This window comes from Urocitellus parryii, chromosome 3 (assembly GCF_045843805.1).
Source record: "Urocitellus parryii isolate mUroPar1 chromosome 3, mUroPar1.hap1, whole genome shotgun sequence".
Classification (NCBI taxonomy): Eukaryota; Metazoa; Chordata; class Mammalia; order Rodentia; family Sciuridae; genus Urocitellus; species Urocitellus parryii.
Window position 1 is genome coordinate 217391545 of NC_135533.1, and position 59374 is coordinate 217450918.

General features: G+C 61.9%; 1 protein-coding gene and 2 non-coding genes across 3 annotated transcripts; 2 read left to right on the top strand and 1 right to left on the bottom strand.

Moving 5' to 3' along the window:
* Positions 1 to 21459: 21459 nt before the first annotated feature.
* Trnav-cac (transfer RNA valine (anticodon CAC)) lies at positions 21460 to 21532 on the top strand. Its single transcript has one exon. It is a non-coding gene; the product is annotated as a tRNA-Val (tRNA).
* A 234-nt stretch (positions 21533 to 21766) lies between these two features.
* On the bottom strand, positions 21767 to 21838 carry Trnag-ucc (transfer RNA glycine (anticodon UCC)). The gene has a single exon. It is a non-coding gene; the product is annotated as a tRNA-Gly (tRNA).
* A 3468-nt stretch (positions 21839 to 25306) lies between these two features.
* On the top strand, positions 25307 to 56483 carry Dpp9 (dipeptidyl peptidase 9). Its single transcript, XM_077796624.1, has 20 exons — positions 25307 to 25393; positions 29013 to 29266; positions 35147 to 35259; positions 36237 to 36410; positions 36481 to 36649; positions 37112 to 37225; positions 37599 to 37731; positions 39277 to 39334; positions 40831 to 40931; positions 42093 to 42270; positions 42423 to 42585; positions 45115 to 45194; positions 47676 to 47828; positions 48259 to 48394; positions 50200 to 50345; positions 50451 to 50597; positions 51767 to 51919; positions 52549 to 52691; positions 53969 to 54080; positions 55433 to 56483. Exons 1-20 carry the CDS (start codon positions 25338 to 25340, stop codon positions 55523 to 55525), a joined length of 2676 nt encoding a protein of 891 aa, XP_077652750.1. The 5' UTR covers positions 25307 to 25337; the 3' UTR covers positions 55526 to 56483.
* The last annotated feature ends 2891 nt before the right edge of the window (positions 56484 to 59374 follow it).

The following is a 59374-nucleotide window of genomic DNA, read 5'->3' on the forward strand; positions in this document are numbered from 1 at the left end:
TCACAGGCTGCATCCACCGCTGGCGCACCACGTGGCTCGGCAACAGTGACCGGAAGGGCCCGGGGCATTCTTCAGATGCAGCGCCTTCCCCAAGCCTCCTCTGCCGGAGCTGGCAGATGCAGGGCTCAGGGACACGGAGGGTCAACCCCATCGTCTATCTTATTAAATGTGTTCAGCGGGAGAGGATTATCAATTCACGTGGAGTTGTCAGGAGTAATGCAGAGACATGCCCTGCACTGGGCGGGTTCCTGTGGTCACAGGGTCCCCTAGGGCCCTGACACAGACACCCCCCCCCATGCCTCCTCTGTCCTTCATAACCACCTTGCTTCCCTCCCACCCCTCCTCCTGCCCCTGGAGACCAATCCATTCTCCACGTCTGCAATTCTGTCGTTTCAAGAATGTTCCCCGGAGCTGGCCGCAGTGGCCACGCCTGTGGTCCCAGCAGCTCAGGAGGCTGAGGCAGGAGGATCACAAGCTCCAGGCCAGCCTCAGCAAGTTAGTGAGGCCCTGAGCGGCTTAGCAAGACCCTGGCTCCAAGTGCAAAATAAAAAAGGCTGGGGATGCAGCTCCGGGGGTGGTACCCATCCCTGGCGCCAAAATAAAAGTGTCCGACAGAAGGAAGCTGTGGCGCGTGACCGTCTGGGAGGTCTTCTTCCTCGCCACCGCCACACGGTTCTCTGGGGATTCGGTCAGGTTGTGCCAAGCCACCGGGAGGGGACTGATCCCTCTCACTGGGGAGTGGTTCCCGGAACTGGCCTTTAGGTTCTTATTTTGAAGGGAATCCAGAGTCTCGAGCACCGTCGTTGCCTGACCCTGGGGCCTGGCCCTGCTCTGCCACCTGGCCACCCCTCACGCCTGGTGATGTCAGTGAGCCCCAAGGGGACTGGCACCTTCCGGAGATTCCACGTGGCCCAGTGCTCTTCTCCAACACCCTGGGCGTGTTCCAGCCTCCCCTCTGGCTCTGTGTCCCCCAGGGTCCCATGTGCCTGAGGCTTTCCATCTGAACCGCCCCCCGCCTTCGTCGTCCAGGACAGCAGAAGGAAAAATATATATATTTTTAGTTTTAAACTGTGAGACGGGGCCTGCCCAGGTGGCCGGGCTGGCCTCTACCTCACAGCCTCCTGCGTGGGGGGGTCTTGGCCACCAAACCTGCGGGGCTCGGGGTTTTGTTATCCCATGAACCAGCCCGGAATCTCTCAGTCTGGGCCCCGATGACGTTTAGGCCAGATGGTTGTGAGGCCCGTCCTGGGGCTGAGCAGCATCCCTGCCCCCACCCACCCCATGCCAGAGTCGTGACAGCCACACATGTCCCCAGACATGACCCAGGGTCCCCTGGGGCAGAATCACTGGCTGAGGACCACTGATCCATGGCACGTCACCTTGAAGGGTGACAATGAGGCAGCGATTTGCAGGCACATGAAACAGTCCAAACCTCTGAGCCGAGTGGCCCTGTGTCCCGGGTGCAGTCTCAGCCTCTCTGAGCTCAGGCTCTCTGGTCCCTCAAGACTGTGGCTGGGTGTGGTCAGCCTCTGCTGGACCTACAGGGGTTGTCCCCAGCTCCTCCAGGTGCCTCTGTGAGGACGGCTCAGGTTTCAGGTCCCCCAGCAGCTGCGAGGCCCAGGCAGGTGAGGAGCCCAGTGAGGAAGAGCCCGGTGATCCCTGTGACCCTCTGTCCCTTGCAGTTCCCAGGTCACCTCGGAGGCTCCGTCCAGGGCCTGGGAAGCAGGGAGACTCTGAGGGGTCTGCACCAGAACAGCCACAGTGGTGCCCCCAGGCGACAGCTGGCCATGTCCAGAAAGGGGGCTTGCAGGTGGACTTTTGGCTTGGGTTTCTCTGATTTTCTTCCTGATTCATTTTTGTCCACTCAATAAGCACTTATTGAGCGCCTACTACACGCGGGGAGCAAACAGGACAGGTGGGGGCTTCTGCCCAGGCCTTCTAGTTCTGTCAGACCACGAGGAGGGCAGGACCTGGAGGGCGGAGGCGGGGGCTGGCAGGTTCTGGCCCGAGAAGCTGGATGGACAGTGGGCGGGGTCCCCTCCCCCAGGCCACCGCCTTCTCGGCATCTTTTCGAGAGAGGTTCAGTCCTTGTCTTTTTCTGATCACGCGAGTCCACGTCCCCTGTGCATGGTGCAAACTTAGAGGAAGACCACCGAGAGGGGGAAAGCCGCTCACGCCCCACCCTGGCCCGTCCCCACACGTCCCCACCTGCCCCGCCCCGTCCCGTGCGGGAGCCGCTGACAGCTCCGGAGGCTCTGTGTTCTCCCTGACTCTCCCAGCACCTTGGTCTCATTTTTTTTTTTAAGGTTTATTTCTGCCATCAGAGAACAGGATTATGACAGTGTAATTGAACAATCCTAATTGGCTTCATTTTTAATTTTAAAATCGGGGAACACTTCCTTCCACAAAACAGAACCAGTTTCCTAGGAGCCAAGCACTCATCAAAAATAATGAGAGGAGTTCACACCAGATCATTTTCCTTACACAAAATAGGACAAGGACAAGGAACCTCCCTGTTTCGCCAGTTGAGAAGGGCTCTTCTCCCCCCAATCCACGTTTCTGGAAGGGGAGGAAGTGACACCCAGGGGAAGGCCGGGAAGTGAGGCCACAGTCACATTCAAGTTCAGAGTGTGACAGCTCAGTCTGCCCCCAACAGGCCCCATACTCGGCTCCCCTTCATGGGCCTCGTCCCTTCTGAGAGTCACACCCTGCCCTTCATAGGCACAAGGACCCAGAAGTTCCAGGGACACGTCCATGTTTAAGCCCCCGGATCCGGAAGTGCCTCAGGCGTCCATGTTTGGCCCTCGGATCCCCCTTGGTCTCATTCTTCAATCTAGAGAAAGAAACCCCTGGGCCATGCTGCCCTCCTCAGGGGGCCGAGGCAGGCGGGCAGCTCAAGGCCAGCCTGGGCAGCACAGTGCGCCCGTCTCAAAGTCATCCAAAGGGCTGGGGGTGGCGCTCGGGGCAGAGCGCCCGTTCAGTCCCCAGTGTCACAGAAACAAAGCCCCCGCACCATGTCCCCGAGTTTGTGTCTGGAAACTGTCTCCTCCGTCCCCTCCTGGTCAGGTGAGGGGACACGGGCCTGCGATGGAGCTTCTGGACGCCCAGTCAGGGCCGAGGCACTGTCCCAGCTTCTGGGCTGAAGCGTTGGCGGGTCCATGTGCCTTTGCTTAAGGCCAGTGGCTGGGCAGCCCCTGCTCCTCTGGAAGGACCTCTGAACTGCCCGGGCTGTGGCGGCCTGTGCCACGGTCCCCGCTTCTTGGGACGGTCCCATGAGCCCAGGGGGATTGGGGCTGGGAATGAGGAGGTGCTGGAAGGACCCGGTTCTGGCCTGTGGAGCTGGATGGACAGTGGCCAGGCTGAACGAGGGCAGGGCCATCGGCAGGTGGTGGGTTTGGGTTTGGGTGCACCAAGGACCTGCTGGGGTGGGGCTCCTGAGGACGCGGAGCAGGGAGTGGACAAGAGGCCAGGCTGGGGACTAGTGGTACCCAAGATTTTGCAGAGGGACAGGCAGGGCTGGGGACAAGGTGGCCTCATGGCCCACCTGCCTGCTCTGGGGCCTGGGGGGCCTGTTCTGGGCTCCCCTCCCCCACCCGCACCCCCTCCCTAGGGACAGCCTGAGGACGGGGTTGGGGAGGGGTCCGTGAGGGTTTTGGTGGCGGCCCAGCAATGTCCCCTTCTAGGGCACGGCACGAGTCCAGGCCCACTCAATCCAAAGCCAGAAAATGTGCTCGGAGGCCGCAGCGTTTCTTCAGAGGGAGAAAAAGAAACTGGCAAATATAGACGACATCCTTCCCGAAACCATGGCGACCGGTGTCTGGGGGCGGGGGCGCGACGACACGGAGCGCGCTCCTCTGAGGGTTTTTCCAGCATGTGTGACAGTGCGTGCGTGTGTGTGTGTGTGTGTGTGTGTGGTGTGAGCGGGTGTGCATGTGTGTGTGTTGTGTGTGCATGTGTGCGTGTGTGTGCATGTGTGCGTGTGGTGTGTGTGGGTGTGCATGTGTGTGCAGGTGTGCATGCGTGTTGTGTGCGTGTGTGTACGTGTGTGTGCGTGTGCACTGCTCTCTCATAGTGGAAGTGGGTGGGAGGAGGAGAACTGCGTAGGCGGGAGCCAGGGACGAGGCTTCTGAGATGCACGTATTTAGACGCGAGTGTGCAGGTCTCAGCCGTGTGACTGTGGGACTGAGTGTGCAGGTGCACGGGGAGGAGGTTCTCCAACCTGCTTGTGCACGTGCGCTCCTGGAGGTCACGCGTGTCTGCGTGTTGGTGTAGGTGCTTCAATCTGTGCATGTGCGTGTGACTGTGTGTGTCAGGCATGGTGTGAGTGTGTGCGTGGGCACTTTCATGTAGACGTTCAGAGCTTCGCACAGTGTGTACTCGCACACCCTTGTGACCAGCCGTGGGCAGGTAGCCGTGTGGGCATTTGGGTGGCATCGACTCTGCTGGCACTTGTAGATAGCCGTGTGGGTGACTGTTGTGTGCGTGTGCGTGTGTGTGCCGCTGGAATCCCTGCAGAAGCGAGTGCACACGCTCACGGGTGTGTGCGGAGACCTCCAAAGCTACTTGTCACTGGCAGAGAGTGGTGGCCTGCACGGAGGCCGGGCGCCCAGGTCAGCCTGAGGAACACCGGAGAAAAGGGACCCGGAGCGAGGGCCTCTGGCCTGGGTGACCGCAGCAGCAGCCAATGTCCTGCTTCAGGAGTGTGTTGGAATAATGTGTGGTGCTCGGGGAGGGGACTGTGGCTGGCTGTGCTGCCGATCATTGTTTTTAAAATAAAGAGTCTTTTTTTTTTTTTTAATCTGGGGATGAGAAAAAGAAAATGAATTTCTCACATTTTTGGTGTCTCCTCAAAAGAAGCCGAAGAAAACAGGGACGCACACCCGAGCATGTCTAGCTGAGGACCTGGGCCGGGGCCGCCGGGTGGAGGTGGCCATCCAGCCTGCGTTGGGCGTGGGGGGGGGCAAGGCTCAGCCTGGCAGGTGCAGTGGGCGTTGTCACGCCTGTGGCCGCCTGGTGACCTGGGAGGGGTGGCGGCCTGTGGAGCTGGGGGCTCCGCTGCTGGAGGGGGACATTTAATTAAAGGTTCCTGAAGACGGAGCAGCAAATCCCTGGCAGGGCGGGGGAGGGGCGCGGCAGAGCCACTGATCCCAGGTGTCTGGCCAGGTGACACCTGCCACCTGGGGTCCTCCCCAAACCCAGGGACCAGGGACCCGCGGGGCGCTGGGACAGAGGCAGGCACCCAGCAGGCAAACAGCAGCAGAGGCAGAGAGAGTCAGAGTGGGCCAGACCCCGACACGGCACAGCACCCGGGGCACCAAGGGTCACATGGCAGAGACAGGGAGAGACCCAGGCAGAGGGCCGGACCCTCAGGCGGAGACCCCAGACCGCAGTCAGCACCCACCCCTGGAGGCAGGAGCCTCAAGAAACAGCCAGAGATTGGGGGGGACAAGCAGGGGACAGAGGAGGGTCAGGTGCCAGGCAGTGGGGGAGGGTCTGGGAGCTGGAGCCAGATGCTCCGAACACCCATCCCAACAAGGGACCCTCAGTGTCCCAGGGGCAAGGGACAGTGGCTGTACTGACAACCTGAGAGGTCCCCAAAGAGATGTCTGGATGTGGGACATCACAGGAATTCAGAGGCCAGCCTGGGAGGCCTTTCTGGCCTCCTGGCCTCACCCCCTGCTCCCACATCCTCCCTCTTTCAGTCCAGGCCACATTTGTGGCCTCCCGGGTCCCTCCACCCCACTTAGTGTTGCCTGTGATCTGGCTTCAGGGGGTCAGGATGTGGACACAGCTCAGGAAGGCCTTGCGGCAGTTTGGAAGCTGACTGTCCCCTGAAGGCCCCCAGAGGGACAGTCACCAGGTGCAGACAATAACTGGAAGTTATGGCATGGCATATTGGATCAGATGATGTGACGTCTCTGATGGTGTCTGAGATCTCGGAAAGCCAGGGTGTATCAGTTAGGGAAACGCTGCAGAAACAAACAGCCTCAGAATCTCTCAGTCGCTCACACTCCCAGATATTTGTTTATTTTTGGTGCTGAGGATACAACAGAGGGCCCTGTGCATCCTGAGGAGGTGCTCTGCTACTGAGCTACACCCCATTAGTATGAGATAGGGCCTCACTAAGTCACCCAGGCTGGCCTTGCACTTAAGATCCTCCTACCTCGGCCTCCCAAGCAGCTAGGGTGACAGGCGAGGGCCACCACACCTGGCTCCCACGTGTACCTCTTGCTGTTCTGCCTCTCTGTGGTGGATGCCCCCAGGGTCTGGGGGCTGCCTTCACCTGCCCCACCGATGTTGCCAGCTGCTGCAGCTAAAGGAAGGACAGAACAGCACAAGTGGCCTCCAGAGTCTCCACCCAGAAGGGCCATGGTCACTTTGCCTCACGTTGGATGGGTCAACGCCAGTCTTGTGGCTCTCATGGTGGGGCCTAACCCAATGGCACCTGGTCTCCTCAGGGGAGGAAGAGAGGCTGGCATGTGGCTCAGGGGTAGAGCACTAGACAGCAGGGCCAGGGTCCCATCCCCAGCCTCAGAGAAAGAAAGAGGAGAAGAGCCCAGAGAGGGGGTGTCCATCTCAACATGCAGCACCCAGTGCCAGCCAGAAGGCCCTCAGCAGACATGGCCACTGGAGCTCAACCTTCCAAGCCTCTGGAACTGTGAATGAAACAAACCTTTATTCTTTGTAACTTAGTCAATCTGTGGCATTGAATTACAGCAACAGAAAATGAACTAAGAACTGGGTGCCGAGGCATACACCTATAATCCCAGCAGCTTGGGAGGCTGAGGCAGGAGGATGACAAGTTCAAAGCCAGCCTCAGCAACTTAGCCAGGAGGCCCTAAGCAACTTAGCAAGACCCTGTCTCAAAATAAAAATAAAATAAAATAGGCTGGGGATGTGGCTCAGTGGCTAAACATCGCTGGTTTTAATTCCTGGTACAAAAAAAAAAAAGAACTAAGACACTAGCCAAAATCAATTATCCCTGATGCTAGTGGAAATTAACCCATGTCCTCATGACCACTCCATCCAAGTGATGAAGAAACTGAGCACAGAGAGGGTTAGTATATTTTCCAAGGACCCCCAGCAGCATAAGGGGGATTGAACAAGGACAGTGTGTTTTCAAAGCTGTGCATCTCAACACTGCGTGACAACACTTCAGACCCAGAGCAGCTTCGGAGAAAGAGCCTGAGAAATTCCAGTAGCTGCTGGACTCCATCAGCAGCCTCAAGGACTCTCAGCATGAACCCCGCTGAGCCGCTGGCTCCCTTGCTTGCTCGAGAGCCCTCAAGCCCCTGCAAAGTCCCACGCAGCACAGGGGAGCCTCCCAGCGTCACCGGGGTGGGGGAGAAGGAGTCCTGTGCTTGTCTGAGATGCGAGAGGTGGTGGCACAGAAGCCACAGCCAGGAGTGCTGTGACCGTGGGGCCGAGAGCCTGGTGGTTAGAGCAGGGGCTCTGGATCACACGGCCAGGCTGGAACTCGGGCTTCTGTCTCCTGGCTGTGTGACCGAAGGCAAGTAACTTACCCTCTCTGTGCAGCCATTTTCTAGCCTGTACAGTGGGGACACTTATTTCTTGTGAGCCATGGTTTTTGCACACCCAGGACAGCAGGGCAGGTGTGATCATTAGCAGCATCGGGAGGTGACCAGGGTTTATTTTCTTTCTCTCTCTTTTCCTTCCTTCTCTACTGGGGATTGAACCCGAGCACTGAGCCCAGCCCAGCCTTCTGTCTCCGGCAGGCCTCAGCTCAGCTGCCCAGCTCCTGCCTCCACCTCCGCTCAGCGTGGCCACTGCCCCCGGCTATTTTCTTTATTTCTCAGTGGGACTGGCTGTCACTAAGGTGCTTCTTCTCCCTGACCCCTTCCCCCAAGAGCAGACATGTGACACGGCCTGGCCAATCAGAGCGCGCCACCCACCTGGCCACCCACCAGAGGTTGGTTCAGGGGCAGGGGGCTGGTCTGAGCCAATCACATGCTTCCCTGCACTGTCTGTCCCCAGAATCTCACCTCAGGTCTGTGGCCCCTTGCTGGGCAGGCTGCCCACCCCTCCCCCTGCTCCAAGCCTCTCCACCCCTGGGACCCTGTCCTGGGGGACATGCAGGTTTGTACCCAGATTCACAAACATGGCACACCCGAGAGCTTCGGGCAGGACCCGGCACCTGCCACACGAGGTCAGCCCAGCACACTGTCCCCAGACGGCCACACATGGGGACAGACACACGTCCCTATGCCCATGAATACACACAGGACCACAGACTTGTGGTTGCGTGTCCACGTGCCCAAGGCACCAGCGCCCCCCACACGGCCACTCGGCACACGTGAAGAGTCCAGCTGCAAACAGCCTGAGAGCGTCCCGGCCCCCAGGGGCACAGCAAGGAGAGCAGGCCAAAGCCACAAGGGTTAGCGGCGGCCCGCCTGGCCACGCGGCCACGGTCGGCCACCTCGGCCCACCCGGCCTCCACATGGCCACCTGTCCCCAAGGAGGAGGGCGTCCAGCACCGTCAGGTGGGCCAGGGTTTTCCCAGGAAAGCTGATCACTGGGGTGTTTACGGAAACCACTCAACATTTTTTTAAAAGGGGAAGAAAAGGAGAAGGAGCGTGGACCTCCTGCTCGGGCAGGCCAGCCCAGGGGCCGTCCTCACGGGGCTCTGGGTCGGAAGCTGGCGCCTGCTTGGGGGGGGGTGGAATTTTGAGCTGCTGATGTTTGATTCTGGCTCTCAGAGGTAAAGTGACAGGTAAGACTTATTTTTAAAAGTGAATGTCATAGGTCTACACTGGTCACTGTTTGTCACCTGTGAACTTCCGACTCTGACAGGTGCGTGAGCACAAGCTGTGTCCTGGCAGGAAGCCCTCTGCACCGTTTAGCTGATGCCACTTGGCCAAGGGGTGAGCTCGACTGCCCCACTGCACAGATGAGGAGACCGGGCTTGGAGGGGGTGTGACTTGCCCAGGAACACCCGCCAACTACAGGTGGCGAGGCTCCGAGCTCAGGTGGACTGTTATTCCCAGGCTGAATCCCAGCTTCCTCAGGACTTTTTACAACAGACACCAGCAATCTGGGGGATAAAACAGCCTGCACTGGCTTCCCAGGGCTGCAGGATCCATGTCACACACCTGTGGCTTAAAACACCTACCACCAGGGGCTGGGACTGTAGCCCAGTGGTAGAGGTAGTGGGTTCGATCCTCAGCACCACATAAAAATAAAGATTTTTAAAAATATCTTATTTTTTAGGTGTAGCTGGACACAGCACAGTGCCTTTATTTCTATGTGGTGCTGAGGATCGAGCCTGGGTCCCACCGGTGCTAGGCGAGCGCTCTACCCCACAATCCCAGCCTTAAATAGAGATATTAAAAACAAAAACAAACCCAAACACAAGCACAAGCCCACCAGCCGTTCTGCAGTTTTGCAACCGGGAAATGCCCCAGTGAAGTGAGAGGGCTCCTCCCCTGGGCTGGCAGCTGGCGGCTGGCCCTGCCTCTCCTGCTCCTGGGGCTGCCGACACCCAGTTCCTGGCAAACACCTCCCCCTCCAAGCTCTGTCTGCCTGGCCTTCACCTGATGCTCTGAAGCTCCGGTGTCCCCGGGGCCCAGGGCCAGGGACTCAGGGAAGGGACTGTCAGGGGTGGACAGTCAGGGAGGAGGAAGGAAGCACTCAGGCAGGCGGCCGGGCTGCTGAGTGGGTGCTGCTCACAGACTCCAGAGCAGGGAGGCGCCCTGGGGTGGGCACCTGTCGGTGCTTCCCGGTGACCCTGCCTGTGGGTGTCTGACCTGGGCGCCAGCGGCCACGTGTTCAAGACTGGACCCCAGGGTGGTGCATTCGGGAAGTGGGGACCTTCAGGAGGTGGGAAGGTCTTCAGGTCACTGTGGCCAGTGGCATCAAAGGCGGTGGGAGCCCTGCCCCACCCCCACCCCCCCACCCCTCACTTGGGCTTTCTGGGCTCTGGTTGGGGTTCCTCTCCCAGCTCCTGCAGGGTGAGCTGCCTCCCCAGGGACCCAACAGATGCCTGAGGACCCCCTCAGAACTCCCAACTGGAATACTCAGGAGACAGAGGCGGAAGGGCAGGGGATGCGGAGGCTCGCTCCCCTCTCCCATCTCTCCTTTCACCTAGACCCCAGCCCTGTCCCTGCCATCTCTGCCCTGCATCCTGCTGTCCGCCCCCAGGTCTCCCGCAGGGGTGCTGTGTGCAGGGGCTGTGTGTGCCTGAGTGCGTGAGTGTGTGTGCGCGTGCGCTCAGCTCCGAGGGAGTGGGAGCCGCAGCGGGAGCAGGTCCCCATGGCAGCAATGGCTGCTCACACTGGGGCGGGGCGGGGGGGGGGGACAGCACCCGGGGTGCGCTGCCTCATCTCACTCTGAGACCCACCCCGCCCTCCACAGCCTGTGACCCTGCCCTCTGACCCTGAGAAGCAGGGATGGAGAGTAGCCCCTCTCCCCAGGACACCCCAAAACCTAGATGGGGGAGAATCCGCGCCTCTCCAGCAGGTCCAGCCCAGGGGAAGGGTGCAGGTGGGGAGGACCTGGGGAAGCCCCCAGGAGGGAACTCTAGGGGCAGGGGGGTTCTGACCAGGGATGAGTCCCTGGGAGGGTCAGCGAGGGAGGGTGTGGACAAGGGAGGGAGACTCTGGGACTGGGGAGCAGGGGCCTCCAGAGCTGGGGTGGGCCAGAGGGGGGCGGGGGGAGGGCACCCGGGATGGGGCAATCCCCAGCGAGGGTCCCGGGACCAGCCTGGCGGGAGGGCCCCCACAGTCCCTCCTCTGGGAGTGGACCCCAGGGGCAGTGATGAGACTGAGGGGCTGACCCTGGCCGCGGGCGCGTGTGCGCGCGGCTCCCCATCATCCTAACCAGGCCTGGGGGGCGGGGGCGGCCTGGGGAGACAGAGCTCTGCCCTTTGCGGTAGGAGTCCCGGTCGTCGCTGGCCCCCTGCCCACGCGTCCTCCCTCCCCACCGCCCCGGCCCGGCGCCCAGATCCGACAGCGGCCAGCGGTGGGCGGCTCCCCGGCTCCCGGCAGGAGGCGGCCCCTCCCGCGCTGCCCAGCTCCATCCCAGACAATGCGGGGCGCCGTCCCTCAGGGCCGCTGCTGCAATTTGGTCTAATTCCGCCGGAGACCGCGAGGCGGCTCGGAACAGCGCCCCGGGCGGCTTTGTCTCCCCGCCCCCACCTGCCACCGGGTCCCCTCGGCTCGAGAGCGCCCCTTCCCCCAGCCTGGGCAAGGGAGGACCGAGCGCGACACCCGCCCCGCCCCGCCCCCGCTCAGTTTGCCGTCCAGGGAGCGGTCAGGGTGGGGTCCCCAGGTCGGGGCGTCCAGCCGGCCAGAGGGCCCGTGGCTGCCTCAGATCAGGCTTCAGCCTCCTGCGCTCGAGCCCTCGGTCCCCCGAGGTGGGTGGGACCTCGGGCAGAGGGGACCCTGAGGAGCGCCAGGGAGCCAGGCTGTGGTCAGAAGGGCCTCTGGGGACCTCTCCCCTGGAGATGGCTGCATCCTCCCTGGAGGCCGTTGGCTTCTACCCAATCCCCAGGTGCTGAGGCTCTTCTCTGTCACAGGAGCCAAGGACCCCAGGAGCCTGTGTCCCCTGCTTTCTCCTGGGCCACCTCTTCTCCAGGGAAGCTGGCTGTCTGCTCACGGTGCCCCAGAATTCACGGCTGGGGACAGTGATGAGGCTGGCACTGTTCAGGGTGCTGGGTCAGGTCCTGGCAGGACCCAGCTGGCCTCCTCCTGACCTGTGGGCGGGGGAGGAACCTGCCGGAAGGCCCTTCAGGCCCCCCACAGGGGCCCTTTCCTTCCCAGTGCAGAGGGCGGAGGCGGGTAGATCTTGAGATAATGGCTTCCTAGGCCGACTCCCTCCCCTCAGACCTGGGGGCCCTGGGGCCAAGTTACTCTCTGGGGCGGTGTTCTGGCACTGCAGGGTGCTGAGCAGTGTCCCTGGCCTCCAGCCCTCCAGGCCAGCAGCACCCACCATCCGTCATGCACCCTACAGTGTGGCACCCACACCAGCCGCCCGTCTGGTCGGGGAGCAGAGGGCACAGCGGCCCCAGCGGAGACTCACTGGGGTAAAGTGACAGTGGCGTGAGCTCTGCCCTGCAGAGAATTGGGCTTGTCTTTGGGCTCCACGTGGACGCTCCTGCTGGGAGGCTGGTTTTCTCACCTGTGAAATGGGCGCGAAGAGCATCGTGCTCCCTCCAGGTGGCTTTGAGGACTGATGAACTAAGGCACAGGAGGGACTGAGCACGGATCACAGGGACACACCCTCTCAAGTGGCGACTGTCTCCCTGCAGCAAGTTGTGTCTTGCCCACATGGGGATCAGGTGCCCAGCAAGGCCTGGGTCTGAGCGGTGCAGTCGAGTCCACCCCACTCAGATGGCCCCAGGGGAGCCGTGGTGGGACACCAGGAGTTGCAGGCCATTGGTCTTCCCGAGCCCCTCTGCCTTATGTGACATCCAGGTTGGGGTTTCTCAGCCTCCGCACAGTGGACATCTGAGAGCGGGTCCTTCACTGTGGTGGGGACCCCCTGTACACTCCAGGCTCTGCCCACTAGATGGATGCTCGTGGCACATCCTGCCTACTCCAGTTCTGACAGCCGCAATGTCCGCAGATGTCCCCCAGTGGTCCCCGGGGACCCTCCCATGAGCCACCTGGCCTGGGGCTAGGGGTGTGCCCGGCATGGGCAGGGCACGGGGTTCCACCCCAGCAACACGTGGAAGAAGGCCAGGGGACAGTGGAGCTGTGACCATCGGGGAGGGGGCTGGGCTGAGCAGAGAAAGGACCGACCTCCGCGTGGCCGGGGGCCACAGCCGCCCTCCCGAGGCAGCCTTGCTGCAGTGCCCGTCGACACGTGAGGAAACCCGGCCTGCCATGCCACCGCGGGTGCCCGTGGTGCTGCGGGAAGGTGGGCGCGCGCACTGGCTCCTGGCAGGAGCTCCAGTGCTGCTGGGGGGGGGGAGCAGGCGGGCACCGAGGAGTCGCATCCGGAGGGCTCCACCTCAGCAGCGGGTTGGCCACGCGTGGCTGAGTGGGCTCCTGGAGGCCGGGGGAGCCCGGGCGGGCGGTGGGGCTGGAGGAAGGGCGGGGCAGGTGTGCCCTCCGGGACTGGGTCTGGTCCCCAGCTTCCCTCTGGGCTGCCCCACTGCCCTGAGCTGGCCGCTCTCCTCTGTGTGGCTTCTGGAGACTGTGGGTGCCGTCTCACCTCAGGCCTGGAGCCACGGAGTCCACTGATCCCCGGCTGAGACCTGTGGAATGGGAGCACAAACAAGTCTTTCCTCCACCTGCTGCCCAGGAGCCTACTCTATGTGCTCCTCTCAACGCCCCCCAAGGACACCGCACTGTGGTCTCATTATACAGGTGAAGAAGTTGAGGCTCAGAGAGGGAGACTCATCTGCCCCACGTCACACAGCAAGGATACACTTAGCAGAGAGAGAGAGAGAGAGAGAGAGAGAGAGAGAGAGAGAGAGAGAGAGAGAGAGACCCAGTACAAGGAAATTTCCAGCAGAATCTGTAGTGGGTGGGCAGATGGGGATAGGAAGAGAGTCCTTGCGACCCATCTCGGCTACATTTGGTCTCTGCATGGGTGGCTGTTTGTGCAGAGCTAAGAACATCCAGAACCACAGGACGTGGCCTTGAGATGCGGAGCTGGAGGTGCAGGGCGCAGGGGGCCAGTGGGAGGGGAGTCCTGCCTGCGCTCCCTCACCCCCTTCTTCATCTCCTGTTCTTTGGTCCCCATGACAAAAACAACAAGCCCATTTTGTGGCCACCTCCTGGAGCAGGCGGCCCTGGTTCGGGTAACAAGGTGACAAGGTGCCGTGGGCCTCAGACGCAGGGAGGGGTTTGAGTGTTCACCAACAGAGAAGACCAGTGTCCTCGGGTTTAGCAGATTCAAGTGTCCCACGACACACATGGCGCTGACCTCCCAGGGCAGTTTTCAGTTTTTATGCAGCAGTTAAAAAATCAACTCGGGGCTGGGGTGTGCCTCCGCGGTGGAGCGCTGCCTGGCACTGGGAGGCCCTGGTGTCCCCGCACCCCCTCCCACATGCACGTCCACCAAACTCTTCAAAAGAACCAGGGCGTCCCAGGGCTGCAGGTTGGAAGCCCCACTCCCCGACGGAATCCTCTGCCCTCGGTGTTCCAGTCTGTAAAATGCGATCGGTAGTCGGCTTCAGGGTGGGAGTGGACAGCAGGAGCCTCAGAGCACCTCGGGCTGCGGTGACCTGCTGCTGTAGGTGGACTTAGGGACCCGAAGGCAGGGATCAGGGGTGGGCACAACGTGGCCACAGACAGAGGCACCATTCCACTGCCCCATGGAGGGCAGCACCGGGCCAGTGGGAGGTCCCCGGGGACTTCAGACCTTCCCCTAGCTGCCCGTCCAGGACCTGCCCCCGGTGGATCCAGAATAAAGAGACCTTCAGGTTCCCAGGCTGAGGGCACATGGTTAATGTTAAAGTCTCCATCATCCCAGCGGCTTGGGAGGCTGAGGCAGGAAGAGAGCAAATTTGAGGCCAGCCTCAGACCCTGACTCAAAACAAAACGAAACTGGGTGCGGTGGGCCCACACTTGTAATCCTGTGTCTGGGGAGGCTGAGGCAGGAGGATTGTGAGCTCAAAGCCAGCCTCAGCAAAAGCGAGGCCCTAAGCAACTCAGTGAGACCCTGTCTGTAAATAAAATACAAAATGGGGCTGGGATGTGTCTCAGTGGTCGAGAGCCCCTGAGTTCAACCCCCAGTACCCCCCTCCCCCAAAAAATAAGAGCTGGGGGATGGTGAAGTGCCCCTGGGTTCAATCCCCAGCTCCAATAAATAAAAGGATCATCAATGCCCAGATTCCTCTCCGTTGGCGCGGTGCGGTTGGCGCAAGGCTGGAGCGGGCCAGAAGTAAGGGTTCATGTGTCCCTCCTCCTCTCTCTGCAGAATACAGCTCGCCGCTGAACCTCACTCCCCCATCCTTAAAACGAGGATGAGGGGATGACCAGGGTCCGGACCCCCTAGGTCACTTCCCATAGATACCTTGGGATTGACAGCGTGGCCCCTGGCCCCATCCCACTGTCGGTCACCGATAGCTAAGTGTTTCTTGTAACTAACTTCTGATTGCAAGTCTGGGGTCACCCACAGAGGACCACAGAGGACTTCGGGGACAAGACGCGGCGTTTATACTTGTCCTTACCCCTGTAGCACGTCGTGGCTCTGAAACCACGGCGGGTTTCTGCCACGTCCAGGACGTCACCGAGGCCAGGAAACTGCATCCCTAGCGGGGTCTCCACTTGATTCTAGCAGTTTCCATAGGTGTCTGCTCCCAGGTGTCTGCCCGCCGTGGGGAGCGAAGGCAGGTCCCGCTGGGCAGCGCTCACCACTGGTCCACCTCCGCTCATCTAAACCACCGAGGAGAGGGAGAAGAGGTTTCGCTTTAAAGCAAGGTCAACATACAGAAAAGGATGGGCCACCCTCCCCAGGCCCCCAACTGACCCGTCCGGGGCTGGCCTTCTCAAGGCTGCTCAGAGTCCGCGTTATCTTTTCGGTTACCTTGAACTGAGTCTAGTTTTGAACCACAGACTCAGAGCCGAGACATCTGTCGTTGGATCCTGGTTCTGCTATTTATAAGCTGTGTGACCTTGGACAAGTCACTTGCCCCGTCTGTCTCCTGGACCAAGTTAAAATTCCTTCTCCCCGCTGGGATCTCCTCGGCCCGGGAAGGAGGAGGCCGCAGCTGAGGCCCGAGTGCTGGCTTGGGGGTGGGGTGGGGGCTGGCCAAGTGACAAAGGGACTCTTTCCTACAGCAGCTCTCAGCACACAGGTCTGTGGTTCCTGGCACGTCCTTCTCAGCCACCAAAGGGGGTCTGTGCGCTCCCTCCCTTGGCTTTTCCCCCCATCCCCCGGCCCCAGGCTCCAGGGACAGTGGACACCAGTGGAACAGCCCGCTGCCCCTGCCCCTGGGGGACATGAAGGGCCTCTGGGGGGGAAGTGCCTGGCTGTGGCGGGCGGAGGTCTGGGACCCGAGAGCCGCGGAGAGGGGCGGAGGCGGGAGGCGGGAGGCGGAGGAGGGAGCCTGCTGACACCTGGTGGGAAGACGGAGCTCTCCGTGCGCCCAGGGCCTCCCCAGGCCACCACCCCGCTGCCCGGCAGGGGCTGACGCTGAAGCCCCCCACACACACACACGGTGGGTGGGCTGCGCCTGAGGTTCCCAGCCCAGGAAGCCGGGCGCGGGCGGGGGCCTGGGGTGGGAGCCAGGGGCGTGTGCACTGGCGACCCAGGCCCCAGAAGCCATTTTGAATGATGTCTCTGTGTTTTGATCGTCGGCAGCTGGGTGAGCCCGGCAGGCCAGGCCCCGGGAGGGACAGGGACACTCCTCCCCCAGGGAGGTCCCCCCAGCAGGAAGCCCACCTGCCCCCCACCAGGACCTGCTCGCCTCTGGACAGTGTTTACTGAGCACTCCCAGAGGAAGCAGGGAAGCAAACCCGCCCAGCAAACACGGCGCCCAAGCCCAGGAGCATCCAGAGGAGGCCTGAGCCGCTGACCGCCTCCGGGAGGATCCCAAAGATTAATGAAGCAACAAGGGGAAGCCACGGGCAGAGTCTGAGGGCCAAGGTGGGAAGGAGAGGTTTAAAAGTAATCAGGGGCGGGGTCATGGCTCAGTGGTAGTGCGCTGGCGTGGCACGATGAGGCACTGGGTTCCGTTCTCAGCACCACATACAAATAGATAAGATAAAGGTCCATCAACAACTTTAGAATATTTTAAAAAATTAAAATAAATAAAAGTAATCAGTGGGGCTGGGGATGTGGCTCAAGCGGTAGCGCGCTCGCCTGGCATGCGTGCGGCCCGGGTTCCATCCTCAGCACCATATACCAACAAAGATGTTGTGTCCGCCGAAAACTAAAAAAAATATTAAAAATTCTCTCTCTCTCTCTCTCTCTCTCTCTCTCTCTCTCTCTCTCCTCTCTCACTCTCTCTTTAAAAAAAAAAAGTAATCAGGGTCAGGGAAGGTCCCTCTGAGGAGGTGACAGTGACACCAAGACTTAAAGGCAGAAAGGAAGAAGCCACCCTTGGAAAGACCTGGCAGAAACCAGAGGGTACAGCTGTGCCAAGGCCCTGGGGCAGCCTGGTGTTGGAGGAGCACCACCCTGTGTGGATGGAGCAGGGTGAGGAGAGGGAGACAGGGAGGAAGGGGTGGGCCAAGGGCAGCACCTGGGCTTTGACCCAGGGGAGGTGGGAGCCACCTGCTGTGGGCAGAGAAGGGAGCAGACATTGGGGAAGCTGGACGTGAATCTAGAGCCCAGCTGAGTGGGAGAAGCCAGCGCTGGGCAGGACTGTGGCACCACACCGACAGGTGGAGATGGGTTCAGAGAGCATGAGGCTGCCTGAGAGGGTGAGCAGGGAAGAGGGGCCGTCCCTGGCCCCCAAGGAAAGAGGGGGCTGGCCGGTGGCCCCCCGCCTGCAATCCAGCATCTCCAGAGGCTGAGGCAGGAGGATCTGAGGAGCCTCAGCAAAAGCAAACAGGGCTTCAGCCCGCGACGGGAGGACGGGAGGAGGTGGCTGAGGCCAGAGCCGCAGCACGTGTTCAAAGTGTGGCCCCAGGAGCCAAGAATAGGGGCTGGCTCAGGAACTGCAGTCCACAGTGGCCCGTCCCTCTCCTAGGACCTGGGGCCACCGGGCTGAGGCTGCCTGAGGACAGCCCCCATCCAGTCCGACTGGCGTCCCTAAGAGGGGGATCTGGACACATGGACGCGCAAAGGGGCCAGAAGGGGCCCAGGGGAGAGGCAGAGACAGGCTTCCCAGCCCGCAGGGACCTGCCCCGGCCACACCCTGATTTGGGGCTCCGGGCTGCGGGCTGCGGGATGGTGATGGAGCTTCTGCCCTCAGGCCGCCCGCCCGGGGCTCTGTCGGGCAGACCGGCCGCCCCTCCCTCAGCTGCTCCTCACTTTCCGGCCCGTCTCCTCCAGAGAGAGCCTCGCTGGCCGCCACTGGCCGTCAGGCTGCCGAGCGCCACCGCAGGTCTGCTGCTGTCCTGGGAACGGCCACTCCCGCCCCCGGGCTCCTGGACATCCTCGCTCCTCCTGCCTCCGGCCACTGCCAGTCCCCCTGCTCCCACCACGCTGGCAGCCCCGGGCCACTCTCAGGTCCCCTCTGTCCCTCTCCTGCAGCAACTTCCTCTCCCTCGGACCAAGGTCGGCCCGGCAGACCCACGCGCCTTTCGGCCGCTCGCCCAGCGCCGGGGATCCCCGCAGTCGCTTCCCGGTACCCGGCGCAGCCCCCTCCTTCCCCAGGCCCAGCCCGGGCGCAGTTGGGGACAGCTTCACGTGACAGGGCGCCCCTGTGAGGCGCTGCACCCACTCCCGCGGTAGAATTCAGGGGGTTGGTAGATTCACGGGCGCTTCACTGTGCTCTCCCCCCCTACCCACCCCAGGCTGGCGCCTGGCTCCCTGTCATCCCAGCAGCTTGGGAGGCTGAGGCAGGAGGATCTCACGTTCAAAGCCAGCCTCAGCAAGAGGGCGCTGAGCCACTCAGGGAGACCTGTCTCAAAACACAAAACAGGGCTGGGGGTGGCTCAGCGTCAGGTGCCCTTGGGTTCAGTTCCTGGTGGGGGACCAGCAGCCCCGGCCCTTCCTGCCCGCCCGGGGAACGCCCTGTCCACCAGGCTTTGCTCGTTCTCGACCTTTCATTAGGGTGGGAGGGGACCTGTGACCTGAACGGCTGGCTTCGCTCACCTGTACAAAACGAGTGGTTTCCAGCCCAGGGCAGTGGCCGGCCTGTAGTGCCAAGCTGCGTAGGGGGACCCAGTTCAAAGCCGGCCTGGGCAACAAAGCAGGATCCTCAAACAGACAGACAGACAGACACACAGCCAGTCTGAGCCTCCCCACCTCGTGCGCCGGCGCGCTGTGGCTCTCTGTGTCCTGTTGGAAGAAACACTTTTGTCCCTCCATTCCCCACGCAGGGCCCTGGGGACCTCGCAGGGCACTGCAGTTCCTCAGGCAGATGCTGAGCCAGGGCGGGGCTGGGCCACAGCCGCACAGTGACTCCGCGCCGCACCTCAGGAAGGACCTGTGTCTCCAGAGTGGCCGTCCACTGGACCTTCCTAGCGGCACGCGCAGGGGCTCCACAGGTGCGAGCTGAGCTGTTCTTCCTCAGCCTCCTGCTCTTGCCTCTGCGGATCCCCCATCCAGCCTCCTTCCCACCCCACCTCCCAGGAGGCTTCCTCCTCCTCCCCTCCTCTTCTGCCTCTTTCTCCGTCACTCACTGGCAGGGTGGGATGGAACCTGGGTCCCTCCCCTGCTCAAGCACCCTACCGCTAAACTAGAACCCACTCCTTTACTTTCTATTTTGAGACCCGGTCTTGCTAAGTTGCAGAGGCTGGCCTCAAACTTGCCATCCTCCTGCCTCACCTCCCAAGCACCAGGTAGCTTCTTAAACTCACCCTATCACAGCGGCCTCGAGAGCTTCCTGACTTTCCAATGCTGTCTTAACGGATCAAGAGGAGAATTCTTGCCTCCACCTTCTGCCAGGAGCCACGGAACTTGAGGCTTCCCCTGGAGCCCCGTCCTTCCCGGTCAGCACCAGCCTCCCCGCTCTGAGCAGTTCAGCTGTGGCCTTCTCTGGCTGTGCGGACCCCTGCCCTAGAGCCTTATGCTTTCCCTGAGTGCCTTCTGTTTGGCCCCTGGAGGGCAGCAAGCTGGGGGGGGGGGAGGAGCTGCGTGGCCCCACTCCGTGTGTACCCTCCACCCAGCCTGGTGCCCGGCACACAGGAAGCCATCGGTAAATGCTTGTCAACGAGAGAAGAAGAAACGGATGCATGCAACATACGCAGCCCTCAACAAGGATGTTAGGGAAGAATGTGTAAGTGGGGACACCGATGTCACCGAGGAAAAAAGAAGGACTCAGAAGACTGACGCAGGGGACTGTATTCGAGGCCGGCCTGCACAACTAGCCGACCCCTGTTTCAAAATGAAAAGGACGGGCTGGGGGTCCGAGGCGGAGAACTGGCCCAGCACGCAGGAGGCCCTGGCTCCCCCCAGGACTGCAGGACACACCCAGGGGTTTCTAAAGAGAGAGAAGCCAGAAACAAGACTCTTACAGGGTGCCAAGGGGTGTTGGTAGACGAAGGCTCACTTCACCCCAGGGTCCACTCACCCCACCCCGGGGTCCACTCACCCCACCCCGGGGTCCACTCACTCACCCCAGGGTCCATGCCCTCCTCCCGTGGTCCAAAGGACTTGGCCGTTGGGTGGCCTTAAGGAGGGTCCAGGAGGGAGGCCATCTGGGATGATCTCGGTGTGCCTGCTGGAGTCGCAGGGGTCACTATACGAGGGTCAACGTCAAAGATGTGGAAGGGGCACGGCCTGGTGATGGCAGTGGGAAGGGCGTGGCTCTGGCAGCGGCCGCCCCCCGGGATCTGACCGCAGAGGGCTGTCGCCGAGGGGTCCCCAGCCCGGGCTCCGCGAAGGCCCCCGCCCCCTGCCTCCCGGCTCCCGCCCAGGAGCGTCCGAGGCTCACGAGGTGCTGGCCCCTGCCAGGGGGAGTCGGGCCGCGAGCGTGAGGGCCCCCGCGCGGGGTCCCGCGACCGGCCGCGTCTTCGGGGTGGGGCGCCGCGGGGGCGCGGCCGGCGGGCGGCTCGGTGCGGCTGCGCGGGCCCCGCGGACAGCGCTCGGCGGGCGTGGCCGGTCCTCCAGGTCGCCCTGCAGTCCAGCTGCCGCGGAAGCATGTTGCACCCTAAAGGTATCGTCGCGGCCTCGGGGGCTTCGGCCCCCAGGGCCCGCACCTCGCCCTGGCCCCGGCCCGGGTGGGAGAGGCGAGGCCGGGCCATTGCTGACCCTCCTCTCGCCCCCTCAAGGGAAGCCGAGGACAGCGGCGAGCGGCCGGCATTTTCACAAGTCAGCGCTGCTGATGAGCCACAGGGACAGCCTCGTAAGTCGCCTCTGGCCCCGCTTCTCGATGGGGTTTTCCTTCCAAATTCCCTGCACTAACAGCGCGTGCACACACACACGCATACACAGTGCACACACGCACACAGTGCACACACGCACACAGTGCACACACGCACACAGTGCACACACGCACACAGTGCACACACGCACACAGTGCACACACGCACACACAGTGCACACACGCACACACGCGTACACAGTGCACACACTCACACGCACACACGTACACAGTGCACACACGTACACACCCCCGCGCGCACACGCGCACACACACGCACACACAATTGTTTTCAGAGAGTGCCTTAAGAAGATGATTGAGCTGAAGCAAGACAGGGAATCTCCACCGAAACTTAAACGAATTTTTAAGGATAAATTGCATGAACGACAAACCAATGACAGGGAGGTGTGGCTTCTGGACGGTCTGGTGAGTCATTTGTTTGTGTGTTGAATTGTGTCAATGGAGCGGAAGTCAACCGCTAGCAAACATTGTGCACAACAGGGGTTACAATGTAACGGGCTGCGCAACCTTCGAGTTACATTATTACAGTGCAAGGAAGGCCGTCCCCGCCGGTTTCCGTAGTGTAGCGGTTATCACGTTCGCCTCACACGCGAAAGGTCCCCGGTTCGATCCCGGGCGGAAACAATTGTGTTTTTTTTTTTTTTCTGGTTTTGTATGACCTTTTCACTTTATTATAGAGTATATTTTTCAAAAGTTTCAAAATTCCTATGACAGTATTTACTGCTTCACTTGTTTTTACTTCTAGACTCTTAAGGATATTTATGGAATTTAAAAAGTGATCCCAAGGTTATTAAACAGAAAAGAAAACCTGGGTCTTAGGCTATTGGAGAATTGAGATTTAAAGGCAAAATTAATTGCTGCGTTGGCCGGGAATCGAACCCGGGTCAACTGCTTGGAAGGCAGCTATGCTAACCACTATACCACCAACGCGGCGGCGACGGCAGGTTTCCAGGCACCCCTGAAAAGCAACATGGGCGGCCCCGGCCATACCACCCGCACGGGAGCGTCTTTCCCCAGCTCCCGGCAGGTCGGGCCGCCTACTCGAGCTCCCCCCGGCGCCCGAGAGCGGTGGTGCGGCCGAGCGCCGTCCAATCGCGGGCCGCCGCTTGGGCAGCTCAACTTCCGGGTCAAAGGGGCCTGAGCCGGCGGGTCCCCCGTGTCCGCCGCCGCCGCTGTCCCCCGCGCCCGCCACTTCCGGGGCCGCAGTCAGGGGCATGGAGCCGCGAGCGTGAGGCGCCGCTGGCCCCGGGACGCCCTGCCCAGCCCTGCCGCCGCCCCGCGCCCCGGTGAGCAGCGCCCGTGCCCGTCCCGCCTCTCCCGTGACCCCGAACCCGCCATTGACCGGCCCCTCCTCGGCCGCGACCCCGGCCCCGCCATTGAACGGCCGCCGCGGCGCCTCCGCCCGGCCTCCCAGCGCCGCGGCCCCGCTGTCGGCCCGCTCCGAGCCCGCGGTCGCCGCCTCGGCTTCGCCTCCGCCCGGGCCCCGCGCCTTCCTCCGGCCGGTCCCGCCCGCAGGGCCACCCCGTCGCCGGCCTCCCTGCCCATCCCGCCGGGGCCGCGCCCAGGTTCGCTCTCGCGGCCGCGCACCTTGACAGCGCCGCCGCCGCGCAGCCCGCGGAGGTCCCGACCCTCCGTCTGCTGCCCTCGAGAGCCCCGGGGAGACAGCGGCCGCCTCTTCGCACCCGCGTCCTGCCCACAGCCCCTCGCCACCACCTGGCCCTAACCAGCCCGCCTTCTCGGGGGGCCTGGGCCTGTCCAGCCGCCCTCTCGCCCCACGCAGCCTTAGGCCAGTCCTGACACGTCCCCATCAATATCGCAGCTAAGCCATGGAAGTGACCCATGCCTTCCCCCCCCACCCCTAAGGCCTGCAGGGCCCTGGAGCAAGTCGCTTGCCTCAGCGGCAAGAATGAACCTGCTTTCGAGGAGCTGGGACTAACGCCCAGGATACGTGGACTGTAGTCACCAACCCCTGTGGCCCCTGGCAGGTCTTAGGGGACTGGGCAGGGTGGGAGGACCGTGCTGCGGGGCTGTGAGCACAGCTGGAATCGAGCCAGGCAGAGAGGATTAGGCCCCCAGCCACCTCCCCTGTGGGACACCAGTGGCAGGACAGCAAGCTAGCACACAGCTGGCCTCTTCCTCAGCCTGTGTGTTAATGGCACATCTGTTCTGTCAAGGTCTGTGTCCCATGCCAGCACCTGGAATGGAGGTTCCTTGGACCCTTTAGAAGGTCAGTTGTGCTGGGGTTGGGCAGCCAGGCAGGCTGGGGTGTGGACTGACTCTGGAACAGAGAGAGAGACAGGAAGTGACTTTCTGTGGCCCTGGGGTCACTGCCCTCAGGGACCATTGGCTGATGGCTGTAGCTTTTTGTGCATCTGCTGGAGGGTTTTCTTTTATCCATTGTCCCTCTGATGCCCCTGGTGAGAGTGCTCTGGGGGACCTCAGGGAGAGGGGGGCAGTGCCAGTCCAGCTGGACCACATCCCATTCAGTGCCGGCACTTGCTGTTGATTGGAGAAAATTCTGGTCTGAAATGGACTCTAGTCGAGTCTTCCCTTCGGTGTGGTTTTAAGTAACTTAATTAGTTGACAGCACTGGCCCGTCCTTCTCTTGGTGCTGTGTGTGTGATCCCCTTAGTCTTCCCAGGAGCCCCAGATGTAGGGACTGTGTAGACCCATTTTATAGCTGGGGAAATTGAGATGCAGCCAGATTAGGTGGCTTCCCCAAGGTCACACAGCCCCGAAGTGGCAGAGCTGAGGTTTGAACCCATTTCTCTCTGACTCGGGCACCCTCACTTTTCACCACTATGAATGCAGCCAGCGCCTCCTTGTGGTGACAGCGCTTCCACTGTTGCCGCCCTCCTGTGTCTAGGTGCTGGGCACCAGGTAGTTGGGGCCTGGCAGCTTGGGCCTGGCTCTTGTAGGCGACTGAGCCAGGGGTCTCTTTGACTTTAGACAGCATTCAAGACAGGACAGTGACTTGTGCCTTCAACCTCAGTGTTGACAGAGTATTTCTGAGTGTCAGCCGTGGTTCCAGCTAGGGGATAGGACAGGAACTGGACAGCTGTGAGCCTGCAGCTGGGAACCCCCCTCCAGAGAGAGTGGGGAGGGCTCACTCCCCGGAGGGGGCCTCTTAGCACTGAGACATTTGGGCTGGGCTGTTCTCTGGGGTGAGGTCCTGGGCACTGCTTGGTGCTAAGTAGCATCCTTGGCCCCCACCCACTCCAGGCCAGGAGCTTCCTGTCCTGACAGCCACACGTGTCCACAGACATGGCCTGGTGTCTCCCCCGGGAGCAGACTCACCCCCCACTTGAGGACCCCCCCACACCAAGGAAAGGGTTGCACGTAATTGCTCCTCGAGACAGCATCTTTTTTGTTTTGTTTTGTTTTTAATGTTTTATTTCAAAGCCGGCACATGGTGCTCACCTGTCGTCCCAGCAGCTTGGGAGGCTGAGGCAGGAGGATCGTGAGTTCAAAGCCAGCCTCAGCAACAGCGAGGCACTGAGCAGCTCAGTGAGACCCTGTCTCTGAATAAAATACAAAATAGGGCTGGGGAGGTGGCTCCGTGGTCAAGTGCTCCTGAGTTCAAGCCCCTGTACCAAAATATAGATAAGTGAAAAAAAATATTTTGTTAGTTGCAGATGGACACAGTACCTTTCCTTACCTATTTATTTTCATGTGGCGCTGCCTCACATGTGCTAGGCGAGCGCTCTGCCCCTGAGCCCCAGCCCAGCCCCGTTGGGCCAGCATTCTCGCACAGATGTGGTGACGGTGTGGCCAGGTGGCAAGTGTGGATCGAGTCTCAGAAAGGGTGGCATTTGTGGTTGTTTGGGGCCTCAAGGATGGAAATGAACGTGTCACAGCAACCACGGGAGGCCGTCCCAGCAGAGGGCCTGGCCACTGCAAGGAGTGGGGGCATCTGGTGCTTTGAGGACAGTGAGGGGATTAGCGTGATGGGGGTCATGGTCAGGGATGGAAAGGAGGGGCCATGAAGGCCTTCAGGAGTGGCCACAGTCAGGGATTTGGGACAGGAAGTCTGCTTCTGGCCAGTGCCCCTCAGATAGCATCTTTAGAGTCATCGGAAACACTAAGGATGTTTTCCACCAAGTTACAAAGAAAATAACAGTTCTGGTCCCAGGTCAAGGGCCTGCAGATGCCAAGGCCTCCTTGCTGGCTGGCAGAGTGCCAGGCTGGTGCGGGCATCCCACGGCGAGGCGGGGAGCTCACTCCCTGGGGTGACTGGCCAAGAAGACGCAGCTCGGGGAGGCGCTGGCTTCCTCTTGCCCTTCAGGGCAGGGCCTGAAGCCACCACAGCCTGGGATTCCCCCTGGCATCAGGTGTCCCCAAGCCTGGGAGGTGCTCTCTGCCCACCGTGCTGCTCATGACATGTCCTCTGCCATGCAGGCCCCACCCTCCCGAGGTCAGCGAGCAGTTAATGCGGAAGGTGAAGAAGTTGCGTCTGGACAACGAAAACTCGGAAGGCTGGAGAAGGTAAGGTGGCCTCGGGGCTCCGGATGGGCGTGGGGGGCCCCCAGATTCTCAGCAGCCCAAGGCGTTTCCCCAGACCTGCTGAAGCAGCAGGGCGTGGTGTGGTCAGGTGGGTGCCCTGGGTGGCTTTGGGTGCAGAGTGGCTTCCCTGGCCTTCACCCACTTGATGCCAACTTCTTGCCCAGTCACCAGGACCAAAAATGTCCCCACACACCGATGAGCTCTGCCGGGGACAGACTCACCGGAGAGAACTGGTGGCCAGGCTGCAGGGTGGTGGAGCCTGACAGTCCTGGGCTCTGCTCCCCTCCTTTCCTGAGTGACAGGGACAGGCCTTTCAGCCCCTCAGAGCCCCTGGTTTGCCCCAGAAGCTCACTGCTCCCCGAGTCCAGCTCCCCAGCTTACCGTGCACTTCACCATGCCCTCACGGCCCAGGGGCTCCCACGCCTCGGGGCTCGGTGTGCGATGTAGGGTAGGGCCTGCGGTGGCTCCTCGCCCAGCTCCTGCTCCAGGCACTGGCTCCCAGTACGTGGAGCATTTGTCCTTTTGGGGAGCAGGAGGATAAAGGGCGGTGACTTCCCCAGATGCAAATTCTAGAAAGGGGAGCACTGGTGTCTGGAGGATAAATTCACTGGGGGTCCAGTGGCTGGTGGCAGGTGACCTTCTGCATGGGCTCCATGTCCTGTGGGCGTAGGCTGCAGGCCCGCTGAGAGCTGAAGGCCTGAGTGGGACCGAGTGCAGTACTGCCCCCAGCAGCCCCACTCAGCAGGACAAAGCATGGCCTGGGCCAGTTGCTCCAGTCCCTTTGTGGCTTGTCCCCAGGGCATTGTGGTGGGACCCCACCCCCTGGCTGCCCTCCTGGGTGCCCTGCTGAGCTCTGCCTCCCTTTCTGCCTCCTCGCTTTCTGGGCACCGAGAGCTGCAGCTGGTGCTTGGAGTCCACGGTTTCTTATTGCTTCTTCCCTCCTCCCTCCTCGTGGCCCTCTTGGGTCTCTGGTGGACACAGGAGCAGCCGGTCCCACCCTTGAAGCACCAGTGTAGGCAGAGGCCCCAGAACTCCAGTCCCACCTTGACGGTGCCCTGCATGTTTGAAGCTGTGCGCTGGAGACGGGTTGAGAAGGCGCCCTGCTGGTTGGCGGGAGGAGAGTAGGTGGCCTGGGCTAAGTGGCTTGGAACACACTTCCCTCTCCCAGCTGTGTAAACTCCTCACAGGAGAGCACAGGGCAGGGGTGGCGGAGGACACGCTTCCTCACCTCTGCCGTCCCTGGCTGGTGCCGTCCCTGCCTTGGCCTGGATAGCAGAGGGGCTAGTGGCAGGCTGGGCTCCAGCTAGAAGGTTCTAGTCAAGTCTCGAAGATTCCTAGGCGTTCCTCCCGATGTCTCGTTTCATTTCTCAGCTCCTGGATCGTTTCTTTGCTTCCTGGGCTCTCTGCGGTGATCGGAGGCAAGATAAGGCTTGATGGTTCTTTGCTACGAAAATAAGCCATGTGATTTCTGAAGTGCTTCCGCTGGGCTCCCAGCCTGTGGGGTCCCCTTGGGGAGATCTGAAGATCGTGATGTTTTTCCCCTCCCGGGGCAAGGCTTGAACGAGGGTGGCACAATGCGGGGAGGGGGTGCTAAGCCAGTCAAAGCAGTTCCCCCGGCTGGGTTTTCTGGGCTCATTGCCAGCAGCATGTGGGACCGTGTGGGTCCTGGGCCCTGCCTGTCACTGCCTGCGGCTCCCTGCTGCCCTGGAGGTGGACCGCAGTGCTGCTGTGGGCCAGAACCTCCTGTGTGTGACCCACAACAAGGCACCCATCCGCCCAGGGCTCGGCTTGTTTGACCCAAGGGCCCTGGCCGGGCTAGCGGCCTCTGCCTGAGTCTTCAGAGCACCTAGGAGCTGCTGGACCCACCGCTCCTGGCTAGAGCTGGGGCAGCCGCTGGCTCTGCTGTGCCTGGACCTCAGCCAGCAGAGGGTTAAGCCAGGGAAGCAGTCCTCTCTGTCCTTCGTCAGGGGTCAAGCTGGCGGGGGTCGGGGGGCCTCTGGGGTCCATCTCAGCAAATGATGCTCGGAAGCCACCACCTCTGGGTGGCCTCTCAGCTGCCTGCCTGAGCCTCCTGCAGTGTCCGCCTGCCCTGTGGGGCTGGGTCCGGGACGCCCCGGCTCCAGGACTCTCCCTGCGATGCCTGCTCGATGCCTGCTTGGTGGACGCCTTTGTCTCACGTCCTCAGCTCCGACTGGCAGTGAGCCTTTGCCCCTCCAGCCTCTGGCTCCCCTCCGCACATCCGCTGTCGCAGACCTGAGCGAGGGGACCTTCACAGGGCCTGGCTCTTCAGAGGTGCTCAGGGACACCTGCGTGTCTGTCTCCTGTGCTGGTGGCTCTGCAGGGTCTCTTCTTGGCCAGGGACAGTCTTTGGGAATCGGGCTGGACCAGGTCAGGGCCACCCTTGTGCCCGGCCTTCCCTCCTGTGAGCAGCAGCTGCAGTTTCTGTTCCTGCTGCAGGAGCCACTGCTGCCGACCCCTGCGGGTGGGGTGTGCAGGGACCGGCGCTGGGGTGCTGCCGAGGGAAGCCAGGCCGCCTCCACTGTCCTCGCCAGGCCACGCTGGGGCCTTTAGAACTGGGTCAGCGCGACTGGGTGTTTGGATTACCTTAAAACAAATATTTGCCTCTCTGGTCCAGCCCAGTCCAGCAGCATGTGCTGAGCCGGCATGAGGGGGAGGGCCGGGGGCCCTCCAGACCTGGTGGGGGACAGTGGGGTGCCCTGTGGGAGGAGGTGCTTGTTCACTCTCGCCTGAGTGACGACTGGCCGAGTTCCCTGTCACTCTAAGGGAGGTCTGGGTGTCCCCTGCAGTGCAGCAAGCTTGCAGGTGACAGGCAAGCACTGCCCCGCACCCACAGGCCTGCATTCCCTGACCGAGACCGCCTCCTTGCAGCCTTTGCACGCCGGGGGCGCCAGGTCCCCCATGAGGGCCTGGGACACAGCCAATGTGGGGGGACAGGCATGCAGCAAGTAACTACAGTGACAAGTGCTTGAGGGCGGGGACAGCTAGGTGGCCTGAGAAAGTCCCAGAGATGGGATGGACGATGGCTGCAGAGGTTTCTGGGACCTGCCAAGTCTCTAAGCGAGGAGATGTGTTTAGAAGTTGGTCAGGCGAAGAGGAAGCAGTGCTCCAGGCAGAGGGACAGAGGCGCAGGCCTGGTGGGGGGCCGGGGGCTGAGAAGGGGGTGGGCTGTGAGAGCCGGTGGGGCTCCCACGGTAGCCTTGATGGCGTGGTGAAGATGCATGCGGGGTACAGGGGTGCATTGTGTATGCTTCTTGGGGCTGGGGGTGGGCCCCAGCTCTGCCCAGTCTGGGACTGCCTTCCCCCTGGGAGCCGGGAGCCGGGAGCCGGGAGCCGGGAGCCGGAGGGTTGGAGGACCCGCTTGCTGCGGCTGTAGGGTCCCAGGCAGAGGTGGCTCCAGCCTTTCAGCCAGGGTGACTGCCTCGGATCCCAGAGCAGTGGGTGGAGAGGAGGAGAACACTTTGAGACCCATTTAGGGGGACAGGGAGGTCGCACAGGGGTGGGACCTGCTGCCAAGGGGACAGTTTGAAAGCCAGACAGCCCTCCCTCCTCAGCCCGTCCACCGGTCCCTCTTTCCTCACAGCTTGTCACTGCATTCCGAGGGAGCTGAGAGGATGTCCTGCGGGGCCCCGGTGATGGAGCGGGCCGACGCGGGCGACATGGACGACCCTGCAGCCCGCTTCCAGGTGCAGAAGCACTCGTGGGACGGGCTCCGCAGCATCATCCACGGCAGCCGCAAGTACTCGGGCCTCATTGTCAACAAGGCCCCGCACGACTTCCAGTTTGTGCAGAAGGCAGATGAGTCGGGCCCCCACTCCCACCGCCTCTACTACCTGGGTAAGCCTGCCCGGACGCCGGGCTGCCCTGAACGGGCAGGTCTCGGGGCAGTTGTCACCGCGCCTGCTCAGAGGACCTGTGTTTGCAAAGTGCCTGTGGTGGGCCTGCTGTGGGGACATAGTGCCACACGCCGTGGCACCCACAGATGGCACCCTGTCATTAGGAGAGCTTGGGGCAGGGGCTAAGGGAGGAGGACGCGCCCCCACGAGGGCTGGCCAGCCGTGGGGCCGAGCGCTGGCCTGCCCATCTGCACTGCCAGACACTGGTGGCTCGGAGCCTGGAAATTGTTTCCACATGGTCAGCTGGGCCTCTTCCCAGGCCCCTGGCCCAGGCTGGTGGGGCACAAGAAACGGGACAGTGCACAGAGATCCCCTGGGGGAGGTGGCGGACTTCAGTGGGAGCTCACTGTGTAGGGACGTGTTGTGAAGGATCCTCGGGCTCACGGAGAGGCAGGTGGCTTGTGTCACCGCCAGTAGTTCATGGGTGGCTTGCTGCATGTTTGCCACCCGCCTCAGATTCCTAGAGGTGGGTGCTCACGCTTGGTGGCGTCCTCTCTGGGCATGTGCCTGTGAGCACACTTTCTCCGTCAGGCTGTCTGTCCACCAGACCCTCAGCACTGACCAGCCTCGTGGGCCCCTGCAGGCAGGCCAGAGCCGCCTCCTGTAGGGGACCAGGAATACGTGTAGAATGAATGGATGTCACCCTCCTTTGCCTGAAGGGCATATAAGGAGGAGGCCCTTGAAGGAATCAGCCAGGCCTGGTGGCACATGGCTGCTGACGGATGGCAGGGCTCTCAGTCTGCCCTGTGGACACCAGGTCAGATTGCTCTGTGTGGGCAATGCCCTGGGCACTGCAAGATGCCGAGCAAAACCGCCTCCAGTTGAGAGCCACTGTCCCGGCTTCAGCAGGAGCGGGGTCATTCTCTAGGCCCACGCTCTTGACCCGGGATCCCTGAGACCACGCCCACTCGCGCCTGGGCCTCAGCCGGTATTGGAACCAAAGAAGGAGCGAGTCACTGCCGTCCTCTGCCCGATGCTGAGCATATGCTCGTGACAGAGACCCTGATGGACACTGGTGCAGTCCCTCAGACGGGCCTGTGGTGGGAACAGAGCCAAGAGGGGCGTGGCCAGGAGCGGGCCTCTGCAGACCTTCGCCTGAGGGCCCCAGGGCTTTGAGCTGCATCAGCACCGTGAATGGGAGATCTCGCAGCCCTAAAACTGAGAGCTCACTCCCTGGCCCTTTGCAGAGAAGCGTTTGCCAGTGCTAGTCTGGAAGTTAGAACGGGAAACCTACAAGTGTCACTCACCCAAGAGGGAGCTGCGGAGGGCGCCCAGATCAGGGAGCTGGCGGGCCGCGACCTCCCCTGGTTCGCCGTTTGCCCCGCGGCACCCACCCGCGTGCCCATACAGTCCTTGGCCTGGGCTTGTGCTTGTGCTCTTGCCCCCTGCTCAGGGCGCTCAGCGAGGTTCCTGCGGCTGCCCTGAGGTGGTGGCCTCCCACAACTCAGTGAGAGAGTGAAAAGTCACCTCACCAGGTGGGAGGCCACGTCTGCGCGGGGTTGCACAGGCTGAAACAGGTGGGGACCGTGCTCCCTCCAGAGGCTCAGGGGACATGTGTTCATGCCTCTTCCAGCTTCAGTGGCTGCCAGTGTCCCTGGCTTGTAGCCGCATCTCGCTGTTCTCGGCCTTCACGGTCACAGTGACGTCTTCTCTTCTGTCCTGCTGGGATTCCCTGCTGCCTCCCTCTTAAAGGACACCTGATCGCTGGGCTCAGGAGGCTGAGGCAGGAGGATCTCGAGTTCAAAGCCAGGCTCAGCAACGTAGACCCTGAGTGACCCAGCGAGACCCTGCCTCTAAGTAAAACAAAGAGGGCTGGGATGTGGCTCGGTGGTTAAGTGCCCCTGCGTTCTATTCCTGGTACCAAAACCCATCAAACCCCCAAATGAGGACATGTGCTGACAGCAGGCCCCCCAGGATGATCCCCAGCCCCAAGCCTCCGTCTGTCCGTGGTGGCAAAACCCATTTCACCACAGGGGAAGGCATTCATGTCTAGGCCCCAGGACAGGTACATCTGGGTTTGGGGGCCACTGTTCAGCCTCTAGAGCTGCGAGAAGGGACAGAAACCCTCTGAACTGGTCCAAACTGCAGAGGGCATCTCCTGGGGAGATGGGATGTCTCATGGTGCCCAGGGCTCAAGGCCCAGCTGCCTCAGGAAGTGGACCAGGAGACTTTGGGAACCCAGGTATGGCACCCTGTGCCTACCTCTGTCCAGGCCCTGCCACCCAGGTCTCCTGCCGTGCATCCCCACAGCTCCAAGGCACCAGTGTACCCCAGGACTGGAGGAAGGACTAGGTCCACTGTCCAGTCACCTGCAGCCTGTGTCCAGGTGGGCGGGACCCGTAGCCTGGGGCTGCTGAGAGCCCAGCCAGTCGGGGGGCAGCTCCAGACAAGGGTATGCTCTTAGCAGAGACCCCAGAATACACTGCCTCTGTTGGGGTGGTGGTCACCCTCCAGCCGATCACGTCACTCCCCACCAAGCTCCCAGGGCTGCCCGTGGCCCCCACGACGATGGCATGTCTTGGTGCCAGGCCCAGTTGCTGCCCTGCGTCATGACCTGCCTTAGGCCCAGGTTTGCCCCCCGAGGCACATAGAGCTAGTCACTGGGGCCCTCCGGGAGCGCCCCTCTATTCTGACTGGTGGAGCCTAGTGCCAACTGGGTGGCCCAGTGACAGGCGCCTTCCCACTCCTACTGCAGGGAGATGGGCAGAGAGGCCTGGGGCCTGGCCTCCAGCTGTCCTCTGCGGCCAGTCCCTCACCCCGTCCCACAGCATCTTCTATTAGGAAGAGGAGGGCTCAGGGCCCTGGGCAGGTCTCGGGCTCCTGTGGAAAGAAAGCCAGGACTGGGGTCCTGTGACTGGGGAGGCTGTCCTGCCATGTGCCTGCCCTGCCAGGCCAGCCCGTGAGGCCCAGCCACTCGGTGACTGCATGCAGTGTTTGCACTGTCCTGTGTCACCTGCCATGCCTGTAAGGGCAGTGGGTGATGGGTGGGCAGTGGTGTATGGAGGGGCAGGACTGGCAAAAGGGGAGGCACAGTGGCCACGGGTCAGCGGCTGTCTTTAGCCCTCTCCACCTTTTGCCTTGATGCCAGGCGTCACTGTGCTGGGAGGTGCGCCTTGTCCTTGGCGAGGCCTTACCTTTGACTTCCTACTGGAAGGCTCTCCTTGAGGGTCCCTGTGGGTGACTGTCCCCAGGCTGCTCTCTAGAAAACCGCCCCCAGCCCTTCCTGTTGCCCCGCGTGCGCTCTTACGTGTATGTGTGTGTGCTCGCACATGAGTGTGTGTCTCTCCGTTACTGGGGGGGACCCGGGGATGATTGGTCCCTGAGCTTCATCTGTACATTTACTCATTTATTCATTTATTGGTATCGGGGAGATTGAACCCAGGGGTGCTTAACCATTGAGTCACATCCCAAGCCCCTTTTTCCTTTTAACTTTTTTTTTTTTAATATTTCTTTAGTTGTAGATGGACACAATATCTTTATTTTATTTATCTGTATGTGGTGCAGAAGATGGAACCCAGTGAGTGCTTCGCGTGTGCGAGGCAAGCGCTCTGCCACTCAGCCCCAGCCCCAGCCCCAGCCCCTCCTTTTAACTCTAATTTTGAGACAGGGCCTCACTAAGTTGCTGAGGCTGGCTTTGAACTCGTGATCCTCCTGCCTCAGCCTCCCGAGCTGCTGGAAGGCAGGTGTGGCCGCCGTGCCGGGCTTGCCCCTGTGTTGCTTCTTTTTGGGATCTGAGCTGGGCCTCGCCGTCCACAGCCTTGTGCCTTTCAAGTCGTGAGACTTGGTGGCTCTCGGCAGTGTGTTTGCAGCATCGCACACACGTCACCCCTGCCTAGTTCAGAGTGTTCCGTCGTCTCAGAGGAAGCCTGTGTGCAGGCAGCACTCACGCCCGTGCTCCCCAGCCCTCCTCAGCCTCCTGTGTCTGGAGTCCCCTGCTCTGGACATTCGTGTCAGTGCAGTCACACTCCGCATGTTCTGGTCCCCACTCGCCTGGTGCTCCTGGAAAGCAGGGAGTCCCCGCAGACTCAGGGCCTCGGCCAGGCGTGATGGCGCATGGCGCACACCTGTGGTCCCAGCTGTTCTGGTTGGATCACCCAGGGGTTTGGGGCAGCAAAGTAAGACCCTGTCACTTAAAATAGTTCAAAAGATAAAACTCAGGCTTTAGAGAGCAAGTCGCTCTCCCAGGACTCAGGCCCTCCACCTTCTTCCACACAGTCGTTTCCACGCGCACACGTCTAAAGTTACCTCTGCGTTTTTCACAGGTCTCTTTAAAAGGAAGCCCTGGAGCGGTCTCCTTATTTTTCTTTGGGCTGCTCGTCTGCCCCTAGCTGTCCTTCATAGGTGTGCCCGGGGCGCAGCCTGCCAGGATGAATGCCCTCCTCGGCGTTGAGCCCCGAGGGCCTGGCGGGCGGCCTGCTGTCCCCTCAGAACCCCGTGGGAAGGAGGAGGTCCTGAGAAGGAGGGTAGCAGCAGCCTGGGTCTTTCTGCCCAGAGACTTGAAGAACATGCAGGGCCAGAGCTGGGTTCCGTGGCGGAGTACTGCCCAGGGTGGAGCCTGCCGGCTCTGTCCCCAGGACACAGGAGATAAAACAGATACTCAGAGGAGGAGAAAGGGGCTCTGGTGTCCTGTGATTCGTCGTTAGCTAGGGCAGGTTCACAGGCCACCGCCGGACACCCTGTGCTGTTGGAAGGTGTACACAAGGAGAAGCCCAACTTGGTGCCCAGCCTTGTGGCAGAGGTGTCCTCGATCCCACAGGGCCAGGCAGCAGGTGCACCCTCCTCCTGTGTCTGCAGGTTCCTCAGCTCCAGGTCTAGCCATGTCTGTTATCCAGCTGCCACTCAGTCAGACCCTGTCTCAAAAACGAATAAAAAGGACTGGGGTGTGGCCCAGTGGGAGAGCATTCTTGGGCTCCATCCCCAGTCCACACACAATTTTTTTTCTTGTTATTGTTTTCTAAACAATACAACGTGACAACTGCGTACACAGCGTTTATTAGGTAATCTGAGTCACCCAGAAATGACTAAAAGTCCGCGAGGGTGTGTGCAGGTGCTGTGAGTGCTGGGCTGTTGACCTGCGGGACTGGAGCATCTGCATTTTGGAATCCTGGGGGGTCCTGAGCCCAATCTCCCAAAGATGCTGAGGAAAGACCTCATTTTATCTGCTTCAAAGAAGTCCTTAGTGCCTTCCACAGTAAGACCCATCCCAGCCTCAGAGACACAGCACTTGAAAAACCGATGGACTGCAGGTGACTTCAGGTGGCACAGGCATCGTGTGGCTGGCTCTGTGGGCTGTACTTCATGCACCTGCACAGAAGCCTCCCTCGGCCGCCATGTCCCTGGTCACCTACAGGAGCGTTAGATTGAACCAGTGCTTCTCCTCAGGGGAGATTCTATTCCTCAAGGAACACTGGGCACATCTGGGGACATTTGTGGCTGTCACTTGCTCTTGGCAGGGAGGGGTGGAGCCGCAGTGTGCAGAGCCCACCCCTGAGGAGGCTGCTGTCCGAGTGGTGAGAAAGGCTTTCCCTGGCTGTCACCCCGGGTGGGTTCCTCCCCAGCCTCCCCCTCAGAGGGGCCGTCAGGAGCCAGGCCTGGCGTCCCCAGCGCCCTTCCTATTCTTCCATGGGCTATTTCTCCAGTAATCGTGGCCACCATATTCAGTTCAGATGCCTCAGAGGAGGAAGACCCTGTCGCTGAAGCGATCACACCCAGGCTCTGTGGGGAGGGGTGCTCCGTGGGACCCAGCTGCAGGGACCCGGAGCCCTCTGGAGGCCCTGCCCCCTGCTGGGTGCTCACGCAGGCCGTTGTGCTGTGCCTGCAGGGATGCCCTACGGCAGCCGGGAGAACTCCCTCCTCTACTCGGAGATCCCCAAGAAGGTGCGCAAGGAGGCCCTGCTGCTGCTGTCCTGGAAGCAGATGCTGGACCACTTCCAGGTGGGCTGCGTCCTGCCGCAGAGCCCTGTCTTCCCAGCATGAGGCCGCCCGGCCGTGTGCCACAGAGGGGGGCCCAGGCTGCCCAGAGCAGGCTCTGTCCTAGCTGCAGGCCTCCCTGGTGGAAGCTGTCAGATGCAGCCTTCCCAGATGTGGGGCCCGGGGCTGGTCCTGAGGGCGGTGGTGGCCCTCCATGGAGCCCGGCTTGCGAGTGGGTGCAGCTCAGGTGGGGAGGGCCTCCTGTGTCCACGTTGCTTCACACGAGGCCGAGCAGAGCATGCTGCAGCTCCATGCATCCCAGAGCCCCCCTCCATGTGGCTTGTCCCCTCTTTGTCCCCAGTGCCCAGCTGAACCACTTTGTGTTCTGCACAGTGCCGATGGTTCTTCTGCTTGTCCTTTATTTTACTGAGTTTTGAGGGACTGGGGATGAAGCACAGGGCTTCTGTGCACACCTGGCTTGCACTGTACCCCTGAGCCACCCCTTGGCCCAGTCTGCTTTAAAAAAATTCATGCCTTCGCTTCGGCCACCACAGGGCCCTGGTCTGCAGGTGTCACCATGCTGTGTGCTGTGCGAAAGGGCTCCCCTGCCGGGCCTGGGCCAGGCGCTCAGTGGCCAGGCTTGAATCCCTGCTCCCCCAACTCTTGCAGACAGTGTGGATATTTAGGGTTCGGGTGTGGATATTTAGGATTCGGGGGTTTTGATGGAATGCTCTTGGGGGGAGGGGCTGCAGGAGTGGCAGTGGGCACCTGAGAAGAGTGCCCAGTGGCTGGGACAGAATTGCCTGGAGAGACTCCGTGGCAGGGGGGTTAAGGAGAGCCCTCTGCCACTGCCGCGCAGTCGCTGTGCACCAGGCCAGGCTGCCTTGCCCCTCTGGGCACAGGTCCAGGCTCTGCCCACCTGCTAGGCCCAGCATGCAGAACCCTCGCAGGCGTGGCCTTGCAGGGGGACCCAGGCCACCAGGTTTCTGTCTGTCCCCCAGGCCACGCCCCACCACGGGGTGTACTCGCGGGAGGAGGAGCTGCTGCGGGAGCGGAAGCGCCTGGGCGTCTTCGGCATCACCTCCTACGACTTCCACAGCGAGAGCGGCCTCTTCCTCTTCCAGGCCAGCAACAGCCTCTTCCACTGCAGGGACGGCGGCAAGAACGGCTTCATGGTGAGCCCTGGCCTGGCCAGGAAGGCAGGGCCGCTGGGGCCCCTCCCTCAACCGGCCTCTCTGTCCTCAGGTGTCCCCCATGAAGCCCCTGGAGATCAAGACCCAGTGCTCGGGGCCCCGGATGGACCCCAAGATCTGCCCCGCAGACCCCGCCTTCTTCTCCTTCATCAACAACAGCGACCTGTGGGTGGCCAACATCGAGACGGGCGAGGAGCGGCGACTGACCTTCTGCCACAGGGGTGAGGACCTGTCGGCCCTCCTGGGACAGCAGCCTGCCAGCTTCCAGACAGCCCTGCCACCGGCTCACCCGGGCCTCGCCTCTCCCTGTCGCACACCCCAGGCACCGCCTTGCCCCCCGGCTCTGTGCCTGCAGCTTCCGTCTGCAGGAGGGAGCCCTCCGTGGCTCCGGCCCACAGCCCAGCGGGCACTGCTGCTGCAGCCCCCACGCACGCGGGGCTCACCCTCGCTGTCCTAAGGGTCTGCACCGTGACCTGCCACGCAGGTGCCTGTGTCCCCACCCCCAGGCCCTTCTGCTGAACCCACAGGCGTGGCCCCTGGAGGAGGTGCTTCTGGTGTGGAGTGGGTGCTGCCAGGGATCTCAGCACCCTGCAGTGCCCAGGAGTTCCCCTGCGTCCACGTGGAAAGCGTGGTGTGTGAGGCTACATGCACCTGAGTGGTCCCATCTGTGGTCTCTCCCCCAGGTTTGTCCAATGTCCTGGACGACCCCAAATCTGCTGGCGTTGCCACCTTCGTCATCCAGGAGGAGTTCGACCGCTTCACAGGCTGCTGGTGGTGTCCCACGGCCACCTGGGAAGGTGGGTGCCCTGCCCGTGCTCCGCCTCAGCAGGGCCTCCCAGCAGTCCTGGGCCAGGGCTGCCCTTGATCTCCTTTACCCTCGTCCCTTCTTTAAAGGCCTGGTCTCCGCACACCTGTGAGTTCTGAGGTGCTGGGATTCACTGCAGGGATTTTTGGGGTGCAGTCGGGCCTTCACACCCCACTCTGGGCCATTTTGTGCTGGGAACGGCTCTGTTTGTGTTACCATCGGGAAAGTCAGGCCCAGAGAGGAGCTGGACTAGGGTGTGTCTGGAGGGCCCTGGTGAAGCCCCGTGGCACCACAGAGCCCGCATGCAGCAGGGATGGGTGGCAGCAGGGACGTCCGGCACCCTTGGCAGCCTGCTGTGCCCTCAGGGTCAGAAGGCCTCAAGACGCTGCGCATACTGTATGAGGAAGTGGACGAGTCGGAGGTGGAAGTCATCCACGTCCCCTCCCCTGCGCTGGAGGAGCGGAAGACGGACTCCTACCGCTACCCCAGGACAGGCGAGTGCCGCCCCCCGGGCCTCTGGGAACCACCGTGCATGGGAGGTCCCTGTCCACCCCCGCCGGCCTCCCCAGGCTCGGCACAGGGCTCTGGGTCAGGAGGCTGCCCCTGGGTGGGGTCGAGGGTGGAGGCCAAGCTGCTCATCCTCAGGCTGCCCCACAGTCAGGGCTCCGCAGCAGCCACGGGAGGCCAGCGCAGTGCTGCCCTGTTGGCCACCCACTCAGGAGGCCTAGCCAGGAGGATGGCTGGACCCCAGGAGTTCAAGGCCAGCCTGGGCAGCATAACAGACCCCGCTGCGTAAAAACAAGATCCGTGTCTACAGCCATCTTTTTTATAGACGGTTCAAATCTGAATTGCACGTCACCTTCCTGTCCATGGAATGCCTGTGGCCCTACATACCTCGAGTGCCGTCTGTCCTTTAGTCCTCTTTCGCCTTCAGAAAGGACATTTAGCCGTTAAATCCAGGAGTCGCGGCGGGTTTTGGTCCTCTGCCAACAGGGCTGTGGGGTCCCCTCCCACGGCCCTGGCCCCTCGGGCTGCGTCTGCCTCTGCCCTGGTCCCTTCCCTTTTTGACCCCTTGGTGGTGCCGATGTTCTTGTTGAGCCAGGTCACTCTAGAGCAAAACCAGGCACCCGCTGGGGTGTGGCCCAGAGCCAGCTGGCGGCCACCCTGGAAAGCTCTGAGGGCACCACTGCCCACAGCTGTGCGCACGGAGCCTCTGCGCCACTTGCTCCAGTCCTACCTGGGACCGTTGGTCTCCTTCTCACCTGACAGATGGGGAAGCGAAGGCTCCGAGACGTCACCCTGTCCTGGTTCTAGAGTGACAAGTGCCAGAGACCAAATTTGCCATCTGTCTGGGAAAGGGAAGCGTTGCCCTCTGCTATGGCCTGGCCCTCCTCCTGGGCCCTGAGCTGCGGCCCTCTGGAAGGGCCTGGCTGTCCCAGTGGTGGCCGCCTGCCTCCTGAGGGCTCGCCTGGCTGACTGGAGAAGACCCGTCCCCTGTGGCGTTGTCAGGGTGTCATGGTGCCACGTCCTATCCTCTTAGGCCCACTGTGACGCTTTCCCAGGGCAGGGTGCATCAGCTTGGTGGATGCCCCCGCACCCCCGACACGGGCTGGCCTGAGCCTCTGTTTGTGCTCGGTACCACTGAGCTGCCCAATGCCTTTTTTATTTTGAGATGGGGTCTTGCTAAGTTGCCCAGGCTGGCCTTGAACTTGACATCCTCCTGCCTCAGCCTCTTGAGTTGCTGGGATGACAGGCGTGGCCACTGTGCCAGCCTGGTCTCTGCTCTTAAGCAATAGTCAGATGTCAAGAGAATGCGCCAGGCACTAAGTCAGAAGGTCCGCCTAAGGGACTTTGTGCCGGTGCCAGAAATGGACATCTTGCCGGCAGACCTTTGGACCCTGGCTTCTCCCCACCCCTGGCCCCCACTGTGCCAGCTGTCCACCTCCCTGTGGGTGTGGCCCTGCCTCCTCGGCCTGTGCAGCAACCCTGGCACACACTGGGGACACCCGTGTGTGCTCGGCTCACTCTCCTTCTCACAGGCAGCAAGAATCCCAAGATCGCCCTGAAGCTGGCCGAGTTCCAGACAGACAGTCAGGGCAAGGTGAGGCTGGTGCTGCCTTGGGTGGCCTCAGGAGGAAGCGCTAAGGGGCTGGAGGACAGGGTGGGACCAGGGTCTGCTCGCCGCCTCCCCTGGGCTTCCAGGCCCCGAGTTGCCGCTCCGGCCGGCCGAGGCCACCTTCTCTCGGAGCTTGGGATTGCAGAGCCGCCTGCCCTGCTCCAGGGCGGCTGTGCGTTCGCTGCTGTGCCAGTGCCGTGAGCGAGCGGGTGAGGGTCCCGCGGCAGGAGCAGATGTGGTTCCACAGCTGACCTGCAGGTCCACACCCCGCCCTGAGCACTCAGAAAGGGAGCTCCCCTGGGGCGAGGCAGGCAGGCGGGTCCCCACCCCAGCCCTTGGGCAGAACCCCACGGGTCATTCTGTGGACCCAGGGGCTTCGTGGGATGTGCAGTGTCCTAGGACCTTCCGAAATAGCATCAGCATCGGGTGTGAGGGTCCTGTCACCCGCAGGTCATCATGTGGGGCCTCAGGACCATGCCAGGGCCAGGCGCAAGGCCCCTCAGCCCAGAGCCCAGCGCCCTCCCACCCAGCCCCACCCTGCCCTGGGGTCTTCTGCGAGTCGTGGGCTGCGGGCACCCAGACACGGGGCTCCTGGAAACTCAACACCTCACATGGGACAAAGCAGGGGCCGGAGGAGGGCACTCCAGGAGTCCAGAGGACATGCCAGGCATCCAGAGAGCTCAGACAAGCTGGGGACACTCGTGTGCTTTTGCAGAAATGAGGTCTTTCCCCAACTCGGGGCTGGTTCTCGGCAGGATCAGGCCCTCAGCAAGCCTTGCTCACGCTCTTGCCCAGACGTGCCAGGGATTTTAGGCAAGTCTGCCATGAGTGACCTCAGTGGGGTCCACAGGAGTCCGTTCACTTGATGGTTCTCAGTGGTCACTTGCTCTCCATGACACACAGTCCTGAGGCCTGCACGGGGTGCGCCAGTTGAGCCAGGCGGTCAGCAGGCATGGCCCTGCCCCATGGGTTAGGGCTCTGGGCCACCAGCCTCCTCCCCTCTGAGGCCTGCTTGCTCAAGGCCCCTGGATCTGCAGGAACTGCCCAGAACAGACTGCTTGGTCCCCAGAACCCGCAGGGTGCTCTGGGGGGACCCTCTCTTGGAGGCCCTGTCGAATGACTGTGGAGTCTGCTGGGACTGTTGTCCCCACTGCCACAGAACGGGCAGCTCAAAGAGCAGGAGGCCAGAGTGAGGGTGTGGCCCCGAGGGAGAGTGTGCCAGTCTCCTGGGGTCGCAGGTGGCCATCTTCTCCTGCGACACCACAAGGCGGCCCCATGGTGTGTGTCCGCCCCTGTTTTTCCGTCATGGGTACCACGCACACTGTATCTGGCTTGGTCTGTTCAGTGTGAGCACACCCTGACTCGGGGACACCTGCCGTGACCACATCCCAGAGCAGGGAACTCGCTCTCACCCCACATGGCCGCCATCTCCTCAGGTGGTGTGGGGACAGGCAGAGTGTGACCCACGTCTGTCTCCCTAGATCGTGTCGGCACGGGGGAAGGAGCTGGTGCAGCCCTTCAGCTCGCTGTTCCCCAGGGTGGAGTACATCGCCAGGGCTGGCTGGACCCGGGACGGCAAGTAGTGAGTGTCTCTGCGTCAGGTGACCTAGGGATTCAGAGTGGGCGCTGGGAACGACGGGTGGGCTGCCAAAACCACTGCTCCGACTGCCCACGGGTCTTGGGGTGATAGGACCAGGGCAGGGGACGTGTCCTGCCCACTTGTTCCCAGAGATGCCTCCCCCAGCCTGTCAGAGGCAGGACACTCTGGTCATTCACTCCAGTGTTGGTGGAACTAGGACATTTGGGGGTCAGAGATAATTGCAGGGGGCCCAAGTTCCCTAGTTGTAAGAAACACCAAATCATACCCTGACGTGGTGACACACCTGTCATCCTAGCAGCTTGGGAGGCTGAGGCAGGAGGATCCCAAGTTCAAGCCAGCTGATCCACTTAGTGAGGCCCTAAGCAACTTAGCAAGACCCTGTCTCAAAGTAAAATAAAAAGGACTGGGATTGTGGCCCCTGGTACAGCACCCCGGGTTCCATGCTCAGTTCCAAGTCACAAAGTAGGGGCGCCCCCCCCTTGTTCCCCTTCCCATTTCCTGCAACCTCCACCCAGAGGCCACGGCCAGCTCGCCGTTCCTTCAGCTGTGGGCACAGTGGCCTGTGTGCTTCTAAGTGAGGGGAGAGATGAGCCTCATCTGCTGTGAGGGGCGAGGCCCACACTGCCCGCCCACCCCTCCCAGGTTGCTGTGGCTGTGAGCGGGCAGCAGCTACGAAAGCTCCCGCATGGCCTGCAGAGCTGGCTCTGTCCCTCTCTGTCCCTGTTCCCTGACGCTGCGGGCTTCCCCTGGTCTTGCTTGGCAGGTGGCAGGCCCAGCCCGCGGGCTGCCTCCAGTCAGGCCGGGACGTCCTGTGCTCTTTCCTGCCGTCCCGAGGCCTGCGTGGAGCAGCCCCACCCCACAGGGCAGGTTTTGAGAGGTCCACCTGAGGCCGACTGGAGTGAGGTGGACCTGGGGCTGGGCTGGCCAAGAAGGAAGCAGGCCCATTTGAGAAATGGTGCCCAAGGCCTAGGGCCGTTCCCTCCGGTGCTGGGGTCTGGCCGGCTGTGCCACTGAGCCCCAGCTCGGGTACGGGCCAGGTGCAGGCCAGGGACACCAGGGAGGCGGGGCTCGGCCCCCCGCTGCCCAAGGTGCTGCTGCACTGTCCACAGCCTCTGAGGCCCCCGCCCTCCTCTCCCCTTCCAGCGCCTGGGCCATGTTCCTGGACCGGCCACAGCAGCGACTCCAGCTGGTCCTCCTCCCGCCTGCCCTATTCATCCCGACCCCTGAGAGCGAAGAGCAGCGGCTGGCCTTCGCCAGAGCGGTCCCCCAGGACGTGCAGCCACACGTGGTGTACGAGGAGGTCACCAACGTCTGGATCAACGTAAGGGGGGCTGGGGCTGCGCGTGGCCTCCTGGGCGGGCCCCACGTGGAGAAGGGCTCATAGCCGGGCCGTCCCCAGCCAGCAGGGAGTCCGGGAGGCTGGCCAGCTGCAGAGCAGGCCTCCCCTCTCCTGACGCCCCCTCTGCCACACAGGTGCACGACATCTTCTACCCCTTCCCTCAGCCTGAGGGCACCGAGGAGTTCTGCTTCCTCCGAGCCAATGAGTGCAAGACGGGCTTCTGCCACCTGTACAGAGTCACCGCCGTCCTCAAGTCCCACGGCTACGACTGGACCCAGCCCCTCAGCCCTGGGGAAGGTGAGCAGAGCCTGGCTCCCGGTTGGCGTGGAGGCCAGTGCCCCATCTGTCCCTGGTGGCCCTGACAGAGTGGGTCCCCAGGGCAGGCACTGGAGCAGCCTCCCACGGGCCCTTGTGTTCAGCAGGGGCCAGGGCCGTGACGGCAGCAGCCGCCTGTTCTGCCAGCGGCATCTGTGGAGCGCTGTGACCAGCCCTCTCCATGACCAGGGCTGGGAAGGCGGGCTGCGGGCCACGTCCCATCTGCCACTGGCTTCATAGAGTTTTATTGGCACATGGCCAGGCCCACTCATTGGGTGGCCTGCGGCTGCTTCTGTGTCACGGGGGCAGTGTCGAGCAGCAGCGTGGAGCAGCGGCAGCTTACAGAACCACAGGTGGTGGCTCTCTGGCTCCCTGTGGAAGTGGCCGCCCCCTGCTCCAGGTGCCCCCGGTACAGTCGTATGAAGAGGCAAGACGTTTCTTGGTGTTTAGAAGGTTCTAGTGGAAGACAAAGCAGTAATCCAAGAACAAGGAAAGATCCTGCCTCGGGAGGAAGGCGAGTGGAGAGGCAAATGCTGCAGAGTGAGGGGCTTCTTTCTAGAAGGGGCTCAGGAGGATGTCTCCAGATGGCATGCCGCCGAGCGGAGACTGGAGCGCTGATAGGCATACAGCACGCTCCAGGCAGAGGGCACGGCCTGCAGAGGCCCGGGGGGCAGGATAAGCCTGGTGTGTTGGAGGCACAGGGAGGAGGGGAGGCAGAGGAGGCAGGGCAGCCCTGCAGGGCCCTGTGGAGGACTCGGACTGGACCCTACAGGAAGCAGGAAGTTGCTGGTCTCACTTACACGGGTGTGAAGTGAGTCCTGGTCTCTGGCGCAGGCCGAGGGCAAGTGAAGCGGCGGCACCTGGGGTTCCTGCACCATTACAGCTGAGTGGGGACGCGTGGTGTGGAGGCCCCAGGCCCGCGGGTTCCAGGCTGACACAGAGACTGAGGGGCTGTTTTAGGATGCGGACCTGCTTGAGATGAGGTGCCGATGGCAGAGTTGCTGTGTGGGTGACACCTAGGGGCACAGAGCAGGCATAGGGGAGCACAGGTGTCGCAGCCCCCGCAGGACACAGCCCAGGCTTCCGCAGACTCAGGGCAAGGGGACTCTGGGCTGGATCCCTGGGTGCTGCAGGCGTGAGCAGCACCCGCCTCCACCCACTCCTGGCCAGGAGCCCCATGTTCCTGGACATGTGTGAGCCCCACAGTTTAGAGCCCTGCCCACAAATGCCCTGAGCACCGTCCAGTGCAGGGCGGCCTGAGCGCGTGGCAGTCAGCCCGCTGGAGCCAGGAGACTGGTGCCAGGATGGACGGCTCCACGCAGGCCTGAGGTTGGTGAGCCACTAAGGCCTGGCTGGCTGGCCCGGCCCTGCCCAGCTGGCCCAGCTGCCCAGGCACTGGGCACCTGTACCTGCAGCCCTCTGGGGGCCTGGCAGCCTGAGAGCTGCATCTCCACGCCCCGTGGTCACTGGTGGAGGGGCAGTGGCTGCTCCGTGGGGCCCGGACTCTCCAGTGTGCTACAGTGCCTTGGTGACCCCGGGCCCAGGTCTGCATGGCCAGCCTGCTCTGGAGCTACACCTGCGGGTCCCCAGCTCCTGCCTCCTGTCATGGGGCAGATGCCTGCTGAATGGTGACAGGGTGCTGAGCATCTGTACCTTAGTAATGTTGAATCAGCAGGAGTGAGTGCCTGCAGGGGACTGGGGAGGCCTGGTGGCCCGCGGGAGGGCGGGGCTCAGGAGGAGCCTGGGAACCTGAGGAGGAGCAGGTGGGCATCTGGGTGAAGGCGGGCAGGGAGGGACGGTCAGTAGGACCCTGGGGCCAGACAAAATTGGGCTGGAGCCTAGTGCCTCAAGAGGCTCCACGGGCGGGAGTGAGCAGAGGGCCAGCCAGGCGAGCAGTGCCCAGGCCCTGTGGGCATCAGGAGAGGGACCCACGCACAACTCACCCCACGAACAGTGGGCCTCAGCAGGCCAGTGACCGTGGGCCTCAGCAGGCCAGCATGGCAGGACCAGCCAGGGAGGCTGAGGGCGGGAGCCCCTGTCCTCGAGAGTTGGCCTCTACTCCTCCTGTGCCACTGTGTGCAGAACCCTTGTCCCTGTCGCGCCACATGTGGGTGCCAGTGTCTTTTAGGCCTAGAATGATTCAGGAGAAAAGTGAGCCTGGCTCCCGAGCTCAGTCCCTTTCTGTTGGCATCAGCAGCCATCCTGTGTCGCCTCCCAGAAAACCGCAGAGCAACTGCACATCCACTTGCTTCCTGGCCTGGGGCCGCGGAGCCCTACAAGGCCAGAGTCACTCGCCCTTCGAAGGCTCTCGAAGAGCGAGTTCCAGAGTCCTGGCTTTTCTTGGGAAAGGCTGGTCCTGCCATCCGCCAACAGGCACTGGCCCCACAGTCCTCTTGACCACTCTGGCAGGTCCCCACCTTCTGCTCAGACCCTGCAGCCCCGTGGGGAGTGTCCCTGGTGCGTGTCACGATGCCCTGGCTCCCTTCACCTCTTTTCCTTCCTTCCTTTCAGATGAATTTAAAAGCCTCATTAAGGAGGAGATCGCTCTGACCAGTGGTGAATGGGAGGTTCTGGCCAGGCACGGCTCCAAGGTACCAGAGTCTCCTCTGTCCCTCCTCACGCCCTGCACGTGCTCCTGGCTTCTCTGCCCTCCCTCCTGGCTCTGCCCCTTCCTGCCCCTTCCTGCTCCTCTCTGCCCTGCTCCTTTCCCTCCTCCCTGCCTGAGCACTGAAGACCAGGAGGGACAAGTCAGAGGGTCCCGTGGCCCCGCCAGGTCCCGTGGGAGTGCCTAACCCACACTCTCAGTGCCACCAGGGTGTTCAAGTGGCCTTCTTTATATCTCAGAGCCCCCTCCCCAAGAGAAGAGTCTTCAGGACATCTGCACATCCTGTGGAATTAGAGTCATCAGGGAGTGTCCCCACAGCCACCCCATTTAGCCCCTGAGGTTCCCAAATGAAGAGCTACGAGCCCTGTGTCTTCACCTGGGTCCAGGGGCACGGCTGCCATTTTTACAGAGGGTTCCTGGTCACCCTCCTGGGTCCCTCCCTCTCAGAAACAAGCCCGCGCCCGTCAGTGACTTGGCATAAAGAGCAGGAGCACACAGGTGGCCTGCAGGGTGCAGACGTGGCTGGCAACGCAGAGGCCAGCACACCCTGCCCGGGCTGGAAGGGGAGCCTGGCCTCAGAGGGTGCAGTTGAGGCAGCAGGGCGCAGCCTGTCGGGGACAAGCCACCTGTGTGCTGACAGCAACGTGTGTCACGCCTGACTGTGAGGTCACCCCAGAACTCTCTAGCGACGTGTGCGTGTGGTGTGTGTCATTCATGGTGGAATGTGGCCGTCGGTGACAGCATGAGCAAGCGAGGCACATGTGGTCACGGTAGATGGACGTGTCCAGTGCCCTCGCTGACTTGGAAAGATGCTGCTGAACTGTGGGGACAGGTGCGCTGTGGCACTGCAGCAGTCCCCTCTCTGGGCAGCTTCATGCCTGCGTCTTTGTGGATAGAGCCTGAGGGTCAGAATGCCGGTCTCTAAAGGTTAATTGGTGGCCAGTGGCAACCTGGCTGCTGACCACTCGCCAGCTCCCTTCTCAGCCTGGCCCGAGCAGGGGGCAGTGGGCGGCTCTGCTCCCCTCTCCTGACCTTGCTCCCTGGGCCCCACCCACTCCACAGCAGGAGCAGCCCAGTCATGCCAGCCACTGATGTGCTCAGATGTCACCCAGGTCCCCTGAAGGGCACAGTCACATATGTGTGTGCGCGTGCATGCAGTGACCTTAAGTGTGTGGTGTCCTGAGCCAGCACAAGCACCACGTCCCGGGGGCTGTGACAGCACCCTGTCAGCACGCGCCTCTCTCCACGCTGAGACGGGGCGGGAGCATCTTAGAAGTGAAAAAGAGCCTCCCACCGGGCCCGGATTTGACCCCCGACCACAAACAAGAGGAAGGACAGAGGGCTGGGCCCTCTAAAGTACTGTCTGCCCTGTTCTGCGTCACCCAAGCCAGGCCTCGTTGGGGACAAGCCCCGGGGAGGGCCGACCTGTGCTGTGGAGCTGGGCAGTGCTGGAGGCCCAGCCTCCTGTGGGTCTAGAGAACCTGCTTGTGGAAAGCAGCTCAGGCGCCAGACACACCTGGATTCCCAGGGAGGCTGAGCCCCAGGATCAAGTTCAAGTTCAGCTTCAGCAACTTAGTGAAATCCCGTCTCAAAAAAATCACAAGAGCTGTGGATGCAGCTTAGTGGCGGGCACCACTGTGCCTACTTCCAGTCCCCCCCAATAAATGGAGCCTGGGGCGGGGTGGTCTGTGGGGGGCGCTGCCCAGCATGTGCAGGCCCTGTGTCCACCAGCACCACAGAGGATAAGACACAGCACAGAGTGTCCCCTAGGAGCCCGCCGCTGCCAGCAGCCCTGCCTCCTGCAGGCAGCAGCCCTGTGGTCTTTGTCAGTGGGGGTCAGCGGGGTTTACAAAGGCCCACTTGGCCCCCTGGCGTGAGTGGGCCTGCTCCTCCAGCGTCCTCGTCCCCATGTGGGGAATTCCTTGGGAAGGGCTCCAGCAGCCTCTGTCCCAAGTCCAGGGCTGTGCCCTCTGGAGGTGTTTTGCCTGTATGGTGCCACCTCACCTCCACCCACCAGCCTGACGTGCCCCAGGTAGCCACCTGTCCCCACCTGGTCCTCTCTCTCGGGGTTTTCTAATGCTGGACTATAGCCGGGGACTCCTGAGCAGCCGTGGGGCTGCAGCTCTGAGCTCTGCCTGGGGACACCATCTAAGAACCTGGGCCTCCTGGGCCTAGGAGGGACCTTGCTACTTCTTAACTTCTACCCTTGGCCAGAGAGACGGGCCGGCCCTGGGACCCGCGCAGCCTTCCTCCAGGCTGGTGCCTCCACAGTCCCAAGAGCCATCCAGGCTTGACCTTGTAACTGCAGCCCTCTGAAGGACACGGGGCTAGACCGGGCAGCATAGGCAGCTGTGCAGCAGAGACGGTGGGGAGCAGGTCCCCTGGCTGCAGGCAGCGGGGTCCACCGGGGCGGGATGTGGCCAGGGAGGGGGCAGGCTGGTCCCAAGCAGCTGTGTCCTCCCTGCAGATCTGGGTCAATGAGGAGACCAAGCTGGTGTACTTCCAAGGCACAAAGGACACGCCACTGGAGCACCACCTCTACGTGGTCAGCTACGAGTCTGCCGGCGAGATCGTGCGCCTCACCACGCCCGGCTTCTCCCACAGCTGCTCCATGAGCCAGGTGCATGCTGGCTCCCACCCAGTGTCCCCCAGGGCTGGTGCTGCCCACTCCTACCTGGCAGGGAGGGATGGTGTCCCTGGGGCACCACGGCCTACCCACTGAGCCTTGGTGCCACTGCTGTGAGTGGGCCTCAGTCTTAGCTCCGAGCCGTGCAGACCCCGAGGCAGGGCACACGCACAGGGCCACTGCCAGCACGGCCAGGCGAGCAGGCCCCACAGCGGCAGCTCCCTGGACGCTGGTCCCAGACAGATCCAGGCTCAGCCCCTGTCCTTATTTGCAAATGGGGCCTTGGTAGCCACGGCGAGGGGCGGGGTGACATCAGAGGAGCAGTAGGTGAAGAGCGCCCCCGTGACCGGGCGGGAAGAGCACAGGCGCCCCGGCTGCAGGGCACTGTGCCTGTTCCTGGAGACCAGCACCTCGTCCCCCACAGAGCTTCGACATGTTCATCAGCCACTACAGCAGCGTGAGCACCCCACCCTGCGTGCACGTCTACAAGCTGAGCGGGCCCGACGACGACCCCCTGCACAAGCAGCCCCGCTTCTGGGCCAGCATGATGGAGGCAGCCAGTGAGTAGCCGGCCCTCCCTGGGGAGCTCAGCTTGCGCATCTGTCCCCGGGTACGAGGGACGCCCTGGCGAGCAGAGGGCAGCAGCTGTAGCCCGTCCTTGCAGGAGCCCCAGGATACGTCAGAACATAACCGTGGCCCCACAGGCCATGACCCTGTCTCAGGGACTCGGGGGTCCGTGGCACCTGCCAGGCAGCAGCGCACAGCACACAGAGCTAGGTCCCGGGGACTTCAGGGCCCGTGGGAAGGGAGCAGGGGCCATGGGAGCTCAGAGTGATACAGCCAGCTGGAAACCTGCTCCACCCTTCCACAGCCAGCTGTGCCATCCAGATGGCAGGTGACAGCACCTGCACAGAGCAGAGGTTCTGCAGCTATAGTTTCTAAAAGAAGCAGGGGTGTGGTCACCTGGGGACCTCAGGGGAACAGGAAGTGTCTGAGTTTGCCCAGGAGCCCAGGGTCAGTCAGGACTGCCCAGTGGTCCCAGGCCCACGTTCTGGCTCTGGGGGACGCGCTGTGGAGCCTCAGGCCGCTGTGGGGTGGTTTCCTGGTACGGTCGTCTGTGGAGCAGATGGTGAAGACAGGGCTCAGGCAGTGCCTGGCACCAGGGGACCAGCTGTAGCCCTGACTCTGCATGTTGCAGCTTCCCAGAACATTCTAGAAACTGGAATCTTGGGCCTGCAGGGATGTCAGGGGGCCTGGCGAGCATGTTGCCCTATCCTTACCTCCTGGAGCAGCAGTGGGTAGAAGGGCCTCTCCACCACCAGCTCCACCTCACTGCCCGGTCGCCATGGAGACACCCTGGCCAGGGCAGGGAGGGGCCGGCACAGCACTGGGGTCAGAGATGGGTCAAGGATGGGACCAGGTGTCTTAGGTGTGCCACAGGTGCCTGAGGCCAACTTCCCGGACCTCCTGGTCCATGCCAGGTTAGAACCTGGCCAGCTGGGGTCACTCTCACTGCCCATGGCCGTGGCAGAGCTACAGCAGCAGCTAAGGAGTTAGGACACAGAGGAACGGCCCTGGGCAGTGACCTGCCAGTCCCTTGGCTGTATTAATGACAACCTTCCTTTAAACTGACCCGCGTGTCCTGTTTTTTCCTTTGCCGGTAGTTGGACGTGGACGGGACCTTTGTTTTATGTATTTATGTAGATGTGGTGCTGGGGATGGGACTCGGTGCCACACATGTGCGGGGGAGCGCTCTGCCCCTGAGCCAAGCCCAGCCCCCATGGACCCTGTTTACCTGGGAAGCCCTCAGGGAGGCCTTGAGCAGGGCCAGTGCACCTGGCTGCCAGCCAGCCCAGGAGGGTGGCAAGGGCGGGGCCAGCCTCAGAGACTCAGAGACCCTACCTCAAAAATTGCAACGGGCTGGGTGTGGCTTGGGGGTGGAGCGCAGGGCCCTGGGTCATCCCCAGCACTGCAAAGAGCTGCAAAGAATGACCAAAGGACACAGCCCCCCACCCCGCCGCCTTGCTGCAGTCCATGGGAAGCAGCCTGGGACGCGTCTGCTGGGCTCTGGGCTGGTGTCTCCGCTTGGGCGGTTAGGGTGTCGGTATCCCTGCCAGGCTGGGTGTCGTTAGGGTGGCATGAGGAAGGACAGCTGGGGGACGGGCCTTCTCACCCCAGGGCTCGCCAGGAGTGTGCAGCTTGCAGCGCCGTGTCCCTGGCTGACCAGCGCTTTCCTGGCCCTTTGACATGACCTGGGCTCAGGAACCCAAGCAACAGGGGGTGCTTTGGTCCACCCTTCAAGGCTTGGGGAGGCACAGCTGCCACAGGCAGCCCCCAGCCGCCTGGTCACAGTGCTTTCCCACAGGCTGCCCCCCGGATTACGTGCCTCCGGAAATCTTCCACTTCCACACGCGGTCGGACGTGCGGCTCTACGGCATGATCTACAAGCCGCACACCCTGCAGCCGGGGAAGAAGCACCCCACTGTGCTCTTTGTGTATGGGGGTCCCCAGGTGGGTGTGGACCTGTCCTTCCCCCCGGGCCCCTGGCCTCCTACACTGGCCTGGCCTGCCTGGTGTCCCTCTCCCCAGATGCTCACTGCGCTTCCTCGCCTGCAGGTGCAGCTAGTGAACAACTCCTTCAAAGGCATCAAGTACCTGCGGCTCAACACGCTGGCTTCCCTGGGCTACGCCGTGGTGGTCATCGACGGCCGGGGCTCCTGCCAACGAGGGCTTCGGTTCGAAGGGGCCCTGAAAAACCAGATGGTAATTTCCTGGTCACTCTGGGCCCCTCCTGTGTTGTGCAGGGAGCTCTAGGTCATGTGGGGTTTGCTTAGGGCACACCCACAGCATGGAGTAAGCAGGTGGCCTTTCAGAACCCAGGGTACCTGCTTCACCACTCGACTCTGAGCTGGGCCCCGGGGGACACGGGTAGCTGTCCATTCCACCTGCTCCTGAGCCCCTGGCATAGGAGAGCGGGAACCAAACCCAGCCAGAGACCAAGGTATAGGCCAGGGCCACAGCAATTCCCGAGGTCTGGACCACAGAAAGACTGGTGGCTGTAGAAGTGATGGTGGTGACGGTGTGGTGATGGTGATAGTGTGACGATGCTGATAATGGTGTAGTCATGGTGATGGTAACGGTGCTGGTGCTGGTTGTCTCAGTTCGTCTTTATGCTGTAACAAAGTACCATGTGCTGGAAAATTCGTAAAAAACAGAAATTGGGCGGTGGCAGCGGCCTGCACTCCTGATCCCCACCTGTTCAAGAGGCGGAAGCAGGAGGAGTCAAGTTCAAGGCCTGAAATACTTAGCAAAACCGTCTCAAAATAAGGGAGGTGGAGGGCTTAGCGCCAGAGCACCGGATTTCAGTCCCCGGTACCCGTCCCCCCAAGAAGACCCTCCCACTTCTGGGGGCTGGGAGTCGAGAGGAGGTGCAGGACAGGTCTCGGTGCTGCTCTGCTCCCAGCCGGCACGTCACCTTCCCGGGGGAGGGGCGCGCTATCTGGGCAGCCGGGGACTAGGGTGGGGCCCTTCTGGCTCAGGCCCTTCCTAAAGGCCTCCCCTTAAGGCTGCCCTGGCAGGAAGCCCCTCAGCCAGCCTGTGACGGTGGCTCTGCGCTCAGACGGGATGGCCTCTCCTCAGCACGCTGCTCCCTCACGCCCATTGTAACATGGGTCCTGGTCACGTGAATATCCCCATTTCAAAAATGAGTAGTCTGAGGCCCCGAGAGGGAATGGGACTTTCTCTGAGTCACTCGGGAGGCAGGTGGCAGAATAGAGCGGTGGCCAGGAACACCTGGTCACCGACCCCCAGAGCAGGTGGGTCTGAGCGGGGCTTGGCGAGACAGTTCCCGGAGAGCTGCTGTTGACCCAGGAGGGAGAGGCTCCCTGGGGTGTTCCCGGAGGAGGCCACTGAGGGTCCGGCCTCATCCCCAGGGCCAGGTGGAGATCGAAGACCAGGTGGAGGGCCTGCAGTTCGTGGCGCAGAAGTACGGCTTCATCGACCTGAGTCGCGTGGCCATCCACGGCTGGTCCTACGGGGGCTTCCTCTCGCTCATGGGGCTGATCCACAAGCCCCAGGTGTTTAAGGTGGGTCCTTCCCTGGACAGCCACGTCCACGGACCCCACTCCCTCCTGCTGGCCACCCCACTCTGCCTGCCCCCGGGGGAGGCACCTCGGCAGGGGCCTTGCCACGTGGCTGTTTCCTCCCTGCAGCAGCCCCCGGGGCCGAGCCCCCCTCCTCATGCCCGCCACGCTGACCCCAGGATGGCCACCGGCTGCACAAAACCCTGCCAGCAGCTCTCTGTGGGAGGCTGAGCCCGGGACCCCGGCCTCGGATGGGCAGAGGTGGGGCATGGTGTGAAGAGCGTCGGGGAGGGCCCAGGCCGAGGCACTGTCAGGGCACTGCGGGGCGGCCGTGAGGAGGAGGAGAGCGGCAGGCGCTGGGTCGGGCCCGCCCTCCGCCCCAAGGGGCCTCACACCCTCCCACGGCGCCCCGCCTCCCTTGACCAGCGCACAGTCCACGGGGACAGACGCACAGTCCACGGGGACAGACGGTCTGAGGGCCACGCCCCGCCAGGCCCTTGCATGACCATCCTCATGCCCTCCAGGGGAGGCCCCGGGACAGCCGGCCACGTGCTGGCTCCTGGGACCTGACGCCTCTCTCTCTCTCTCTCTCTCTCTCTCTCTCTGCCCCATCTGTCCACTATACCCTTCAGGTGGCCATCGCGGGGGCCCCTGTCACCGTCTGGATGGCCTACGACACAGGGTACACGGAGCGCTACATGGACGTTCCAGAAAACAACCAGCATGGCTACGACGCGGGTTCCGTGGCCCTGCACGTGGAGAAGCTGCCCAACGAGTGAGGCCCCACCACGTGCTGAGTGCCTGCTGCCCTCCATCTGGCCCTGCCCTTTCCCACCTGCCCAGCACGCCCTGCACGCCTGCCCTGCCCTCCACCCCTGCCTGCCATGCTGGGCCTGAAGCCTGGCCGCAAGCTTGCTGTCCCAGCGCTGTGCCTGCATGCCACCTCCTGCCAGCTTCCCTTCCCAGCGCCCCTCACAGCAAGCAGGTGCCCCGGGATGCTCGGGCGTCCACACACTGCCCAGGCACAGCCCTCCCCAGGGTACGCCCCAGAGCGTATGGCCACCGTGGCAGGGTCTTGCCCTGAACCACCTTAACAGGCGCTGGCCCCTGTGGCTTCCTGTCAGTCGGTCTGGAGGCTTGGGTGTGGTGCCACGCATTGACGCTGGCCTCCTCTGGCTGACTGGCACCTTCTGGGGCGTCCACTTCTAGCTGGTGTCCCCAGGCCCTGGGTGTTAGGAGGGGCTGAGGTCTGCTGTGTGTCCCAGTGGCACTGTGTGCAGCCAGAGTGGTCTCCACTGCTCTTGCCGCACCACTGGCTCAGGGCTGCCATGAGCAACTGAACCAAAAGTCTGAGGCTGCCGAGGCAGGTGACTTCCAGGGCCGCGGGCAGCTGCCTGTGGGACTGGGCTTTACTTTGGAGGGTGTAATATTCTGGAACCAGAGAGGTGGAGGACTCACAGCCCTGCCAGGCCCCGGATGCAGCTGGATTGTCCCTTGGAAATGGCCACCTCTGGGCTTGGTGAAGTGCAACTCAGTCGATGCTTTATAGAAGTAAAAAATTTAATTCTTGCTGGGAGCGGGGCCGCACCTGCAATCCCAGCAGTGTGGAGGCTGAGGCGGGAGGATCTCGGGTTCAGAGCCAGCAATTTGTCAAGACTGAGCGACCTGGTGAGACCCTGCTCAAAAACGAAAAGAAAAAGGGCTGTGGTGTGGCTCCGAGGTGGGACGCCTCTGGGTTCAATCCCTGGTGCCAGAAAAGAAAGGAAAACGAATTCTCTGCCATTCTGCCCCTTTCACCTGCTCAGCAGCCACAGGTGACCCAGTGCCCTGGTGGACAGGGAGCGCTAGGACACGCTGTCATTCAAAGTGCCTGAGGGGCGCGGGCGCCTCCCTGCTTTGCCTGGAAGCCCTGGACTTGTGACTTGCCAGTCCTGCTCCAGCCTTCACCTGGGTCCTGGGCCAACGGGGGCTGGGGGACCCTGAACCCGCGGTGTGTCCTCCCATCCCACCCAGGGACCCTGGCTCAGCCTCCTGCCCCACTTTGTCCTCCAGGCCCAACCGCCTGCTCATCCTCCACGGCTTCCTGGACGAGAACGTGCACTTTTTCCACACCAACTTCCTCGTCTCCCAGCTGATCCGGGCCGGGAAGCCCTACCAGCTCCAGGTGAGCCACGGCCCGCCGCCCCGCGGGGCCGCCTCACTGCCTCCCTCCGCTACCTGTGCCCAGCGCCGTCCCACCCTCCCCTGCGCCTGCAGCCCGGCTGCCCCCAAGGACCCCGTGTCCCTGGGATATCGCGCCGCTGTGTACGGTGCCTCCGAGTCCCATGCCACCTTTAGGCTGGGAACCCAGATCCCCCCAGCTGGGCCAGGAGGGGCACGGCCATGGTTGACTCAGAGGCACCCGCTGGGAGCAGACCACTGGACCCTGGAAGTCTCTGCTTCCAGGGTCCAGTGGTTTCCCGGAGGTGGGGATCTTACAAGGGCTCACGGGGCCTGAGGCACTCCCCTGAGCAGGGGCATGCGGGACCCAGGGGTCCCCGAGTCCCGTGGACCCAGGCCTGGGACAACTTGGTCTGTAGGAGGAAGGAGCTTGGGGAACAAGTGGCCAGAGCAGCCTGAGCAGAGTGGGGGTGGGGCCAGCTGGGTGTGGCCTTGGGGACAGTGAGGTTTGGCGGGTTTAGGAGGGCTCCACTGTGGGTGGAGCGTCGGTGGGGAGGCCTGGCTGGGGAGGCTGGCCTTCGTCAGTTGGGGATGGGGCCTCAGAAGGATGGTCTTGCCTGTCAGAGGAGGGTGCTGTGTGTCTGTGAGGGCCATAGACGGGAGGGAGGCTGAAGAGCCGACGGCGCACTCTCCCTATCCCACGCAGCCCTAGGGGCTGCACTGGTTGGCGAGTCCTGGCAGAGGTCTCAGTGGGTGACTCGCCCAGGGATGGATTACAGAAGACAAGGGTAGAGGAGAGCAGACCAGCGGGTGGCCTGGTGCCTGGGTGGTGGTTGAGGACCTGGAGAGGAGGGATGGGCCTGAAGCCCATTTCCCTGGCAGGAAGAGGCGGGGAATGGCACCTGCCTGTGCTGCTGGGCAGCCCCAGTGTGACGCGAGCTGGGTCCTTGGGAGGGGCTCCCTGGTGTGAGGCCTGCTCCTTGGACCCTGGGGGCAGCAGGGAGCTGTTGGAAGGCTGCTTTATGGCAGGAACCAGACCAGTGTCTCTGTCTCCCCCGCCCAGGGGCAGCACAGGTCAGGGCACCGCTGGTTCTGACCCCGGCACAGTGCCGGGCCGCAGCCCGGGGCCTGGAGCTTGGAGTGGCTGAGGGTAAGGGCGCCCTCCTGGGCCCCACCTTGGCCTCCTCGCCCGGGAGGGGTGAGGAAGGGGCACCCCTTCCACCCACACTTCCTGAACCCTGCCAAGGAGCCAGGGGGGCCTGGACTTCTCCCCACGCTTCCAGGAAATGCCCGCGTTCCCCGGGGGGTGCCAGAGGTGGGCTCCCGGAGCACCCAGCCCGCGCCTGTCTCCCGCAGATCTACCCCAACGAGAGACACAGCATCCGCTGCCCCGAGTCGGGCGAGCACTACGAGGTCACGCTGCTGCACTTCCTGCAGGAATACCTCTGAGCCGCCAGGAGCTCCACACAGAGCACAAGGGCCTCTGCGGCTGCCACCACCGCAGGGGACCAGGCTGCCACCCTGCGGGGGACCAGGCCGGAAGGACCTGGTGGCCCAGGCCCTGTGGAGGTGCCTCCTCCCAGCACCCCGCCGGACAGCCCTGGAGCCGGGGAGCACTGCCTTCGCTGCCCTGAAGCCTTGGTCTTCCTCCTCACTGCTCCCGGGTTCTTTGCTTGCTGCTTCTTGGTGGCCAGGACAGAGATGGTGGCCTCTCCCCACGAGGCACTGCCTCGAGTCGTCCCTCCTCGCCCTGCCTTCTGGAAGGAGAAGGCCATGTCCCCACAGGGCCCTGGAGACACAGAAGAGACTGGGGGCCAGGAGGCTCCCACCTACCTGCCCTGGGTCTCCACCCTGTGGCTCGGGCCTCTCCTCCCACCCCCGGCCAGCCACCGTCCCCAGCACAGGAGCATGCAGACGCCTGTCCTTCCGCCGGCCACCCACTTCATATCTGTGTTGTGTTTTGGGGGCATTTTAAGTAATTATTTAAAAGACAGAAAGCAAGGGGTACCTGAATGAGAACCGGGCGTGCGCTGGACGGCGGCGCTGCGGCCCAGCCAAGGTGCCTGAGCCCGCTCCCCAGCCTAGGGCGGAGCAGCAGGGCCGCCCTGGCGCCGACCCCAGCTCTCTGGTGGCTCTGGGTGCCTGTGGCTGCCGGCCCCTCACTAGCCCAGGGGCAGCCACATGCCTGGCCCCCGTGCGCCAGGTTCTGGGGTTGGGAGCTGGAAACGCCCCACCTCGGGGTCACACTCTCCCTTTGCCTCCCTGCCAAGAGATCAGGCGAACGGAAAAGAAGAAAGAAAAGGAAAAACAGAAACCACCTCTACATATTATGGAAAGAAAATATTTTTGTCGATTCTTATTCTTTTATAATTATGTGTGTGAGAAGTAGACTCATTAAACAGTCCCACACGGAAGCCTTGCGCCTGCTGAGGCCCCAGCGGGAGGGCGGGGCCCCTGCCACAGCCTCAGCAGGGCCGCCGGCGGGGCCTGGCCAGAGCATCCCGCCTGCAAGGGCCCAGAGGCCAGCTGCGCCCTGCTGGCGCCACGCTCCCCCGCTCTGGTGCCTGTCCGTGTCCACAGGGTCACAAGGGCCAGGCGGGAAGATCCGTGCCCTCTGCGTTTCTGTCGCAACGGCTAAGACCCAGGGAGGCCTTGGTGGGGCGGCTTGGGCATTGAGGTTTACAGTGCTGGGCCAGGCTGCCTGCCCCGGCCCTCTCTCCGTCCTTTGGGAAGCCCAATTCTAAAAAATGAATTAGAAACCAAAAACTCAGGCCGAGGCAGTTAACTTAATGACATCCTGTCCCAAAAAATAAGGGCTGGGCCGTGGCCCAGGGGGACAGCTTGCCTCGGGCCCAGCCCAGCACCACAGGCAAGAAGGCACATTCACATAAATCTGAAGACCATTACCAAACTGCCTCCCAAAGAGAACCCCTCAAAGTACCTCCCGCAAGAGAGGCGCAGAGCGTGCCTGCTTCTCTGCTCTGCTCCCAATGTGATGTGTTACCAAATGGCATCATCTTTGCCAGTCTTACGAGTGGCACCTCTAGGTAAAACTCCATTGTTCTTTCCTGTGGTGATCTTTTCATATTTTAAAACATCCGTTTTCTAGTAGTCATTTGTTTCTGTCCTTTGTCCACCTTTATTTGACCTGTGGGCCTCATTGATTTGTAGGTGCTCTTTATATGTGAAGGAAATCAGTCCATTGTCATATGTCAATCTCAGTGTGTTGTAATGGTAAGAAGCTCAGCCAATGAATCTTAAAAAACCATTCTGTTGAGAAAAAGAAAATGTCGTTCACTTAACATTGCGAAATCGAATACCTAGGGGCACACTCAATTCACAGGCTAGAGATCACAGAGTGACCAAGCCGGTGGGAAAGGGGTTGCTGAGGTTGCCCAAGGAGGCCTGGCTGCCGGAGACCCGCACTTTCATCAACTGTCCTACCTCACTCATTTAATGAGGAGTGTTGTTAGTCTCGAGTGGGTCACTTCCTGTCCAGGGCCACTATGCAAGGGGAAAGAAGGGAGTGGGTGGCAGCTGGGCCCACTGTCTTCTTGGCTGCAGGGGGATCCTCTCACCACAGGGGCTGCTCCTCCCAGGCTGGGTTACTTTTCTGTTTGTGGCCTCTCCTGATTGGCAAGGAACACTGTGACAGAGGTCCCCTCCCCGTGCAACCTGCTGCAGGTATTCACCTGGGGTCATTTGCCTTTCAGACACATTTCTTATTTAAAATAATTGGGCTGGGGTGTGGCTCAGTGGGACAGCACTTGCCTGCCCACGCCAGGCCCTGGGTTCCGTCCCCAGCACAGCACACAGAGCGCAGGCATGAGGCTGCAGGCTGGGGCATGGCTCAGGGCAGAGCCTGTGCTTAGCATGCACGAGCCCTGGGTTCCGTCCCAGCACCGCCAGACAGACAAACCAGAGAGACACACAGGAAGTTGAGAAAGTGGTACCAAGAGCCTGGGGTGTCCCCAGCCGGCTCCCTGAGGCTGCCGGCTCCCAATTTGGGTTTTACCCCTTTTCACATGCACTTTGCTTCTGCTCCATGTTGTCACCTGCACAGATTCCCGCGGCCAGCACTCAGCAAGAGTGCTTCCTACACGGTACCCCTGTGCGTCGACCCACCCCTCCAGGGCTCCTGGACAGAAGAGATGTCCACAAGGTCAGACCCACTCCTGTGGGATGCTGGGCTCACTGTCGGGATTAGAAGGCAAGATCTTTGGGATGACAGGGACCTTTTAATTCCTTCACAGTGATTTATTTTTCATGTTTGTTAGAAAGAAAAAAAGGAAGAACGGAAGTTGCTTGGGACTTGGGGTCTTTCCACAGACACAGACAGATGTCCTCAAACGCCGACCCACTTCAGTCACAGCTGAAATACCTGCTGTCCCAGAGCTTGGCCACTAACTGAATCCTTCATGGTGACAGGGTGAAGCTGGGTGGTGACAAGGTGATGGGGAATCTGTCAGTGGAACCCAACTGTGTCAGGCGCCCTAGGTAAACAAGTGTGGTCGTCCAGCTTCTAGTGCCCAGAGCAGGCAGTGGCCAAGAGGAGGCCATTTCCCTCCTCTTTTGGTGCTAGGGACGGAACCCGGGGCCTCAGACATGCCAGGCAGGTGCTCTGCCACTGAACTACATCCCCAGGGATGACAGGTGTGCACCACCCCACCTGGCCAAGAGGGAGAAACGCACCCAGCCTGGCCTTCCCATCAGCTGCGGAGGCTTTGGCAGGACCCTCCTTAGCTCCAGGATGCCAACCCCAGCCTCGTGTCTGGGGGAAGAGGGTTTAGTTCCTCGAAGGGTGAGTAGGGCCTGGCTTCAGGGTTTTACCTAGGACCCTTTCCCCTGGACTGCTCTTCCCTCACCAGGACTAGGAATACCAGCTGAACTCCTCACCCTCCAGACCTGTCCACTGGTGTTTTCCTGACATGTTAGGCAATTTGTAACCAAAACAATGATTTCCTTCCAAACTTGAAAGCCTGGAATTTCTTTTATTTTTGCCAGTACTTACAGAATACTTCACCAGCTTCTGTAATCAAACCCACATCGACATTACATATTTAGTAGAGTGCATTATCCCTGTACAAATGGAAAAAAATTGTTTTAATGTTTCTAGATCAATATGAAAGCCTAGAGGGTCTTTTTTTTTTTTTTTTTTTTTTTTTTTTTGGTGGGGAGAGAGGGTACCAGGGATTGAACTCAGAGGCACACAACCACTGAGTCACATCCCCAGCCCTATTGAACATTTTATTTAGAGACAAGGTCTCAGTTACTTAGTGCCTCGCTGTTGTTGAGGCT

Excerpts from the sequence above, each read along its gene's own strand:
- Dpp9 (XM_077796624.1), top strand. The coding sequence starts at position 25,338 with ATGCGGAAGGTGAAGAAGTTGCGTCTGGACAACGAAAACTCGGAAGGC. Across the intron at positions 35,260-36,236 it reads AGATGCTGGACCACTTCCAG|GCCACGCCCCACCACGGGGT; the intron begins GTGGGCTGCGTC and ends TCTGTCCCCCAG. Across the intron at positions 50,346-50,450 it reads TTGTGTATGGGGGTCCCCAG|GTGCAGCTAGTGAACAACTC; the intron begins GTGGGTGTGGAC and ends CCTCGCCTGCAG.